This window comes from Trachurus japonicus, chromosome 5, assembly GCF_045865225.1.
Source record: "Trachurus japonicus isolate A0001 chromosome 5, Traja_1.0".
Lineage (NCBI taxonomy): Eukaryota > Metazoa > Chordata > Actinopteri > Carangiformes > Carangidae > Trachurus > Trachurus japonicus.
In genome coordinates, this window is record NC_140911.1 from 25,171,434 (window position 1) to 25,243,522 (window position 72,089).

A 72,089-nucleotide genomic window follows, 5' to 3' on the forward strand; every position below is an offset into this window, starting at 1 on the left:
CAAAACATGAATGAATGAAACCCATAGATATATGTAAGAACTAGATGACTCATCCGCTGCTGCTGGCCAATGACACGGCGTAGCCACACGGCGGCCATCTTGGGACGGGCAACTCTCTCCCTCAGAGCATTAAGTCTATGGTGCATTTTCTGCCATAACATCCACAACCTGCTCATTTTTTGTCCGATTTTTAAACGGATAGATTTGTTATGAACGTCTGACATGCAGTTATGATACTACATACTCAAAATCAGTCATAATTTTAATTATGTGTTTTTCCATTAAAGTAACAGTATGCAAATAACAAGTAACTACCTGCACATAAGCAGCAGATACCAGAAGAGGTAGGCTAGTGACCTGCCCATCCACACCCAAGTAGAAACCAACACAATTTTTTTTTATGATTGTACTTTATTGACAATACCCAGCATTTCAATGTTGACTTAAGTGATACTGTCACACTCTATCTCACTCACCTCCACTCTCTGTCTCACACACACACACACACACACATCTCTTGTGTTTGCATCTGTCTTTTTGCAGTTTGGCACCACAAATAGTGTAAACTAATGCAAAGATAGATGCACTGTTAATCTTGCAGCTGCATTTTATTCACTACCTGTGCAAACTCATGCGCTTTCAAACACTCACACCCTCAATTACTCTGTGTCTCACTCACTCACTCACTCACTCACTCACTCACTCACTCACTCACTCACTCACTCACTCACTCACTCACTCACTCACTCCTTTCCCTACTTACCGACACTTCCTCCTCTTCCACTGAGCTGAGCAGAGCTAATGCCCCTTGAAAAGGACAGTCTTGCAGAGCTTCTGTCTCATGCTGCCACTCTGTAAATCAAGAGTAGTGAGTTTAGCTACATGGTGTAGTCTCAGTTTAAAAAACAACGACACAACTAATGCCACCAACATGTGGTGGTGATTGTCAATGCCATACTGCGTGTCATCAATGTGCTCCCCAAGCAAAAACACATCGTCTGGACCTATCCTCTTCCGGACGATGTAGAGGACCTCTGCCACCTTGATGGGCAGTGATCTTCTGGAGTCCACTGATGCCTGCCGAATTACCCACTCTGCGTACCTAACGACCTTCAAAGTGCCCTCTGATGGAATCATCAGGCCTCCATTGTTTTTCAGAGTCAACAGGTGGTAGCTCCTATCCTTTTGGACTGACAGAGCATCTGTCACCAGGCTGGCACGGCAGACATCGCAGGAGAGCTTTTTCAAAGTCTTCTGCACAACAAACCCTGAAATATAGACCAGAGCGTTATCTACAAGACCATTAAAGCGGGTAGGAAGGTAGCTGTGGTCGTGTATGAGTGCAGGAATGTCTGCAAAGGGTGATGGCAGATCTTCTGCTTCTTCGGCAGAGGACATATCTACAGTAGACAGACTCGTAGATGGGTTGATGCCATGATGGGAGGACTGGGCAGCAGAGGACATAGCCACGGCTGGTAGGGACTTGGTGTTGTCCTGTGCCGTGACATTGCCTCCACTGCTTGGTTGGACAACTCCACACCGGGCCATCAGCCTCCGGAAAATGTACCTGAACTGGCCAGCAGTAGGGTTGTTATTCCAGCCCCCTTAAAATAGAAAACAGACACAAGATATACATTACACAGACAAATACATATGAAGTTTAATGACATTTATACAGTTCAGACTTTATCACGATGGTGACAAAATCTGTACACAGGGACAAATAGACATGTTAACATTTGTCTTAATAGAAATTCTCAAAATGATTTCAATTGCTGTTTATGTCTGTACAATGTCTTTACACATTTACATTTTCATTCAAGCACATACAAGCAAGTGAGGAATATGAACCTTACCGGATGCTCTGATGGAGTTGAAGAGAAGCTCTAAGTGGTCCTGGCTGAACCTGTACGTCAGGACATACCGCTGTTGTTTGAGCAGCACAGGAACCATCACCATTAATGTGTCGATGTTGATGATGAAGCCGAGGACAGAGAGGTACCTTTGAAAGGAAATATTGTTTTACTATGATGTTCACATCAAAGCAGAACACAAGAAAGCAGGGATGCAAACATACTGTAGAGGGTGAAAACATTCAATGCTCCCAGATCAGCACTTTTTAGGGGCTGCCAGGGCAGACACCAAACCACATTTTACACAAGTGCCAAAATTTTGGATAAAAAGGGGGCGATTACATAAAGCTGACTAGTTTGCATCCCTGTTCCTAAAAGTGTAATCAGTGTCAGGTTTAGCGTCCTTAAGATAACTTGTTTACTTCTAGGACGATAGACCTGCTTCTATCACTATAAAGAACATGCAAGCCATGCCATACCGTTTTGACACCTGTCAAAAAGTATAACAATAGAAACAAATGCATACACAGCAAACACACAACAGCAAGAAAGCATCCAATTAATATACATTTAAGTTTCAAACCTTTAGAACCTGGGAAACACTGGGAGCAACAAGTGAAACAGCACAGCAAACACACTGGATCAAACTAGCATAATTTCAATACAAATGCCTGATTTGTTGGGGAGCTGGCGAGGTTAGTAGAAATGATTACAAAAGGACACAGTGCATGCACATCCAAAATCACAGATTTCAAGACAAACACAGTTCAAAGTATAAGTCACTATAACTTGCAGTGATATATAGTTATATCTATAGTTATAGTTACAGTTATAACTTGAACTCACTGGTCACTCAAGTGACTCAAGTGACCAGTTAATCCCCTGGACAAGGGAAGCATTCCTCTATTCTAGCGAACTGCTGTGTTACCTTTTGTTCAGCCAAGGGATCAAAGCCAAGCTAGTACAGAATAGCTGAATTACACTTACATACCATTTGATACCTGTGGAACCTGAAAGACACTGAACACAAGAGAATGCAAAGAAACAAAACTGCAGTCAAGAACCATATGAATACAAACAGCATCTTATGAACTCGATGCAGAGAGGAGAACAGAACATTTTGTGAACTTATGATATGGACCTTAGGGATGCACTGAAACCTATAAAGTTAAGGTATTGGTAATCTTTATAAATTCTAGATACTCTGGGAACCAAAGCAGTACTGCTTACTTATCCCCTTGATAATTTAATGATTGGTAAATTGACCTCTTGTATAAATCAATTAACAATTATGGTTATTGTCTTAAAATCTGTAGTGTTGTTGTGATAATTTCATCATAAATAAGGAGTTATACTGGGTTTTATCAACTACTGGCACGTTCAGTAGTTGTTCTTTTACTTGTCTGGGGGGAAAATGGTATCAGTGCATCACCAACGGAACATTCATTGTTTTACAAGACCTCCTTGTCCGGTAAAGGGGTGTGCCATCCTTCATCTTCAGACCCAGCAAGTAGCCCCTGGCTCTCAACAGGAACTCCCTGGTACTTGGCCAATTCCTAGAACCAAGGGCAGCTTTGAACCCCTTGGCTCTGGGATTGCGACTGTTCAAGGTGTCAAACAGCCTGTCCACCATCTAGAAACAAATATCTGCATTTACTCTAAGCATTGAAATTTTCACCATAACCCAGTGTCAACTGGTATCAGTTTGTGAATATGTAAGTATGAGGAATTGTTTGGTTTCTCTGTACAGTATGTCTCCTATGCTTGTGCTTCTTGAAATTACATTCACCGATGGTTTCAACCTGTTAATATGTGATCTGAAAATAAGGGTGCCTCTGAGGGAAGTATAAACAATTGTGAGTACCTCCATATTGTTGAATGTGAGGGTGCTCATAGTAATCAATCAATCATATGTAATTGTTCCTGTTGGCCAAATTCTATTTTAATTTTTGGTTGAAACATGAACCTTCTATTAATAGATGATTAATTGATTTGTTTCGTCAATGAAGCCAATCCCGACCCTATATTACCTCAATGAATTCTGCAGTAGCCTCACAGTCTCGAAACTCTGCATAGCCCATCTCCCGCAACATACGAAGCGCCACTGCCACAGAGTTACTCAAAGTCTGAGCAGCCAGGGAGACCTTGATTGGGTTTAAGGAAATAGTTCAAAAGAAAACCACATTAGCATTTCAAGATATCATTAACATCATCACAATGAATAGGGACAACTCGAAGCCCTAAAGTCTATTCCTATTGTGGTCCTCTATACATGTCATTCAAACATACCTTCATTTTCTGATTGACAAAGTTCACATGCTTATCTGTGACTCTGTTGCCAGCATGTAACCCACTTTTCATCTGGATGTTGTTCAGATGAACTATGTAGGTCCAACTGATACTGCCACTGGGGCTACTGAATGGGCTGTACACCTGCAGAATCATAATCTTTGTCACTGCTAGCACAAATAAAATGTAAAGCACCATATCCTCCACATCTGTCTAGACAGAGGAATTTAAAAGATACATTAAAAAAAAAAAGCAGAAGTGAGTCAACCAGCACAAATAGGAAATGTTCAGCATGTACCTGCAACATATTACGTGTCAGCTTCAGCATGTGGCAAGCGTCCATCATCACAAAAACCTTTTCATGGGTTATTGGATGTGGAAAGTGTGTCTTCAATGGCTCACAGGGGTTCCCTTTTAGATCACACCCAAGTTGAGCGCACATACTGACATTGGATGCATGGCCATCCATCGTCAGACACACCACCCTTATCTGGCGACTGTGGAGTTCTTCCATTGCATGTACAATTAAAACTCTCTGCGTTTCAGGTGTGAGGGACTTTGTCAAATAATACGCAATTGGAGCCTTCCAATGACCTTGAAGCCCCACCACCATGAAAACAAGAGCCTCAGAGGCTACATCAGTTTCATTTAGTCGATCCCCAAAGTCCACATATCCAGACATAGCTTGGGTCTGGGGATCGTATTGGATGTGCTTCTTGATGGCCATGGCATCGAGCATCAGAGTGACACATCCATACTTGGCCTCATCTTCCTGGCGTCGTATCCCCAGCATATCTAGCATCATTTTGTTGAGACCAGGTCTGGAATCAACGGGGCTCAGCCACCTAAGATTAAAGAGATTAGGTAAGATTAAAAAGTAGCTGCTGTTTATCCACTACCCCACGCATCCTTACTGTGATACTGAAAATAGCTACAACATTAAAACTTATCAGCTTGTGACATGAGCTGTTACAATCAGTAAGTTTCAGCATTCATAATAATATCACAAAGAGTACCGTTGTAATGAACTGGGATGTGGGAGGTGAATATGCAGGGTCTCTCTAAGGTAGTTATAGGCCTTAGGACCATGAAGATGGAGAGTTAGTGCAAACTCCCTCTGGGCATTGGTGTATTTATCACCCTGCTTTGACAGGAGGTGAACTGGAAGATCTGTAATTTAGTTATGAAAAGTGAAATAGTATAATCAAGAGTGTAAACATGAAATACACAAAATATTAATGTAATGTGTTCATCTTACCTGAGTATCTTTCAAGCTTGTCTTTCAGCTCTTCGTTGATGAGACTTTTTTCCTTCAGTTCCTCCAGAATAGTCCGCATAATTTTCTTGGCCCTCCTTTCTCTTGCCATGGCATTCTTCTTCTCCCGCTGCATCTTACTCACTGTAGCTGAGGCTTCTTTGAGTTTGGCCTTCATAGCCTTTGGGCAAGCAGGAAATCCATAGGAGTGGTCAGAGGCCTGCCACTTGCGGCTCTCTCTGGCAGCATCCTGTGGCTTTGGCAAAATATACCAAAAATTGTTATTATGAAAATTAATAGCTTTTTATTTTCATTTCACATTCACTTATCAATGTTAAACGCTTAACTTACTTTTTACATTGTCTAATTCTCCCACAGATAACTCCCCTCAGAATACTTTAAAAGGGGGTACCACAATTGTACATTTTTTAATGACAAGGCATGACATGCTCTCATTATTTAGTAACATTCCACATGCAAATACTCACAGCACTAGGCTGAGGATGATTCTGAGTCAAATCCAGGTTCTCTTCAGCTCTTTTTGATGTTTTTGTTGTCCTTTTTGCTACCGTCTCAAACATAAGCAACACAACAATTCATGATTTTTCTTTGAGTTCTCATAATCTAAAATATGTGAGTTACCTGATGATATACATACTCTTTGAAGATGAGCTGGGAAGTTGAAAACTGATGGAACAACACCATCTCTCAGTCGGACAGTCTGTCCAGTCCTGTCAAATTCCTCTGCTGTAAAGTGCTCACTGCAGAGCACGGTCGTGTCACTGGCAACAAACCCTTCGCGTTTAAGGGCAAGTTGCCACTGCTTCCTCTCCTCTTTAGATTTGGGAAACCTAAAGATGTGACAACAGTTGGCAAAATAGATAATACATTGTAAACAGTTTTCCCCATAACAATAAGGATAAGGAGAAAAATATATGCTTACATACCATATTGGGTACATTTTAGTTTGCATGTACGTATGTGTATGTTTGCACATTTATCCTACGTTTTCATTGCATTTCAACTTAGGCAACCACACAACAATAATTATGAAGTGACTATTAGGACATTAAATTCAATTCAATTTATTTAAAGTGGGACAGTGCAAGTTCATGAACGAAACAAAATCGTAAACAAGCCGGATTGTAGCCACAGGCTAATTTCCATCCGCTGTCCCATACATAGATGTTCCCTGGTACAAAATACAATAAATAAAAACAAAGGCATGTTATAAAATAGCAGCAGTCAGTTTACAGTACAATAGATAATAATATAGATTCAGTGCTGTAGTACGACAGTACAAAAGTGCAACCGTGTCATGAGATAAAGTGCTTACAATCAAGTGCTTAGAAGGTCCTAGGAGTAATGTCTAATTGAGCTGTGTTACAATGATAGGTCTAAGGATATAATTTAATCACTTGCACTGCTATGAATAACTAAAAGTTATATAATAATATAAGTGATAATACTATTGAATACTATTATATATATACACATACACATATATACATACACACACACACAGACATACACATACATACATACACACATATACACATACACATAATCGACCTATGACTAGTGATGGCATTATTCATATTGCTATTTTGTCTATGTTAGTTATTATAATAATAGTAATAATAATAGTAATGATAGTAGTAGACATGGTCCAAAAGTGACATTCAATGAGCGTGTGAATACATTGCAATGTTTTTTATTCCAACAGCTATTCTGTCTGTCCATCTGGTTAAAATAGCCGGGGTCAATGACAGTTTTGCAATTCTAGGTTATGATCTCATTCTTTCTTTTAACCTAATCTAGCCTAACCTATAGGCTACATCCACTAAATCAGTCAGGTAGAAACAGTTTTATACAATTTAAGTAATATCGTATTACGGAGCCCGTGATATATCATGGAATAAAAAAAATATAATTTGTGGCCACGAAATAGCAAGTCGTTCCCACGAAATAATAAGTCGTTCCCACGAAATAGCAAGTCGTTCCCACGAAATAGTAAGTCGTTCCCACGAAATAGTAAGTCGTTCCCACGAAATAGTAATTTGTGGCCACGAAATATTAAGTCGTTCCCACGAAATACCTAAATCGTGGCAACGAATTACTATTTTGTGGGAACGACTTACTATTTCGTGGGAACGAATAAGATATAACGTGAGCACGAAATACTAATGTATACTCCTGGACACATATGCGCCTGGTCCCGACCAGGTTATGTTCAGAGTTTAATCATAAAATATATATAAGTGCCGCTGTTTCATTATTTTAACCTATTTACAGCTGCGTCACCTTTACTTTGAAAGTCCAGTGGAGCTGAGCGTCAGGAGCTTATTATATATTAGGCTATAGCCTATATATGTCATTTTATATACAGTCAGTCACCGCTGAAAGAAGTTGTGCGCTATAGGCAATAGGCTACTTGATCAAAGGGCAACTTATGTCCGCCCACCAAGAATAGGCTTCCTTCGCATTACAGACCACGGTGATCCCCTTATTGCAGCGACCTGGCTCTCAATAGTCTATAGTCTACAGGACACCCCCCCCCCCTCCCCCTCGCTCTGAAAATATTGTAAAGACCCCGCAGTAATGTATGGTTGGATGAGAAACTGAGGGGCTGGGGTGATTGTGAGGAACAGAGTCCTGTGTGTCTGTGTGTGTCTGTGTGTGTGTAGGTGAGTGAGGAGGAGCAGAGGAAGAAGTGAGAGCTGTCAGATTTGTGTTATGTTGTAGTTACGTCGGGTCTGACGCTACAATATCAATAACAACATGTGCTTAACATAGACTTTGGAGTTTCCTTTCGGTCCCGTTAACCGATTGTGCCAGATGCGCCAGAGCGCGCACCTCTGTGCCAGGCTCGCGCTCTGCGGCGATTTGTGTTTAGCTATTAGTCTTAACAGAGATGCTGAACAGAGGGATTAACACTAGAACCGCCAAGACGGTCTCACAGACCGTTTGTGTTTTTCTTATGTAATTTACTCTGTTTACATTAAACCTACAGGATCCAGTCCGTGACTTTTCCTAAATATGTGTGTTTAATGGTTTCTGAAGCTTACAACTTATTAAAATGAAACACACTCGATTTCTGAGCAATTATACCTCGCACCGGCTGTTCCTATGTGGCTTTTATATGAGGAGAGAGAGAGAGAGCGAGAGAGAGAGAGAGAGCGAGAGAGAGAGTCAGAGATGTCCAGGAGACTCATCGGGACGTGAGGGAGGGGGGATCGGTTGGTGGCTCAGGTAGTGATGAGGAAATTGTAAGCTGCATCTGTCAGATAGGCTATACGCATCTGTCAGCTGTCAGCTGACGTGTGCTCCGTGCAGATGTAACGGAGGTGCGCGGAGGCGGAGCTCCGTTACACAGACACTTCACAAACTTTATTTTGTGGGCTCAGGACAGACTAGATCATGATTAGTCTGTGTTAAAGCGCCATATGTATAGCCTACTCACTCTCGGTCATAATGATTATTGAATTATAACGTAATAATAGCCTAATTATCTCGGCTGCTGTCCAGTCCGGTAATAACAGGTTTCTGTGGGCGTGGAGCCTAAACTACGTAGTATCCAGGTAGAACAACTGTAAAACACTGGAGTTGATAACAAACTGACCTAGAAAAAATAAAAATCCAGTGAACAGCGACGTCGACTCTTGACATGAGAGCAGCACATGTGTCCAGATGCGTCATTTTGAGCTGTAGGCAGTGTCGTGCCCAAAAGTGATCGTCTGCCAGAATCTGATTTGAGGCCGCGGGAGCGCGCACAGCAGCCCGTTGAGCGGTGGCGCTATAAAACGTCTGATTTTCTTTGGATTGAACGGTCATAATGTGCATATACACACACATTATCACAACTGTGGCCAAAAGAAGTGTAGTTTGTAGCGAAATAAGGCATGGCAATTACGTGATAGACACGTCTGCATTATGTTTGATTTAACAGCCAGAGCACTATATCAAAGCACTACCAGTTTACGCCACACAGTGGCGCCTCCTTTGTTAAGCTTTCCTCCAACTCCAAGTTACAACGTGTTTTCAATAAAGTAATGGTCACTTTTACAATGATCCTTGTGACTCTGCATTGCTTTTTTACCTTATCTGGGCCCTTCCCATATTTGGATGTGTTTTGTATCTAATATTATTGTTTATGCCTACTAATATAATACAGTTTTCACCTGCCAAAAATTGATTGGAGGCCAAATGCAGTTACTGAATGGTGATTTCTGCCTAAAAATGACTTTATCTCATTCAAGAGCTTCATAATATAGACACTGAAGCTCACAGGACAGTGTAGAACTCTTTTAAAGAACCATTACAACACAAAATGTGCTTTTTCACCTGCCAAAAATTGATTGGAGGCCAAATGCAGTTACTGAATGGTGATTTCTGCCTAAAATTGACTTGATCTCATTCAAGAGGTTCATAATATAGACACTGAAGCTCACAGGACAGTGTGGAACTCTTTTAAAGGACCATTACAACACAAAATGTGCCTTTTCACCTGCCAAAAATTGATTGGAGGCCAAATGCAGTTACTGAATGGTGATTTCTGCCTAAAATTGACTTTATCTCATTCAAGAGGTTCATAATATAGACACTGAAGCTCACAGGACAGTGTAGAACTCTTTTAAAGAACCATTACAACACAAAATGTGCTGTGACACCTGCCAAAAATTGATTGTAGGCCAAATGCAGTTACTGAATGGTGATTTCTGCCTAAAAATCACTTGATCTCATTCAAGAGCTTCATAATATAGACACTTAAGCTCACAGAACAGTGTGGAACTCTTTTAAAGGACCATTACAACACAAAATGTGCTTTTTCACCTGCCAAAAATTGATTGTAGGCCAAATGCAGTTACTGAATGGTGATTTCTGCCTAAAATTGACTTTATCTCATTCAAGAGGTTCATAATATAGACACTGAAGCTCACAGGACAGTGTGGAACTATTTTAAAGGACCATTACAACACAAAATGTGCTTTTTCACCTGCCAAAAATTGATTGTAGGCCAAATGCAGTTACTGAATGGTGATTTCTGCCTAAAAATCACTTGATCTCATTCAAGAGGTTCATAATATAGACACTGAACTCTCTGTTTATGTGTTTGATAGCCTCCTGTGTGTCCAGTAGCCTAATAGGCCTATTGTTGTTGGGTAGATGGTGATTTATATCTGGCTTGTATTTAGGCAAATAAAGATATTTTGATTCGAGATTGTTTATTTGTTTCTGCCTCAAAATGGCTTTATATCACTCAGCATAGTAATACTGACAAGATTTGATGTCAACCAGTGCTTGAATAATGTGTAAAGGGCCATTACAAAGTAAAAATCAGGGTATTTTACCTGCCAGAAATTGATTTACGCCTCTGGCACTGTACAGAGATGAATATTTTTGCTCAAAATGACTTGATATCACTCAGCAGAGTAACATTTACAAGATTTGACCTCAACCAGTGCTTTTTACCACTTGAAAAACGCATAAAGGGCCATTACAATGTAAAAATCAGGGTATTTCAGCTGCCAGAAATTGATTTACGCCTCTGTTACTGCACAGAGATGAATATTTTTGCTCAAAATGACTTGATATCACTCAGCAGAGTAACATTTACAAGATTTGACCTCAACCAGTGCTTTTTACCACTTGAAAAACGCATAAAGGGCCATTACAATGTAAAAATCAGGGTATTTCACCTGCCAGAAATTGATTTACGCCTCTGGTACTGCACAGAGATGAATACTTTTGCTCAAAATGACTTCACAAAAATAGTTCCACACTGTCCTGTGAGCTCTAATGTTTATATTATGAACCTCTTGAATGAGATAAAGTCAATTTTAGGCAGAAATCACCATTCAGTACCTGCATTTGGCCTCCAATCAATTTTTGGCAGGTGAAAAAGCACATTTTGTGTTGTAATGGTCCTTTAAAAGAGTTCCACACTGTCCTGTGAGCTTCAGTGTCTATATTATGAAGCTCTTGAATGAGATAAAGTCAATTTTAGGCAGAAATCACCATTCAGTAACTGCATTTGGCCTACAATCAATTTTTGGCAGGTGAAAAAGCACATTTTGTGTTGTAATGGTCCTTTAAAAGAGTTCCACACTGTTCTGTGAGCTTAAGTGTCTATATTATGAAGCTCTTGAATGAGATCAAGTGATTTTTAGGCAGAAATCACCATTCAGTAACTGCATTTGGCCTACAATCAATTTTTGGCAGGTGAAAAAGCACATTTTGTGTTGTAATGGTCCTTTAAAAGAGTTCCACACTGTTCTGTGAGCTTAAGTGTCTATATTATGAAGCTCTTGAATGAGATCAAGTGATTTTTAGGCAGAAATCACCATTCAGTAACTGCATTTGGCCTACAATCAATTTTTGGCAGGTGAAAAAGCACATTTTGTGTTGTAATGGTCCTTTAAAATAGTTCCACACTGTCCTGTGAGCTTCAGTGTCTATATTATGAACCTCTTGAATGAGATAAAGTCAATTTTAGGCAGAAATCACCATTCAGTAACTGCATTTGGCCTACAATCAATTTTTGGCAGGTGAAAAAGCACATTTTGTGTTGTAATGGTCCTTTAAAAGAGTTCCACACTGTCCTGTGAGCTTCAGTGTCTATATTATGAAGCTCTTGAATGAGATCAAGTGATTTTTAGGCAGAAATCACCATTCAGTAACTGCATTTGGCCTACAATCAATTTTTGGCAGGTGTCACAGCACATTTTGTGTTGTAATGGTTCTTTAAAAGAGTTCTACACTGTCCTGTGAGCTTCAGTGTCTATATTATGAACCTCTTGAATGAGATAAAGTCATTTTTAGGCAGAAATCACCATTCAGTAACTGCATTTGGCCTCCAATCAATTTTTGGCAGGTGAAAAAGCACATTTTGTGTTGTAATGGTTCTTTAAAAGAGTTCTACACTGTCATGTGAGCTTCAGTGTCTATATTATGAAGCTCTTGAATGAGATAAAGTCATTTTTAGGCAGAAATCACCATTCAGTAACTGCATTTGGCCTCCAATCAATTTTTGGCAGGTGAAAACTGTATTATATTAGTAGGCATAAACAATAATATTAGATACAAAACACATCCAAATATGGGAAGGGCCCAGATAAGGTAAAAAAGCAATGCAGAGTCACAAGGATCATTGTAAAAGTGACCATTACTTTATTGAAAACACGTTGTAACTTGGAGTTGGAGGAAAGCTTAACAAAGGAGGCGCCACTGTGTGGCGTAAACTGGTAGTGCTTTGATATAGTGCTCTGGCTGTTAAATCAAACATAATGCAGACGTGTCTATCACGTAATTGCCATGCCTTATTTCGCTACAAACTACACTTCTTTTGGCCACAGTTGTGATAATGTGTGTGTATATGCACATTATGACCGTTCAATCCAAAGAAAATCAGACGTTTTATAGCGCCACCGCTCAACGGGCTGCTGTGCGCGCTCCCGCGGCCTCAAATCAGATTCTGGCAGACGATCACTTTTGGGCACGACAGCGGCACGGAGAAATGCACATCTGGTGGCGTGCCCCCTCAGTGGGTGCTCAACCTGGTCAGTGGGTGGCCGGAATCGGCGCATATGTGTCCAGGAGTATAGGAATAGTATTTCGTGCGCACGTTATTTCTATTTCGTGGGAACGAAATAGTAATTCGTTCCCACGATTTAGGTATTTCGTGGGAACGACTTAATATTTCGTGGCCACAAATTACTATTTCGTGGGAACGAATTACTATTTTGTGGGAACGAATTACTATTTCGTGGGAACGACTTGCTATTTCGTGGCCACAAATTATATATTTTTTATTCCATGATATATCAAGGGCTCCGTATCATCTTACTTGTGAAAGGTAATCCCACGGGTTTTTGTGTCAAGGTTGCGTCTGTTTGAGCATCCATATGCTGCACAACAGTCAGGCATCGTGATTCTGGACACAGACTAATGGAACTCTGCAAATCTGCAATGTCAACATGTGAGAGCATCCCGTATCATAGCTACGCCAATAGCGAATCTACCAAACCAACCCGTTAGGGAATCGGTCACAGTTTTATCAAGTTATTTGTATTTTTTTAGTGCAGAGGACAGGATCACCCACCTGAACTAATGCAAACGTCTGTGCGAGTTGCCCGTTCCAATATGGCCGACCGTCAGCTACGCCTGCGCGTAGTCGGATCCACCCCCTTGATGAAACCTATCAACTTTCTATCGACCACGTTTCATATTGCTATTGAGTAAAGTTATATTTCTCTTATCTTCTTTCATGAGCAAACAAGATTCTTTTCCTTTGTATGAGAAATATTTTTCAACCAGTCTGTGTGTTTCTACAGGTTGCTCTGACATGTTACCATACTGTAAGTACATATTCAGTTTAATTACTTAATACCTTGGACTGACATTCAGTAGGTTAAGGCTTGGTCCTACTCAGCACAGGTTCAAATCCAACAGAAACAAAAAGCCTGATAAAATGAGTAAAATAATAAAATAGGCAATGGGTTGGGAGGGAAGGAAGGAAGAGTTGAAGTTGTTTCAAGTAGGATTTAAAGATATTTCCAAACCAAAAATGTTCAAAGTCAATAAAGATAAATGACATACGAAAAAGAGTTTTGATTAAGGACATGAGACAAGTTTTAATTATTTGTCACATTTGTTTGACTACATATATCAGACTTGCGCTGCATACAATGATTTTTCTGTAAACTGAGATGTGGAAGGAGAAGCAGAAGAGAAGGAGTTGATTTTCACAGGTTACAAACAGCCGATTTTCTACAATAACAAGAATATCACTGAGTAGTAATGGGATAACAACATTCAGTTCTTCAGGTTTGTCGTAGCAGTTGATGTTTGTTGGACACAGTTTTGTGTTAAGGCTTTTAGACAACGGATGAATTAGCATCATGTCAATTTCTGATGAAAAATGCTCAAGTCAAGGTAATTCTGCGTCTACAGTATCTGTAGTATATGTGTTAACAGTTACACTAAACTAAAATAAAATAAAAACCCTTCAAATACCCCAAAGGATAAACAATTAGCAACATATGAGGTTATTTATAGATGTACTGAAAACTAGGAATATAGTGGTTATGTCATTTAGCCTCTCCAGGTGAAAGGTAAAAGTTTTAACTAAACTATAAACATGAAAACATGAAAACAAGAAACAGCATCTTTGCAGCTGAGCAACAGCAATTACTATTTTGCAGGGATTTTCAGAATCTTCCAAGTGTCTGGATAAAAAAAAAAACATTTTCAGTATGCACCTATGCACCTGCTTCAAAACTGAGACAGCAGCAGTGATCATGTTTTTTTTCATCCAGGTGGTCATGAGGCAATGCTAAAAATCAGAAAAGCAGTGAGTGTTTTTAAACAACCTTTAGGAGGTTGATATGTTGATAATATGTCATCGAGCTAGGAGGATGTAATATTTACAAACATGCAAATGATTTTCACTTTGACGCCATCTGGCATGATGAGCCTTTGTTCCAGAGGTCAGAAGGTCCTGACCTGTTTGTGGTGAAACCTCTTATCTCTACAGTTTTAACATTAAAGTGATTCCTACCTTTACCTACTGTACAGAGGACAGACAAAAGTAGAAACCAGATATACTTGTTCCTGTTATTTTTCATATACTATATCCCTGTGGAGTATACCTCTTCATACATCATAGTCACATGATATATCATATATTAATCGAAATAATTGTACAGCACCTAATATATAATCAACACTGTCAGATTAAAACATAGTTCATCCATTGTTTTTTGCTAGCACTCATGTTTTGCTTTTTTTTCTATTTCCTTAAAAAGCATTTTGGGCATGAACTAGATTTACATTCAGCACTTGGGACATTAAATGGCACATATTGGCACATGTCTGAAGTAAACTTTTGAGTTAAAGTGTCAGGAAGAAGACCTTTGGTAAATGATCGTCATTAGGGAAATAAAGGACAATGCATGTGTTGACGATATTGGACATTGAAGAGGCGGACTGTACCAGGAGACTTTTCATCCAATATATTTCTGACAAAATCTTAATCGTGGGCATCAACAGTTCAGTTTTCTCAGTCAGGCTGAGAGTGAGAAGTGAGAAGAGAGTTCAAGGAGCACAAGAACAAAAATATTTTTTTTTACATTGATATTGGCAGGGACAGTCTACAATTCAGAATATGCATCGTTATATTACGCTGTTGGAGAGTCACTGTGCATGTGAACATTTAATTAACACAGGTAATTGTAACTGAAATGTGAACAAAATATCAGGAAGAGCTGCTGTTCTGTTTTTTTTATTTTGAAGCCCACAAGTCACCTGTTACTCTCCCTTGTCTACTATAGTTTCAGTTTTGCTCTATTGCATCATTGTTGTTGATGCATGAGCAGCACATTATTCCTTACAGATTGCAAAGAAAACTGTGTGTGTGTTATTTGCAATAACTGGACCCATCGAAAATATAAGAGACTAGATTAATCAGTTGAAAATGAGCTCCACACAGCAGCTCAGAGTGGACAATAGTATATAGAAACACCTGCTGGGATTCTTTTAATTGGACTGTTATGGAAAAATCTTCAACATTTGTGTAGTGATTGGATGAAAACTGTCCAGGACAGAGAGAGGTTATTGTGTAAGAGAGGTAATAGTGAGTGTGTGTGTGTGTGTGTGTGTGTGTGTCTACAGGATAACACAGCAGCAGGTTGCTGGGTAGTCAGCACTGACTTGGTGCTCATTGCCATAGACGTAGTAGAGGTGGGTGTTGCCTTTCCACTTATAGTTCACCGTGGTGATGGGGATCAACTCGACCGTCTGCCTCTGAGAGGGAAGGAAGGGAGAGAGGGAGAGAGAGAGAGGGTTACTCTCTTCCTTTCCCAGATCAGTGTCAGTCCTGTGTCTGTGTGTCAACTAAGCAACACGTTTGGATGTGATTGCCTGGGAACAGGGACAAACAGTTAGCGTGACTCTAGCGCACTGACACATGCCCTAGTCCACTACCTAGTGAACTATACAGTATAGTGAACCAGCCATTTTGTGGTGCTGCTCCAATTTTAAACGTTCATACACAAGCTGTGCATTGATCAATCTAGATAGAACATCATGCACTGAAGCATGTCTTGTGAAAGTGGTGTAGAAGAACTCCTCGACACGTCGGGCAAAACCGTGAACTAAGCATGCAATACTCCTCAGACGACTTGACTGTGCAGCAGCTCATACAGACGTGGACAAAATTGTTGGTACCCTTCTGTTAAAGAAAGAAAAACACACAATTGCCACTGAAATAACTTGAAACTGACAAAAGTAATAATACATAAAAAAGTCAAAATTAACCAACAAAAATCAGACACTGCTTTTGAATTATGGTTCAACAGAATTGTTAAAAAAAAAAAAAAAAGTGAAAAGGCGATTTCTGTAGCTCTCAGTGAGACTCCTGCACCTGTCGACAGGTATTTCGGCCGACTCCTCGTGAGCAAACTGCTCCAGCTGTCTCAGGTTTGAAGGTTATCCTTCTCCAGACTGCATGTTCCAGCTCCTTCCACAGATGTTCAGTAGAATTTAGATCAGGGCAAGTAGAAGAAGGACACTTCAGAATAGTCCAGTGTTTTGTTCTTAGCCATTCGTGGGTGTTTTTAGCTGCTGTGTGTTTGGGGTCATTACCCTGTTGGACGACCCCTGACCTGATCCATGTTTCATGTTTCATGGTGTGACTTGCTAGCCTCGTAAACCAGCCTCTCCCGGAAATGCATTTCATTTCATTTCTGAGGGAGAGTCTGGCCTCATCCCCGCTGTAAGCGTTTGGCCTGAAACCCTCAGAAGGCCGAGCCAATCAGCGTTGCCGCTGTGATTGACACAGCACGTTGGCCAATCAGGGACCGACTGGTGCAAAGCCCCGTCACTACACCAACTTGCTGATTGGCTGAATGGGGTTGTCTGTCAACGCTACTACTCCCGCCCAGCTCCCGCCCACCCCAAACACTTACAGGGGGAATGAGGCCAGACTCTCTGAGAAATGAAATGAAATGCATTTCTGGGAGAGGCTTGTTTACGAGGCTAGTGACTTGCCAGAAAGCTTCAGTTTTGGATCAAAAAGCTCCAGTTTTGTCTCATCTGTCTACAAAGCTTCTGGGAGAATGTCCTTTGGTCCGTTACTTTTGTCAGTTTCAAGTTATTTCAGTGACAATTGTGGGGTTTTCTTTCCTCAACAGAAAGGTATGGAAAAATTAGTCGACGTCTGTATTATCCTCTGAATAAGGAGCAGCATTTTAACATCATAATTAAAAAAAAAAAACACTCATATAGTGAAGTTACTTGTTAGTAACATCTTTCTTTTTTGCACGTGCGCTATAACAGCAATATTGTTGCTTTTGAAAAATCTATATAATATTATATGAATATTGTCAATATTTTAAGACATGACAATCTGTATTTTATCATCTGTGAGGGAAAATTCACCACTTAAAGGACAATTCCAGGCGAATTCAACTCAGGGGTGTATTTTCCTAACATTTTAGGTCTAAAAGAAGCAATCTGAAGATTTTCAGTTTAATGTCTCCTGTTTTGCGGTGGTTGTGTCTGTCCCCGCATCGCCACGGCAGCGATGAATGGGAGCGGATGCAAGTTCCGCTGCTTAGGCTGTTTACATCCCTCAAAGCCACAATTTTTTTCCACAGACAGCGTCAGATGGCTACTCAAACATGCACCCAGAAGTTTATTTACTTCAAGCAAGCCGACCTGTTTGTAAAGACCCAGGTTGCCGTGCGCGGTGTATTCAGGTGCAGTGGGAGCTTCCGTTTGTGTCATAAACACAGGAACATCAACTCTTGACTTGCTTCAAGTGTACATTTATTTCCACAGACAGTGTCAGGTGGCTACTCAAACATGCGGCAAGAAGTTTTTTTTAACTTCAAGCAAGTCAAGAGTTGATATCCCTGTGTTTATGACACAAACGGTAGCTCCGACTGCACCTGAACACACCGAGCACATCAACTGGGTCTCGCGCGAGAATTAGATTTAGTTTTACAAACATGTCGGCTTGCTTGAAGTAAATAAACTTCTGGGTGCATGTTTGAGTAGCCATCTGACGCTGTCTGTGGAAAAGAATTGCGGCTTTGAGGGATGTAAACAGCCTAAGCAGCGGAACTTGCATCCACTCCCATTCATCGTTGCCGTGGCGATGCGGGGACAGACACAACTAGCGCAAAACAGGAGCAATTAAACTGAAAATCTTCAGATTCCTTCTTTTAGACCTAAAATGATAGGAAAATACACCCCCGAGTTGAATTCGCCTGGAATTATCCTTTAAAGGGACAACGAGGAGTTTCTAATCGGTTATAAAAAAGTCTCACGTTAATGTGGATGAATCTCCGCTACCCACACTTGTTAATGGGCCCATTTTCGATAAATATATCGATCTGTCTCTATCGTTATTTTGTTACTATTAGTGGTGGCGGAGATGCTGGTCGAGCCGACCAGCGTTTCTTTACTTTCAGTTTCGCAACGAGTCATGAGAATAACGTAGCTGAATCGCCGTTTATGGTCGGAACTACGACGGTATGTGAACCTCTTTGAACCTCTGACTTTAATTATTGATGAGTGAAAACATGAGTCCGTCTTGCGCCGGTCAAAAGAATTTTACGGTGTGCGCGGAGGCTCATAAATGTAGTGTGAAAACGCTTCGCTTTTCCAAAACTCCTCGTTGTCCCTTTAAAACAACACAAAACTGACAGAGTAAAAAAAAGTGAAGAGAGTGCAGTTTTCTATTTGCTGCACTGTGTGTTTACTGACATACAGTAAAAACTTTTTTGACAGTATCCTTGTTTTACTTTTAATGCCTAAAACATTTGCACAGTGCTGTATATGGGCTTTTAAGACATATAACTATTTGTGAGAGTTGTCTGCTGGACCTACCTGCTGAAGGATCTTGGAGTTCTGGGCGTACTTGGTTTGGTGGTCCTTGATCAGACGCTCAGAGGCCTCAGCCATGGCTTGGTTTGGGAACCCGATCAGTGGGTAGAGCTGAGTGAGACAGACAGAGTGACACAGTGCTGACAGAACCACACATAGCTATACTCAGCAACATCCTTTAAGAACCCCATTTAATCTCAGTCTGGACTGTGAAGGGTTGAGGTCAGAATAGGTTCAGGTTTATAGTTTAGGGCAGGGGTATTCAATTAAAATTCATTGAGGTCCAGTTACTAAACTTTCATCCAAGTGAAAGGTCCGAACCTTATAAAGTCCAAATGGTGTCTTATATATAAGCTATAGCCTACCCCTATGTCAAATAAATAAAATCAACGAAGTGCATTTTCATATCTATTGTCAATTTTCAACACAGGAAACATTTAACATAGTGCACTTGTATAGTAAACAACTAGCTTTAAATTATTTTATTTTTTTTACCATGAATAAAAGTAGCCCCCAGGCAAATTAATTTAAGGCCTGTTATTTCAATTAAAGAGAACAAAACAGAATAAATAAGGGGGTTTCCCTGTTTGTTTGTTTGTTTGTTTGTTTGTTTGTTTGTTTGTTTGTTTGTTTGGTGCTTTTTTTTTCTTTCTTTTTTTGAGGCCAAGGTGTCAAAAGCATCTTGATAGCTGCACTGTCATTGCATTGTCCCCTTCTATTAAATATGGAGGGAGGCTGAAAATCACAGGATATGTCTGTTCTGTTCTGGTCAGTAGTCCTGAAATAGGTGTTTCTCTTCTACAACACACATTCTACATGTCTGAAGCGACGTCTTCCCGCATACGGGCTTCCTTCTCCTTTCAAACGGGGCAGAGCTCCACGTGAAAAAGTTTACAGACCGAGGGAGAACCGGGGGTCTGACACAACACCGGCGGAGAAACAGGAAACAAGCACGTGCACCGAATACGCACCACTACGGCGTCGCTCTCGGTTGTGAGCGCACATGAAAGTAATGGGCTTGTGCGCGCAACAAGAGACCCATCTGAACGGCCCGCACGCGCGCGCACGCACACACACACGCCTAACCAAGGCGGCGACGGCGGCCACAAACGCCCGGTGGCTCGCCTTTGACTTCAGCATCAACTTTTTTTAAATTTTGGAGCAAGACATGCTGTCATCACTCCGTCTCCTTTCTCTTTCCCTCTCTGACGCGCTGGTCGCGCAGGGTAAACAAACGATCTGATTGGCTCAATTGAGTGAAGCTGCAGTATTGACTGGAGCCCGCTGTCCCGTCGGAAAAAAATGCTCCAGGAAAATGTTAACTTATTAGAGATTGGTCTCGGGTCCGGATCAAACCATCACTCGGTCCGGGTCCGGACCGAGGTCCGCCATTTGATGATGCCTGGTTTAGGGTAAGTGGGCAGGAAGATGCATTAAGTAATCAAGTGTGTGTGAGTGTGTTTGTGTGTTTTAGTGTGTATACGTACCATGTACTGGTTGTACTTGTACAGTTCCTTTCCACTCACAGAACGAAGATCATCAACCCTCAGACCAGAGTTCTGCTGCACCACATGGTCCTCCACATTGTTAGTCCTAAACACAGATACACAATATATGATACATACGGTATGTCCAAATGTGCTGCTTCTCCTTACTATTTTCAATTTCATATTCAGCACTTTGCCATTGATTCTCAATGTAACATATTATTTTAAATAATAATTAAAACAAATGGTGCAGCCAGAACATGTGATCTATCTCTATCTGGCAAATGCTTCCTAATATAAGCCACAGGAGCATCATGGTCCATCAAGATGGTCTTATAGACTTTTAGGTTGTTGTTATGGTATTGAACTTTTATCAATTGACTGAAGGCAATACACTACTATAATACACTTACTTAAACCCTATTCTAAGAGCGACTGGCCACCTTGTCCAGGTTATTTTCCAGAGTACTTGACAGGGTAAGCAATAATTCACAAACAATAGATATTTTAATATCAGTATGGAGGAAAAACAGCACATTGTTGTTCTCTGTGAAGTCCATGGATAACACCACGCACACAAGATACCATATATACACATAATGAATTTTATGCAATTTAAAAAAAAACTGTATGCAGTGTGTATTTGTATCAATATGAATTCAGATAATGCAATTTTAATTTCATACCACCAGAGGGAACCAAATTATCATCAATAACAACACTGAACCTGACTGAAGAGGGTAAGCATGGTTCAGTGTATGCAGCTTTAGGCCCACTAGGTCAGATCTGTGATCAGATGAATCAATTGTAGAAACATCCTCACAATCCACCCTACAGTAGCATCTTAAACAACTATTCATTACCAGTGAAGCTTTTTGGTGTCATCTTCAAGGACTCATAGGGACCACCTCAACTACTGCCATTATCCTGTCCAATTATCCCCTCACAGACCATTACAAACTCTTCAAGGATCCAAGAAACCTCATAAAAGATGAAGGTAACACTCTCAGTGTTCTCTGGAATCAAAACAATACCTGTTAACTCCCCCAGCACCTATGAAACCATCATTGCTGATGTTCACTTCCATTATTCAGGTGAGAACTAAGAAGTTTCAGAGGAAGGGAAAGAACAACAGTCACAGCCATATACCACACTACCTCTCAGTTACAGTTCAGTTCCCCTGAATTGTGAGTGACTACTTCATGATCAGTTACGCACACCAGACCTTGTAAAATAGTCATACATCCATCAAATACGTAAAGATTGAGAATATATTAAAAAGTCCTGAACTTCTTTAAAAACCTCTTCTCAAGGGCCCTTAGAAACCCCTCAGGACCCAGAAAGATTCTTGATGATCCTGTGACCACCTGTCCATGGAGAACCACTGACATTTCTCTATGGCCCTTAGTTGTTATTCAATTACCATGACACCTGGAACGTCTGACAGCCCCTAGGAGCTGTGCAAGGCCATATGCAAACCTCTCAGCAAATCTGCTCAAGGACCATTGCAACCTCTCCAAACACCCCTGGAACCTCCTCAACATTTTCAAGGTCTCTGAGTCTCCCCCCCATTGACCTTTGAAGCCCCTCAAAGATCCATGTCAACTTTTTGAGGACCACTGGAAACCCCCTAGAACCCCAGGAACCTCATTTAACACCCACAGTTGCGATTCCTGTACCTACCACTCCACTTTGAGCTGGATGAATGTCAGCAGCTGACGTTTTCCATCGCAGGTTTGACACTGCTTTGTTCCATGAGAATTACACTCGGTGCACCTACACACGCACACAGACACAGAAACACAGAGACACACACACAGGTCAGAGAGATGACATGTTGTCAGACCTCAGATTTTCCTTTTGTTATCGATCACATTGAGTGACCTAATCCTTTAAAGCAGTACTAAAGAACTTTCAGTTTTGGTTGAGTTTGGCGGCGCCAGTGGCCCAAAGCGGTAGTGTTTTGCCTGAAGGAAGACTCCATTTCCCAAGAGCACTAGCGCGTAGCGCCGTAAACATCCTGATCTCCCGGTGCATGGAAATTAACAGAAGACGTCCAAACTACGTTTCTGTTACCAGCGGATCATTTCACAGTATACACACATGCACAATCCGATGGAAAGGTGCCGCATTGCCCACCATGCTCCTCAAAGTTGCTTAGTGCCAGTGAAGGCGATACAGACCCCCTCAGGCCATGACAGAGGTGTCATTCAACCTGTTGTAAGTCGATGTACCATCACAAAAGTTCTGAAAATATTATATGAAGGTTGAAAAGTTCCTTAGTGTTGGTTTAAAGCAGAAGTAAGCAGGATGTTTGTGTTAATATAAGTCTTAAATAGTTCTATCTTCCGACAGCAATCACTTATATAGAGTGTTTGGTCTGAAACACGGGTCTGTCAGTCACTCTGCTCTGCTGTAAGCCGAGGAGAAAACTTTCCTTGTATCCTACAACCTTTATCCAATGAGGAGAGAGAACGGCAAAAAGGGGCGGTCCTCTCTGTGTGTGCAGCCAAGGGATGCGCGTGAATGTGGTGACATAGGGACGAGGGCGGGGACTGCTAACTCCATCTGCTGACAGGAAGTTAGCCAAAACCACTGGATTGCTTACTTCTGCTTTAAAGGACAATTCCAGGCGAATTCAACTCAGGGGTGTATTTTCATATCATTTTAGGTCTAAAAGAATGGATCTGAAGATTTTCAGTTTAATCGCTCCTGTTTTGCGGTAGTTGCGTCTGTCCCCGCATCGCTACGGCAGCAATGAATGGGAGTGGATGTAAGTTCCGCTGTTTAGGCTGTTTCCAGCCCTCAAAGCCGCAATTTTTTTCCACAGACAGCATCAGATGGCTACTCAAACATGCACCGAGAAGTTTATTTACTTCAAGCAAGCTGACATGTTTGTAAAAGTCGATCTAATTCAAAGTCTCCCGGAGTCTCGCGCGAGCCCGAAGTTGCAGTGCTGGTGTATTCAGGCGCAGTAGGAGCTACCGCTTGTGTCATAAACACAGGAATATCAACTCTTTACTTGCTTGAAGTGTACATTTTTTTCCACAGACAGCGTCAGATGGCTACTCAAAGATGCGCCGAGAAGTTTTTTTTACTTGAAGCAAGTAAAGAGTTGATATTCCTGTGTTTATGACACAAACGGTAGCTTTTCCCACTGCACCTGAACACACCGAGCACGGCAACTGGGTCTCGCGCGAGACTCCGGGAGACTTTGAATTCAGTGATGGGCAAATTACTTTGAAAAAGTAACTAATTACAATTACAAATTACTTCTTAAAAAAGTAATTGAGTTAGTAACTCAATTACTCTATTATAAAAGTAACTAATTACTAGGAAAAGTAATTTTTGCGTTACTAAAACAAAGTAATATGTCAAAGAATTCGGCTTTTTAGAAGCATGTTTCACACGCCAGTTTCATAGAGTAGAACAGCATAGAGAGATAATTAACCTTAAACAAATATCCTTTGCCATGGGGGGGGATATGAACTTCAATAATTCAATTTATTGCTCATCAACATAATATTTATTGAAACTGACACATCAGCAACTGGCATAACAATCCCTTTCAGACCTGATATCAAATGTAGCTACAGTAGAAATGTCTACTAAATCCTGACTGTTTTCTAAACACATACAGTATGGTTCTAAGTCAGTGGTGCTCAATCTTTTCACCTGGCTGTCAAGGACCCCAAAAGGTATTTAGTCTCTGACCCACATCTGAAAATATTATGTTTCAGTGCAAACAGTGCAAATTAAAGAAGAAACAAAAAGGCTTACATGTTCAGACAACTGTCTTCTATACATACAGTGAGTAGCCTACTTCAAGTACTTTCTTTGCACAAAACTAAACAGTTAAACAACATAAAGTGATTTAAACGCCGACTTTCCCACTTTATCCTCCTCTTCTGTACTCGCCATTTCTTCTCTGTCTATCACTTTGGTTTTACCGGTCGAAAGTTGTGTGTGTGCGCCGCACAGAAGCTACGTCGGTTTGTGTGTAAAATAAACTCCTACAAGGATTCGTCAATGATGTCACGCAGCTATACATCGTCAAGTCAGTTACTTCCTTGTTCCATATCCGCAAAACATGACCTGTCTTATCCTTGGTATTTATCGAAACCGTGTTGTACTAGTGTGCTCTCTACTCTGCAGCCCGCTTATGAAGTGAGGAGGAGGAAAGGAAGAAAAGAAAAAACAATAGCCTAGAACAGGGGTATTCAATTAAAATTCATTGAGGTCCAGTTACTAAACTTTCATCCAAGTGAAAGGTCCGAACCTTATAAAGTCCAAATGGTGTCTTATATATAAGCTATAGCCTACCCCTATGTCAAATAAATAAAATCAACGAAGTGCATTTTCATATCTATTGTCAATTTTCAACACAGGAAACATTTAACATAGTGCACTTGTATAGTAAACAACTAGCTTTAAATTATTTTATTTTTTTTACCATGAATAAAAGTAGCCCCCAGGCAAATTAATTTAAGGCCTGTTATTTCAATTAAAGAGAACAAAACAGAATAAATAAGGGGGTTTCCCTGTTTGTTTGTTTGTTTGTTTGTTTGTTTGTTTGTTTGTTTGTTTGTTTGTTTGTTTGTTTGTTTGGTGCTTTTTTTTTCTTTCTTTTTTTGAGGCCAAGGTGTCAAAAGCATCTTGATAGCTGCACTGTCATTGCATTGTCCCCTTCTATTAAATATGGAGGGAGGCTGAAAATCACAGGATATGTCTGTTCTGTTCTGGTCAGTAGTCCTGAAATAGGTGTTTCTCTTCTACAACACACATTCTACATGTCTGAAGCGACGTCTTCCCGCATACGGGCTTCCTTCTCCTTTCAAACGGGGCAGAGCTCCACGTGAAAAAGTTTACAGACCGAGGGAGAACCGGGGGTCTGACACAACACCGGCGGAGAAACAGGAAACAAGCACGTGCACCGAATACGCACCACTACGGCGTCGCTCTCGGTTGTGAGCGCACATGAAAGTAATGGGCTTGTGCGCGCAACAAGAGACCCATCTGAACGGCCCGCACGCGCGCGCACGCACACACACACGCCTAACCAAGGCGGCGACGGCGGCCACAAACGCCCGGTGGCTCGCCTTTGACTTCAGCATCAACTTTTTTTAAATTTTGGAGCAAGACATGCTGCCATCACTCCGTCTCCTTTCTCTTTCCCTCTCTGACGCGCTGGTCGCGCAGGGTAAACAAACGATCTGATTGGCTCAATTGAGTGAAGCTGCAGTATTGACTGGAGCCCGCTGTCCCGTCGGAAAAAAATGCTCCAGGAAAATGTTAACTTATTAGAGATTGGTCTCGGGTCCGGATCAAACCATCACTCGGTCCGGGTCCGGACCGAGGTCCGCCATTTGATGATGCCTGGCCTAGAACTCATGCTGGCTGCAGGCTTTTTTTTTTTTTTTTTTTACCACGATCGCGCTGGGGCCCCGATTTTAGTAACGGCAACACAAGTCATGTTAGTAACGGAAACGGCGTTAGTAACGCTGGATAAAGTAATTAATTAGATTACAAATTACAGAGGAATGTAACGGCGTTACGTAATCGCGTTTATTCTAACGGCGTTAGTCTCAACACTGTTTGAATTAGATCTAGTTTTACAAACATGTCGGCTTGCTTGAAGTAAATAAACTTCTCGGTGCATGTTTGAGTAGCCATCTGACGCTATCTGTGGAAAAAAATTGCGGCTTTGAGGGCTGTAAACTAGCCTGATGCATCAGCCGCTTATTTCATTACATTTCAAAAAGCGTCTGAACCTGAGCCATAGGGATTCGTTTGCTTCCGGGAGGCGGTTGCTTACATTTGCTTCAACTAATCGCTGCTGCTTGGTGGTCATGTGTGCTATACACCGGTTAAGCTCATAGGTTAATCTTGAGCGCTTGAGTTCAACGTCATCGCCTTCACTTACCCGTCTGTTCGCTGATTGGTCCGTCCGCTCTGGCGGACGGAGCAAACCGAAACGCATTGCTAGTGTCCTGACTACATTGTTGAGGCAAATGAAATTTGCCGGAACCAGTAGGCGGCGCTAGCCTGGCTAGCTGTAAACAGCCTAAACAGCGGAACTTACATCCACTCCCATTCATTGCTGCCGTGGCGATGTGGGGACAGACGCAACTACCGCAAAACAGGAGCGATTAAACTTAAAATCTTCAGATTCATTCTTTTAGACCTAAAATGATAGGAAAATACACCCCAGAGTTGAATTCGCCTGGAATTGTCCTTTAAGTTTCCTCATATTTGGTATTGTAAAAGTACAACATTTCATATGAGACTAGTTTTCCTAATTTAAGGTCAAGTTTTTTTTAAGGCAATACACAATTTGCCTTTTCACTGTACCTGTCTCTGCCAGTACCCTCACACCGATGGCAGTTCTCATCCATCTTTGTCCCAGAGCCATTACACACCCAGCACGGTTTCTACACACACACACACACACACACACACTTTAATGTTGCTTTGGTATCATTGTGGAAATAAAAAGTTATTATCTAGATCACTATTACATCAATTAATTAACCAACTGATGGCCAATCTACTTACATATCCATTTCCATTGCACTCTTCACATGGAGCCGTCCCTGAGCTGTGGCAGGTGTGGCAGTCCTACACACACACACACAATGTTAATGTCACTAGTTCAGGTCAATAGTTGAACTACTGCATTAGCAGCTCACTCAGTCAGAATCCCTGGAAACCTTAGCAAGAACTTCTAGAACTTGTGGAACCCTTTAAGGACCAATGATAGCCTCTCAAGGCCCTGTGGATCCCCCTCAAGGGGCATTTGAACTTCCTCAGAGACTTCTGGAACTTTCTACGGGACTTCTTTAAAGTTCTCAAGGCCCCCCATGATAATTCAGACTCTACAACAAATTTACCCCAGCAAGATCATCCTACTCTCTGACTGGCTTTAAGTCAACAACTAAGAACTCTGTTTTAAATTCAAATTCAAGGTAAATTAACAATAGATAACTCTAGAAACAAGTCTCTAACAGACAGTTAACAATCACCTTGATGGATGAGGTGAAGGGCACCCGGATCTCCTGTTTGTGATCGGTAAAGAGGTTGGGGGGCGTGGCCTGGACTTCCCAGGGTCGAGGGGCAGTCTGGGTGTAGAAGTCAGCTGGCTCACCTGTCAGTTACACAAGACAGAAACATTTTACCCACCTGTCAATCAAGAACGCAATCAAAATAGACCTGAAAGCTGTTGTTACCGTGATTTCACAGCGGTGTCATTGTGACATCATGGTCTAGTGTTGTCAGGCGTTGAAATGCGTGCTTGGTGTTTAACAGGTGGAGGTTTGGGGTCTAATAAGAGACACTATCAAACTGCATTATGGGAAATGTAGGATGTGGCATTATTTGCGTTTGATCTATTTGATTAGAGTAGAGAGTAGAGATATATGAGTAATAGGGCTGCAACAAGTAGCATATTTTACTATCCGAATGTTCGGGGTCACTATCCGAGTAGTACTCGAGTATTTGTCGACGGGGGCGGGCGTGTAGATGGAGCGGAACACGGAGGGACGAGCGGCATGTGGGGGGAGAGCGGAGCAGCGGAAGAGAACGGTCCTGATCACTTACAATTAATAGTAATTGAGAGAGGAAACTGCCTGCCGCGTAAATCGGACAGTTAAGTAATACAATTCTTTTCATCATAAAATACTATTTATTTTAATAAAACAGCTGAAACGGTTGTCCATACAGTATGATATTTTTCCTCATAGATATCCTCAAATAACTCGCAATTAAAAGAGCAAAAAAAAAGCGAGCCACGACAGTACGCTCCAGCGCCCGAGCTGTGAGCGGGCGGGCGCTGGAGGGGGGGCGAGTATCCGAGTCGGTGAAATGGCACTCGGATGCCACCCAAGCCGAGCGAGTAATCGAGTACTCGTATATCGGCTACAGCCCTAATGAGTAACCATTACTATATTACTGCTTTTCATTATAAAGCAGTGAATCAAGTTCCAACAAATTTACAGTAGCCATGTCCCTTGGAACATACTTGATTTAAATGCAGTAATCTGTCAAACTATTTAGTTACGTCAGACACATTACTTACTTTACTTAAATTGCTAATAATATAAACGAAAGTTCAGACTTGGTTAAAGACCTTTAAACATTATGCAAAACTTGAATCAAATCAAAAATCAGCATACCATTCTCTAACACTGTTTTGCTACAATCGCTAAACTTTTATTTTGTAGGATTTTACTTTGAAACAGGAAATGCATGTAACAGGTTCATCTTATGGCCTTTGATGGCATCCTTGGTATATTTATTTGTTTTATTGTTATTAATGATCGTAGATTATTCTTTTTGTGACAATGTTTAGTTTGAGAAGTTTATTCAGGAAGTCTATCGAGTCATTGACTACTCCACCCACCATGGCTGTTGCTAAAATTCATATAAGGGAATAAAAGTGAATAAATAGTTGATTATACGTTAAAATATGTTAAAATACAATGGTTTACAGGTAAATAAGTAATAAATACATGGAAAGTAGCAGTTAAAAACAAGCACTTTAGTTCATTAAGAATCAGTATATTTACATTGTGTGTGTGTATGTAGCCGACGTCATATCTGGCCCTCTGCGTTGTGTTTCTCACAGCCTGCCCTAGGTGGGGTTCGATCCCACAACCTCCCACACCGGAGGCGACGATGCTAACCTCTTTGCCAAGAGGTTGACAAACACTTGGCGGGTTGGTTAGCAGGTCTTTTATGGGTGGAATGAGTGCACATCCGCTACACTCAACCCCGCTGAACTCACTCCACCCAGGGCATCCGAGTCACGGCACCACTGTAGCCCACGTCATATCTGGCCCTCTGCGTTGTGTTTCTCACGGCCTGCCCTAGGTGGGGTTCAATCCCACAACCTCCTGCACCGGAGGCGACGATGCTAACCTCTTCGCCAAGAGGTTGACAACCCCTTGGCGGGTTGGTTAGCACGTCTTTTATGGGTGGAGTGAGTGCACATCCGCTACATGTATTCATTATGCCTTTTGTGTGTTTCGGTTTTACTCTTTCTTGTGTCAATAAACCTGTGGACAATGGACAACTGTCTTCAGAGTCATGATGTCAGAAAGGAGTTTGTCTAACTGCCAAAGGGCAGCATAGTAAAACAACAGCTTTCTAGCGGGCAAGATGATGCAGCAAGCTAACAGATGCTACTAACAACGTCATCACACGCAGCCAGTGGATGACCATCACAGCAGCGTCTAAACAGAGGTATGTCAGATAACGCCATGTCCGAGAAAACAACTTCATTAAAGACGCGGTCTCATGCTAGTGCTACATGTTCTGCTACGCACTCAAGTGTGTCATCAACGGGGTCCGCGGCAGCCAAGGCAAGAGCAAGTGTGTGTGTGTGTGTGTGTGTGTGTGTAAGCATAGAGGAAGCAATTTAATTTGTGATCATTATGCCTTTTGTGTGTTTCAGTTTTACTCTTTCTTGTGTCAATAAACCTGTGGACAGTGGACAACTGTCTTCAGAGTCATGATGTCAGGAAGGAGTTTGTCTAACTGCCAAAGGGCATCACATCATATACTGAGGGCAGCATAAACACCACCATCCTCGCTAGGTATACAGCAGGTAAAGAGATTAAACAACGATGTGTGTGTGTGTGTGTGTGTGTGTGTGTGTGTGTGTGTGTGTGTGTGTGTGTGTGTGTGTGTGTGTACCTTCATAGGGTTTGTGGGCCCATTCAGTTGACCTGGACTCTGTGAATGTCTCCAGTCGATACTACAGAACAGATCCAAATTAAGTAATTATCAGAATGAATTAATACATTCATGTTGATGATTCGGTTTAGATCTTGTTGGTATGCTATGAGCTAAGAGAAGATTCATTTTAAGCATTGAGTTTTGGTCATGTGTCATGTGAAAGTCTCTGAGGTCACATGACAGTCATGTGAGAGACATGAGTAGTAATTAAAGTGTTTATAAACTAGTGAGAAAATATCAGACTCTGATCAAAGATTTCTCTCTGTCCTGTCTTTTATATGCACAGCGAGAACAAGCAGTTGCATCCCATTTCCACCTGGTAACATGTACCTGGACCAGGAAGAACTCATGTTAATCCAGTTGTAAATGCAGCAGAATGTAATCTGATCATCTAGTCCACATCTGGAAGTCAACGCAACTAGCCAAGATCTCAAAAAGCCACAGGTTGCAGATAACCTGTTCTTTCCTTGTGAAAACCTCATTTAAAGGGATACTTCACCCAAAATCGATAATTCACCAATTTTCTACTCACCAAAAACATTTGTGCAACATTAGGGCCTTGTTGATAAATGTCAGTAGTAGTTCCTAATATCTTTTACACTAACACTCTTTGGGAACATCACAGTGAGGTTAGATAGGCTACATCACATGTTTGTACTCTTTGGCCTTGTGCATGAATAGTGCAGCTGTTTGGAGTATTTTAGGAACTGTATGCACTGACTGCTTCATTATATAATTAGTTGCTGCTATAGAAGGCATTGATTAAAGCCTGGCATGCTGTGCAATAAGTGACAGTGAGATATCACATTCAGACACAGATCACAGGATGATCTCAGATGGATATGAAGCAAACTGCCAGTTCTTCAGTACGTAAAACAGACTGTAGAATGAAGTGTACTAAATCATCTGATGGTACAGACAGAACCATGGCAGGAGTGGTGTTCAATAACAAAAGAAGTGTGAACATCAGATCACCCTAAAGGTGTTGGATGGCTCCATGCTGGTGATGACACCATCCTCAGCCGGTGATGAACTGTAGCAGCAGTGAGATGACGCAAAGTTCTTGAAGGCCTCACGTGCCACATCCTCTGTGAGTGATGGGATGCTGCAGCAAGCACACACACACATACAACATGAGCAACATGAGCATCCCACTGGATGCAACTGACCGGTAGCTACAGGTGGATGAGCAGCTCAGTGAAGCAGGTGCAGTCAGGTCTTACCTCCAGTCGGGCATAGGGGCAGGTTCTGGAGGAGCTAGAGGCTCCACAGGCATGGGAGGGGGCAAAAAACCACCTGCAGAAACAGCAACACCTTTCAGCAGCGACAACAATATGACTGCTCTGTGAAGACTTGTGGTTTGGACGTCACTTACCTCCTCCTACCACTGTGCCTTCATACCCAGGCACATTGTTGAACATGTTGGCCGGGGGAGCAGAGGGAGGGGGATACACAGCTACATAAAAAACAAAAGGAAAAATAGATGTTAGACCAGTCACCAGACCATCAAGTCAGTGAGAATGGAAAATAATCCTGTTAATTTCACTCATTATCTACTCACAGTCATGTCGACTAAGGGCTGGGAGAAGTTTCACAGTCCTCCGTGCCTTCTCTGAGTTACAGGGGGTCTCGGCGTAGCAGTGCATGTCCATATAACGGTTGCAAATGGATACCAACTGTCTTCGTAACAAAAAGACACACCAAAAAACATCCAAATACCTCCATGCTGCTCGTATGTAATGTCTCTCTTGTATTGAAGCCCCGAAATGCGAAATTGTCCCGAAAAAAATTAAATAAGTCAATATTTCAAGCTTGTTTTGTAGCGGAAGCTCCTCTTCCAGGGTCGAACCAGGGTCTGTCCTCTTCCCGGTTCGTCCAAATTTGACAAACCGGGAAGAGGAGCTTCCGCTACAAAACAAGCTTGAAATATTGACTTATTTAATTTTTTTCGGGACAATTTCACATTTCGGGGCTTCAATACAAGAGAGACATTACATACGAGCAGCATGAAGGTATTTGGATGTTTTTTGGTGTGTCTTTTTGTTACGAAGACAGTTGGTATCCATTTGCAACCGTTATATGGACATGCACTGCTACGCCGAGACCCCCTGTAACTCAGAGAAGGCACGGAGGACTCTGAAAGTTCTCCCAGCCCTTAGTCCACATGAGGGTGAGTAGATAATGAGTGATGAAATTTCAATTTTGGGTGAACTATCCCTTTAATGTTAATTTCCAGGTTTAGTAAAACCCAGAGTTACATTTTGTCATTTTAAAAAACAAAACTTGGATATACTGTACGGGAACATTTTTGGTTATTTGCTTCTTAATGTTTTACCAAGAGTTGAAAAAGAAAATTGCTACTACTCTCATGCCTGCAAAGTAAATAAGGAGCTGATTAGGAGGGGTAAAGGTCTGTGGTTTATTCCCCACCCCACCACTGCTATAGTGTATCCTCATCAGCCCGTAAGAAGGTGCATTCAGCTACACAATAGCCAAGAAGTAACTCCTGCGGCTGAAACTGAAGGCAGCATGTAAGTTCCTTTAACGGCCACTAGGGAATCAATTCCCATCGACTCCTGTGTTAAAATTTTCAACTCAACAGCCGAGATAAACCTGTTAACAACCTGGTACAGAAACAGTTTTAGTCTCTATAGCTTTACCTTCATGATGACTGTATGGAGGTGATTTGTTTTATGTAACTCTCTCATTTAAATAAAGTTCTACATAATTGAATCCGTACCTGCTTTGAGTGACAGGTGGGTGGGCAAATGCCTACCACAAACCGGCACATATTTGACAAATTTTTGGAATAGGCAGAAGCTTCAAAACTGCTCCTCAGAAACATACAGGACAAAGGCTATGTTTATCTTCATACAACACAGTTTTTCATGTGTTAATGAGTTTCAGAGATGCTGATTCTCATCAAAACCAAGAAAGAGAAAAAACAACAACAAAGTCCTCAATGTCAAAGTAATTCTTTAAGCAATATTTTTGTGCTTCCTGTTGTAGGGTTATATAGGTGTTTTTCATTTTGTAGTGCGACATATTACTTTTTACTTTTTATACCATTTATATCACATCATTGTTATGTAAACTGCTGTACAATCTGAATTTCCCTCCTAGGGATTAATAGAGTATTTTCTATTTCTATTCTATTCTCTCTCTATATAAAAGGGTTTTCCTGTGTGATGATTTACTTTAACCAAATGGAAGCTATGAAGAATTTGACTCTTTAAGAGAGAGTCTGTAAAATGACACACTCTACTTATGAATTGATAAAATCAGTTTGGCTGATATTGCATGATATCTTCAGAGATGAAGATAAGAGGGGAAGCTGACATTTATCATGGTCTTGCCCTTTCTATGCTGAGATAAAGCAGCTCAGAAACGTATTCATGTGTCTTAAAGTTTTCGTGCAAGCGGCCACGAGTCCCCACCACACCACATCACCCGATACCACCAGTGCGACCCCACAGATATGTTACAAGAAATTAGCACTGCACATGTAAATGCATGCCTTCATGTTTTATTTCATTTCTTCCTCGTGCATTGTTGTTTATGCTACAGTAATTCCTTTGTCTGATGGCAACTGCAATGCATTCCTTTGTGTTGTCGTGCCAAACTGAATTTCCCCTGCGGCTATCAATAAATCCCCCATCTCTTTGCTCTTGAGAAAGATTTCCTCAAATGCTACAATTTCATTTCATCTAATTTCATTACAATGAGGAAGCAGAGGATAGAGCCAACATGCGGAAATCATTTTAACTTGACTAACTCTACTGCTGTAAGTTCCACGGTATTGTGACACTCCTTCCCACAGTTCCCTGCAGCTGTTCCAGTAAGTCAGGGTTTAATGGTGTAAGGTTTATGTGAAACCAGACACATTGCCAGTGAAAAGAGGGAAGCATGGAAGCCCTATTTGCAGAAAACACGAACAGAGACACAGACTTCTGTGTGAGCCCCAACAACATCAAAGACACATTTTATCTAATTAATTTAATCTGATCCAGCCTCACTTCCACAAACAAATCTACATTGTGTAGTGACACTCCCTGGTTAAACAATGCCGAATGTATCCTGATATCAAACCCACATGCTGACGAATACAACTCAGATTACTGCCTTTGTATATTCCTGCGAAACCAGCAAGTGACAGGAAATATTTCTGGTTTCATGATTGACCTCCAGCCATTTGGGTATAAAATGTCATCCCTTCTTCACATTAATGTTATAATTTGTGTAAGAATTTATGAGTGATGGGCAAAAATGTGTTTTGTGAGGTCACAGTGGCCTTTGACCTTTATGCTTAAACCTCTAAATTCTAATCAGTTCAGTTTTGGGTCCGAGTAAAGGGTTGTGTTAAATTTAAAGAGATTCGCTCAAGGTGTTTTGGAGTTATTGAGTTCACAGGAAAAGGACAGACAGACAACCTGAAAACATACCATTAGCTCAGGGTCGTTTGTTACAGTAGATAATCATGATCCAATTACGTTTTGTTGCTATAGGTGACACCTAGTGGCTGTAGTAATTATAACAGGAGCATAGGGAGAAGTGCGGTGAGTGGAAAAACACCAAGATCCAAGTATGGAGGATGTTGGGGTAGATGAATGGGTAGGGATGGGTACTAATACTCGGTACCATAATGGCACTGACGTAAACGGTAGTAACCACACTGAAAAGCAACCCAGATTTCGGTGCTTCATTTCGGGGCCACTGAATTTTTAATTACCCCTTCCCCCCCAGGTCTATAGCTGTGCCGGCGCTACACGTGACGTGACGTCAGTTTTTCACCTGCATGGAAGTGAACCTTCAAAATGCCTAAAGGCCCCCATAGTAGGGTGTATACTGAGAGTGGACCATACAGTACGTGGAGTGAACTGCGCGCGTAATGCCCGCGGTCGTCATAGTCGAGCGTACCACCACACCAATTTCCTACATTTATGGCATGATGTCGAACGAATACTCTGTTCAACTTGCATGTCACATAATGCCTTGAAAATAAAAAGGCACTGTTTTTGGACCACGTGTGTATTTTTTTCCATTCTTTAAGAACTGGTTCGGGCACCGTTTAAGCACAGGCACCTTTTCCAAAATACTAGTTTGGCACTGGTATCGGATAAAACCAATAAAAACCGATACCTATACCCAAAGTTAACCATTCCATTATTGAAGTATGACAACAAAGACTGTTAAACATACTTCATCCAAAATCATGATCTTTCCTAACCTAACCAACAAGATTATGTGAAAAAGAACCTATAGGATTATTTTACCTGAAGGACTTGTTTATGAAAAATGATACCAGTTTTGGTGTAGCAATGTGACATACCTCTCTGTCCTACCCTGGAAACGAAAAGTTTGATCAAAAGAAATTAAATAGAATGAAAAACTTTTACACTTTTTTTTTTGGTCAAGAAACTAATGACTAATTTCCATCAGCCATTACCAGATGTTACCACTTATACCCCAGGCCTCCAGCCTCTCAGAGCATCGTCATTGGTTTCCATGTGTTTCTGTACAATGAGAAAGTCACTTAGCAGACTGTTAAAACCTGGGCTGTGGCATCTATCACAGTGGTAAAAGATTTTTTTTCAAAAGTCACATTTGTGCTTCTGGGACCTTGAAAATCAGTGTGACATCCACAGTTTTGGAATAAAAACATAATGAATGGAATATAAAAACCGATTAAAAATAAAATAAAATAAAGGATGCTTAGCCTGGCATGGGGGTGGGGGGTCAAGTTACACTGCGGTTTTCCCCACTTATTTCTGTAACCAACTACTCTGTTGGATAGCCTGTAATTTTTGGGAGTAACTTTTTTCAAGAATAAGGTATAGCTGTTCTATATTCTTACAATTGCTGTATGTTTCCACTCTGTTATGTGGTGATTTGCCTATTTATTCTCAATTTATACTACTAGCACAGGAAATGTAAGACCATATCTTAATGCTATGCTGACATTAGTAGGCATGTTAGTAGCCTGGTCGCGCCCACACTAGTGACGTCACGCCTCGCAAAAGCGCTGCTGACTGCTAGTCTGGCCAACCGTGCTATAGAGAGCCTAAGCGGAAGCAGGAAGTAACGGTCACCATGGGACCTCAACTCTGAAAAACTCGCCATTCAAATGAACGGGACTGAAAATTTTATTTCGTGATCCGTTTGAATTGTGCCATGAGAAAAAAATATGTCCTCTACCTGTTTAAAACATCACGTTTCATCCCGAGAAATCAGCCGTTTATTGTAAAGCTATTGTAGAATAAAATTCAGAAGAATCTGTAAGCAGAAAGACTACAAGTCGCGTAGGTGACGTCACACACCAATTGCCGCCCTTTCCCGTGTCAGTTGGTGACGTATTTTCTGTGGGACACAGATCTGTAGTCCGTGGAGCGGTCTTTACACAAAATAGCCTACATTCTTCTGTTGCCGTTTTATGATAAACGGCTGATTTCTTGGCATGAAACGTGATGTTTTAAACAGGTAGAGGACATATTTTTTTCTCATGGCGCAATTCAATCGGATCACGAAATAAAATTTTCAGTCTCATTCATTTGAATGGCAAGTTTTTCAGAGTTGAGGTCCCATGGCGCCGTTACTTCCTGCTTCCGCTTAGGCTCTCTATTAACTGGATTTCTGTCTCCCGAATTTTCGGGAACTCCACCCTCTTTTTCGAGAGCCAATCAACGTCGAGCCTCTCCAACGGCTCTGGGTAGAGGCGTGTTCAAGTAATTTTCATTCTCTCGCGTCAGTGTTCAGTTTTCGTCGCATCACATACGTCAGAGGAAAGAGCGGTGTGATTGGTTTAAGCTCCGACACCGCCTATTCTGGCTTCGACCAATAGCAGACTGAGGCATTTGAGGGGGGCGGGTAAACCAGGTTTGAAGGATGCGCTTTGAGAAATGGATTCTCTTAACGTCTTGGCCAGACCCAATGCTGAGTATCAACATTGGAAAGTCGTGCCAACCAGGCTAGCATGTTAGTGCGTGTCTGAGCACCAAGGGGGCAGTTGTCGGTCTGAGAAGTGAAGCTCACTTCCGCGTTCAAAAAACTGCAATCCCCTCGGCTGTCGCTGGGGGCTGGCTCCAGAAGGGAGCAACTCCAATTGAGCCCCATGTTAAAATAGCCGATTTTACAGCTTTAAAAAACATATTTACAGCCTGGTACATTTCATTTTTTTGGTCTCAACCGATAGTTTCTACCCCCGCACACACTCTGAGGGGGGTGAATTTTTTTAAAACTCTACCGTTTTACTGTTATTAGGTTTAAAGTTCTGGCCAATTAGGGCGCAGAACCGTTGAGTGACAGGTCCGGCGACCGCTGCTACGAGGCCAGTGGGCGGGCTCTCGGCCGGCCAACGGCCGCACCGCTCCAAATATGGCAAGTAGAATCCAACATGGCGCGGTTCAAACCCCCGTAGTAGCGGCACAAAACCAGCCCCCCTGTAATCCTCTCAGCAGGCACGCCGATTTTTCCCAGTGGCCACCCGTGGTACTGCAACAAAAAATCCCATGCGGCCCAGAAAGGATTTTTCCCATAGACCGCAATAGTAAAAGAGAAGCCTGTAAAACTGTTCACAGGACACCTCCAGCTGTAACCTCCGTTAATTACTAATCTTTGTATTCTATATTTTTAAGTCATGGACTTTTTATCCGTCAAAAGGTTTTCTAACGGCCAAAAAGCCACAGAAAAGTCTCTTTTCTGGCCGTGACGTCACGGCTGTGTCCGTGCACCAGCAGTGCGCGGTCGTGTGTGTCTCGGGACCGAGGATGCCTGAAACTAATGAGACTCTGTCCGGTGCTAAAATCACTCGGAAAAGTGGAAAACACGGCTCAAAGGTGAGTTTTTGTTTGGTCACATCGAGTTAATTTAACTTTATGATAGTTAATGTCTGTTATTAGTCTCTTGTCAACTCGTATTCTTAAACGTAACGTTTTAATTGATGAGATCGCCTCGTAATGACTGCTTTTACTGACGTGAAACCCGGACTGTTTTACATTACTGCTCCTGTAAAACTCATATTTTTCAGTAATTTTAGCTTGATAAGTCATTTATGCTGTATGTGTTTGTGTGTGTCAACAGTGTCTCATCGCGGCTGATGTTCTACACCTGTTGCTCCGTTCACGTCAATTTATTTTACGGCTTAATTAATGCCACGGTGGTAAAATGTAAACCGAGACTTCTCCAGACTCCCCCATGGTCGGTGTGTGTCGTGTGTGTGTCCTGACGGTGCAGCGGCTCCCCGTCTTCACCGGGGCCGGAGGAAGAACCGTGGACGTCCTCCTCATCCTCCAATCTCCTCCTCACCGTCGTCAGTGTGTGTTTGTTCAGTGTCAGTATGCTAAATGATCACTTAAACTCATCATCATATTATTAAATTGTTCGGAAAAAAACAAACATGCTTGTGACTTTTTTCTGCTTCTACCAAATCCAACATCAACTGTGTCTGAGGCATCGTGTTTAATTAAAATGTCTGGTTCTGTAACAGCTGTATTAGTGGACACTGATATTCTGTGTGTTGTGGAAATATTGTAAGGTTAAACTGTTGAATTACAAAGAGTCTCATCCACCTGAAGGCTTAATGATGATGATGAAACTATGAACACAGCCAGTACAGACAATTATTAAAAGGAAGATGCATTTGCCAAAGAGCTCTAACTCACAGCTGTGGTTGATAAAAACAAAACACGTGTGACTATACTCCACCAACATCCTGTAAATACAACTGGTGAACTGTGCAGCAAGTTAAATATACTATTGAATATAAAAAAAGGTAAGAGTAAAGCCTCATTACATTATTTGAGGTGTTCTGTGGTCATCTCTGTCATGTTTAACAAAAATACAGTTAATTATGATTTATTTTCCATTGTGATTTAAGCTTACAGGTTCGGACTATAACTCGTTTTCAGTGTAACATCGTATATTAATTAACTGTCAAAACGATTTAACGATCATATAAACGACCGTAGTAAACCTACGATCGGCCGTCTTACTTTTTAAATCATTATCTTTGTTTTAAAGTCCGTGTGAGTCCTGTAAAAGTCTTAATACTCATTCCTTAAATCCACAAGTAACTCATACATGAACGCGCAGCGCCAAAACTAGAACGGCGGTTGCTCGTTCTCATTGCCCCAGGGCATGATGGGAGACCGCAGAGCATTATGGGGGGTGACTCAACTGCGCATGCTCTATGGGCCGCATAACGCGGAAGTAAACCCGGAAGTCAGAAACTTTTTCGGCGTATGCGCCAGGCGAGCAACTTTCATTGAAATGAACGGCGGCCATTTTCCGGTCCGGTATCCAGTTAATATAATACATCCATGCACAAAACAGACTCCCCCAACTCCCCCAAACCAATGGGTGACGTCACGGACGCTACGTCCATTCTTTTTACAGTCTATGCTGAGCACCAGACAGTGCTCCTATAGGGACGTACACCCACGTAAAAAACGTCTGGACACACCCCTGCACCTAAGACAATTAAAAACAATGCAATTTTCTAACGAACACTATGAACCGGAAAAGTAAGGTTCGACATTTCTAAAACCTTACAAAAATCCACAATAAGACAAAATAAAATATATTCTTTATTCAAATCACCGCAGTAAAGTCAACAAAACAAGCTTTTAATTTCTCCACTGTCTGCATCAGGTCACATGTAAATTACAGCCTGCTGCACTTACAATAGTGGACCAAATACACCAACTGGGTTTAAACTAAGCCGAGGTGAAACCCTGATCCGTGGTCTTTAATAGCACGCAGTGTCCCTGGGGCTTTGGCGACTTGCGGACTATGTGGTGCGGGTCAGTCCGAGTCCTGTGGTCAGTGAGTCTGGTGAATGACCGCCACCATGTTGGGTTATGTTGTGTGCTATGGTTGTGTGTCGGTGTGTGCTTGGTTCCTACCTGAGCTGTCCATCATGCTGCTTTCAGATCACACTTCGTATGGAGAAGGTTGATAAACCCAGACGACCAGATTCTCAGACCTTCCCGTTAGTTGGACCAGCCCCTTACCCCACCGACTGAGACCTTCAAAATAAAAGTCGGACCAAAAATAAATCCAGTTTTACTACCCAAATGATAAAGATATAATAAGACAGAGGGACACCTTTGTGACCAAGATGCCCCTAATTATATTATCATATAATAATATAATATTCCATATAGCTATATCAAAGAAATACATAAAGCTGGAGCATAGTCTGTTTTAAATCACCTCTCAATATGCTTTTATTGAGACGTGATTATTTTTTGACAAATCTCACCTTTTATTTATTTATTCTATCGGATTTTATTATTTCATGGAGTGCACCCATTTACACAACATTATATGACCCTGTGTCGGACAACCGATGACCCTGCATGAATAAATGTTATATTTTCAAACAATGATAGCGTGCTTTTATATTGAAGGCATTGTTTTACACAGCCCCTGCAGTGTCTCTGGTACTCTGGGTTTGTAGCAGGAATGTCGGCCACGCCCCATCTGGAGTCAATTATAGACCTGGGCAGATAAAATGAGAATTGGAGTACAAAATAACGAGGTCACAAACTGAACATTAAACCAACTGAGCAGTCTACTTATGCTGTTTATTTCAGACGGTGATGTAGAGAAATACGGTGAAACTGTGGTTTCAGCGGCTGCTCTGCAAGCATCACTGCGGTCTTGTCCTCATGGTGGGTTCACCAGGGTTGATGTGACTCTGGTGGAGAGATATGTGCTAAAATGTCACGGTTGTTTCTTTCATGGCCGCCTGACAGGTTAGGAGCTGTTATGCGTGTGTCTGACATGCCCAGGCAGTGTGTGAGCCCCAAGGCAACATATTTGTAAGGTCAAGAGGGAGTAGACAAAAGTGTGCCAACCCTGAGGGAAACTCGTGCTTGGATCACAATTTTGAATATAGTCTAGTGAACCATGCTGAATAGAATGTAGCTTGTCTTAGACAGTGCACAAAGGCAGAGGCAAAAAAAACAGACTCCATGAGGCAGACTGATGTTCACAATTTAGACTTTATCATTTCTTACGAAACAAGTTGCATTGCTGAGAAGTTTATGCCGGAGCTGCTGTGGTGGCACTCTGCAGATAAGATGGGCAAAATGATATCTCACTTTCCATGATGCATTTATTGCTCATCATTCATTTCCTCCACAATTGGCTTTATGCACAACTCCACTACTTCTTGACCAACTGATTAATCCAGGTGTGTCTGACCTCACAACAATGGTCAGACACACCTGGATTAATCAGTTGGTCCAATAATGTAAGACAGGAAATAAAGGAGCTGGCTAAAGTTCAGGAAGTAGTGGAGCTGTGCATAAAGCCTATTAAGTCCCTTGATTTAAAACAAAAACTCTTGTCAGTTTGCTTTTTTTCTGGTTAATGGTCATAGAGAAAGTAGAGTCACCGAGAGCATCAACCCAGCAGAGGGAGCCAGAGTCTGACACATCACACACGCCATACACACCATATACACAGATACATCAATCAAATCGGTCTGTTACTCTAAAAGTGACAAAAGCTTTCTTTCTTTTTTTCTGTCAGTGTCTAGCCTCGTAAACCAGCCTCTCGCGGAAGTGCATTTCATTTAATTCCGAGGGAGAGTCTGGCCTCATCCCCCCTGTAAGTGTTTGGGGTGGGCGGGAGCTGGGCGGGAGTAGTAGCAAAGACGGTTTAATATCTTTGGTAGTAGCGTTGAAAGACAACCCCATTCAGCCAATCAGCAAGTTGGTGTAGTGACGGGGCTTTGCACCAGTCGGTCCCTGATTGGCCAACGTGCTGTGTCAATCACAGCGGGCGACGCTGATTGGCTCGGCCCTCTGAGGGTTTCAGTCCAAACGCTTAGAATGGGGATGAGGCTAATATAATACATCCATGGGATGAGGCCAGACTCTCCCGAGAAATGAAATGAAATGCACTTCCGCGAGAGGCTGGTTTACGAGGCTAGTCAGTGTCCCCCTGAATGGAAAAACGGGTCAAGTATCTGGAAGAGCAGCATCCCCACTGTAGCCCCTATCATTACAAATCACTTCTGGCACAGTGTCTTCAGTTTACATTTCTGTAGTTCTTGGCAGAGTCGGAGTTTGTGAATCAAGTGGCAGAGTTACAGTACTGAGGTCTGAAAACTGAACCACAGATGTAGGGGAAACTGTAAGGTTTAAATAAACAGAGAGGCGGTGTCTGACTCTCTGTGTTCTCTCCTCTGTGTCAGTAAATCAAATGCACCTCAAAGGGGCTGACATGTTTGAAATGTCCTGTAGAATAATGGTCAAGTCACTGACGGTGTGTACATACACAGACAGAGAAACGACTGAGTTTCTCTCGCTAAGTCTGAAGCTTTCAGGTGAGTTTACAGCTCAGCACTGAACTCTTTGTAGTGTTTTCTAATGTCACTGTGAAATGAAGTGGAGAGTTTAAGTCAGCTCAAGGTTTTTGTATGGAAAACCTACTTTGCAACATCTTATATCTGAACCTCTAAACCAACAGACCCATAAACATATTATCATGGAAATAAAGCCAAATTAAATTGTGTTAAAGTGTAAAATCTTCATATTATCTGTGCATTTCCATGATAAACCTCTATTAGTGTCAACATTTATAAACTACTAACCCACATAAACCTGTTAGAGTTAAACATTAGAGTTTCTTCTCTGCTGGGCATTACAGTAGATAACAAAACAGCATAGCTCAGCACTGATCCAACAGTATGCTAAAAAATCAGACTTTAGTAAATCAACTTAATATCTCCACAACTTTTACATCTCAGGGAAAAAACATGGATGCAACTTTTTCTGATGTTGTGATTTGATCTGTTCATAACCGAATCAGGAGGCTGAACTCACAACTCCAAACCTCTGGTCCGCCTCCACTGAGAGGATGTTTACACATCTCTGTATGTTTTTGTGTGTCTGTGTGCATGTGTGTGTGTGCGTGCGTGAGTGCGTGCGTGCATGTGCATGTGTGTGTCATCCGGGTTGAGCAGAGTCACGCATTCTTTCCATTACCCTCATCAAATCAATGTTCAACACTCCTCCATCTACTGTCCCTGTACAACCATAGCGTGTGTGCATGAGTGTGTCACCAAAATGCCTGATCAATAAACAGATGGGATATTTGATCAGCAAAAACTGGGACAACCAGTCTGCCTGCTGTGGTTTCCAGATAAACTTCTGCTGAGTTAAACCAGTTTGTCCTCATTTCACACAGCTCGGTTCCACTTCTGTTCACCTCTTCTGTAAATTAAGATTGAACGACTGCTTCAGTGATGACCTCTAGCGCCTCCTCCTGGCTAATATTTATGAAATTGGACAGGCATTCATGTCCATTCTCAAGATGAATATGAAATGAATTAATTCCTGCGGCAGGTCAGGCTGTGAACAGCATGGTGAACAGTGTGACATGAGCTAGACGGAGCCTGAGAGGTTAAACTCAGGGCAGAAAAGTACAATTGTCAAACACTGTCCCAGCCACTAGCCAAACACTCAGCCTGTTTTTTGTCAACCGCAGCATGCAACTGTGTCGTTGTCAGTGGCGTATCCAGGATATTTTTACTGGGGTGGCCATGGCATAACAAAACTATTGTGATATACGCAGCCGACCGCGGTTCAAATCTTGGCTGGAGGTTCTTTACTGCATGTCACATTACCTCTCTCTCGCCCATGATTTCCTGTCTCATAAATGTCAAGAAGAAAGGTTTACTGGTAAAAAAAAAAAAAAAAAAAAACTTTTAAAAAACAGTATTTTTTTCACAGTTCTTGGTACTCTCTGGTTGTTTTAACGTCGGTTTTTAATCAGTAATTGTTCAGGATAGGGTACAGCTTTTCTAAGAGCCTTGTAGTGGATAAAAGTCCTCACCTCTTCACAATTTGTATCAGGGTAGCAAAATTCACCTGCTCTTAACTCATCCTATAGAATAACATTCATCAGTCATTAGCTCATTATCTGTATTACCTGTATTGTTACCTGTGTGTTCTTTACTAATTGAAGCCCTATCTAGTGATTAAATAAACACAGCAATCTAGGCAACAGAAGAAACCCAAAAACTCAAATTAAAGCTTAATATTTAAAGATAGGCCTCATTAAAAAGTGTAGGCCTATCTGTAAGCAAAAGATAAACTATGCTTGTAAGAAAAAACTGAAATTGCTCTTAACATGCTTGGTTTATGTTATTATTTATCTTACATCTAAATTTGTTGGAGATACTGGAATTTGATTTTTTGGTTTGTTTTTTGCCAGCACACGTGTGTTTTTGTTTAATCACAAGATGCTGCCTAAATTAGTAAAGCAAACGTAGGTAACAATACAGGTGACACAGCTGGTGGCCAGATGGCTAGGGATGAGCAAGTAGAGAGCGATAAGAGAGATAATGTTTATATGGTTGAAGAGACAATGGTGTAGCATTGTCTCTTCAACCATATAAAAATTATCTGTATGCAGCCTATGGAGTGGGTGGGACTTTAACCTGTAATTGTAAGCCTAAAACTGGAAGAAGTTGCTATTATTATTATTATTAGAAAACTATAGTATTTACAGAAAAGCATCAGCACTGAGCTTCAGATTTTTGATCACAAGTAAACAATTTACAGAACAAGTTTCTTAGAAACACAGAACATGGATATTCTTAAGTGCATCTAGGGCTGAACGATTTTGGGAAAAGATCTAATTGCAATTGTTCGGGCAGATATTACAATTCTGATTTGATTCACGATTTTCTTAAAATCAAGCTTCAGTGCAATATTCATTATAGTAAATGTACAAACATGACAGAAAATTACAGCATGACATTAAAACATTAAATGCCATGCTCTAATGCAAGAATGAAAACTAAAGTTAAGTAGTGGGGGCCAGAGATGTTCACAAGTCTTTTTTTTTTTTTTTTTTCTCAATTCTCTAAAAAATAAAAATCTCCTGTCTCCTCTGGTTGTAATGACGCTTCTATCATCTGCTGCTTTCCGGTCTACTAAGAATAGGTAGGCTACTGCACAGCTATATAGTCTAGTCCTATTTCACAGCAAACATATTAACAGGAGGACTTAGCCTAGGCTACAGTAGCCTGATGTGTGTCACTTATGCAGCAGCTCGTCCCCGACCCCGTGACGGAAGGTCTGACCACAAACGGACGTTAAAGCAGAAGTAAGTGATATATTTGTGTTAAAGGTTGAATATGTAGAATATTTATTAAAAGCTATATTTTTTCAAAAATAATACATCCATGGGGCCTTTAGAGGGGTACAGAATGAAAGTATTGCTTTTCCATAAAAACATTTTTTTTAGTCTGAATTATTATTTTTAATTTTTTTGACGGGCTCGACAATGACTTTCTCTCAACGTTCTGTTTACATTCGTACCTGCCTGTAGCCGACATGTGGCTCAGTTCTCCGCTGTTTTCCTGCCTCCTCCCGGTCATGTTTTCAACCAAGCCTTTTTAATAATCAATCGGTGGATCAATGGATTATCATATACTTGTTAGGATGGGTGTATTTGTGTAGTCTTATGTGTCATAAACACGTTTATCGTCGCGGACTTTCGGTGCCACGGAGCTCCTTTTTTTTTTTTTTTTCCAACTTGACGAGAGCAGTGACAGCGGAGGCTCTGAGGCTCTGAGCAGCAGCGGTGTGGAAGGCAGAGAGCCTCCACTCTCCCTGTAACAAGCTACAAGTCATTTATTATGCTGTTAAAGACGGTAAAAATGAAACATAAGGTAAATATCCTGCTTAGCTCTCCTCCTCTGCTGTCCTCTGATCAGAGCGGAGTCCCTAGCAACGGCCCGTTTTACCTAGCAACGGTCTGGCAATCGACTGCTGGAATTCTTTTTCTGTTGTTTTTCTTGTATTTCTACATAGTCAACCTTTAATATAAGTCTTAAATAGTTATATCTTCCGACAGCAATCACTTACATAGAGTGTTTGGACTGAAACACAGCCCAGGAACGCCGTGAATGTGGTGACGTAGCGACGAGGACTGTTATGGTGCGTTCAAGGAAACTCGTATTTTTCCGACCGTGAAGTGGTACCAGTTCGATCTGGTACGAGTTCACCGGTCGGAAGTTACGAGTGGCCGTTATAGTGACTTTCACCGGTAAAACAGGTCGGAAAAACACGAGTGGGTTGCCTGAAACGCTACAAAGTCGTAAGTTGTGACTCGAAGCTGTAATTTACGATTTCAAAAGCCTGCCTGGAACGCAGCATTAGCGAAAACGACCGGACCACTTACTTCTGCTTTAACTTGTGCCTCACTGGTGTCGCTGGTTCACAGTCACCTGTCTGTCACTCACCTGCAGCTGACTGCGCAGTCAAAGGATCTGCTGTTCCCAAGTGGCAACCCCATAGATATATATACGTTTATATATCTATGTGGCAACCCTCCGTGACGTCACCCATTGGTTTGTGAAGGGCCGTTTGTGAAGCCCGGAGATTGGCTTTCAGGGCGCCGCCATTTTTTATTTTTGGAGCCAGAAGAGGCTGTGTTCGAAATCACCCCCTATCACGGATACACTATATAGTGTGTTCGCCATTTTGTAGTGTTGTTCGAATTCTCCGCGATTAATTTCATCCACTATGTAGTGGATGACAAAACACCCACAATGCACCGCGAAATTGAGTGAACAAGCGATGTACACTACTTTCTTCTCCCGTATCCCACAATGCAATGCGGTCGTGTTTTGCCAGAGAAGAAGAGGAAGCTAATTAGCATGTTAGCTACGATTTATTTAGGCAATTTACCAAAACAACTCCATTGGCTCCATTTGCCTCGCCCGAGGAGCAGGAGTTGGGCAGCAGCATCCGAACATTAACAGGCAGCATTAAATCAATCTAATTAAGAAACTGTAGTAGAATATGTAGTAAATACGATCTGACGAGCTAAGCTAATAGCCACAGAGCCGCTAACGGGCTCACGGTCGGGACACAAGTAGTTTACCAAACCAAACTTCCGATATTTCAACAGTTTATTGTCCGAGTAACACAACCACACAGAATCACATCCTAAAATGTTCCCGCAAGTGTCTGGTTTTTATTATTTTATGTTTTATGTGTCCGGTTTGTTTCATACATCCATGGCTTGTTTACATGATTCTCGGCGCGTCTGCTTCCGTCACAGCAACACCTGGCGCATCAGCTGACGCAACCACGTCCAGAGAATTACCGTCTAGTGTCCGAATTCTCCTCCCGTCATTCCCTACATCGTGTACATGATGTAGTCCACTATATGATATACATGATGTAGTGGATAGGGAGTGAGTGAGTGAGTGGATGATTTCGAACACAGCCTTTGGACGAGGGGGCGGAGCTAAGGAGGTCGAGGGGCGGGTCGGACCCATAGACTGTAAAAAAAGACCCGTGTCTCCGAGGCTGCTAGTTTACCCAGCAACACCGGCTAACTGCCGAGCGGCTACGCTGCTAACACCGTTAGCATCTACAACTCGAGGTAAACTTTATATTTAACGGTGAAAGTAATCTCAGAAGCTTATTAAATACATGTCCATGTTTGAACTACATAGATCCCATGAGGAGTAATGTGTCACGTTATTGTAGCCGATGTTAGCATTAATAAGCTAATGTAAAGCTGTGAAACGTATTTTGATATTGTTTTAAATTGTTTTACAGAACCCAGAGACTAGTTTCTGTCTCAAACTGTGAAGCTGCAACACATTAAACTGTCATGGACTGAGACTGGTGGGTGACCGCTCCTGGACTTGATGTTACCTCACCTGCATCACCGATGATCGGCTGCTGGAGCTCCGACCTGTCGACCACGTTACAGCATTCACCCAGCTATTAGCTATTATTTTACATTCCTATATATGCACATATTTTTTGCAGGTTACCAACATGATGTTGTACTGGAAATTCAGCTAATATAATACAAGCTTGTCTTTTGACAGTATGGCTCACCTTTACATCATCCACAGCTCATAAAACGTTTTCAATGCTGTGAAATGCTGAAATTAGTGCAGTTTAAACATGAAATTGATTTATTTACTAAGATTTGCTTTACTGATTTTTAATGGGCCTTTACAGTAACATTAACACCACGACACACTGCTGTAATCAATAATAAATTCAGGAAAAAACTTTCCAGGACTATTTCTATGTATGCTTTCTATACACACAAGAAAAATACAAATGTTTAATCTTGTTACCCTCCTTGAAATAATAAAGCATCCAGAGATGAATATCAGAGCTTGTGCTTTCCTGATGTGTCTTGTCAACTAATCTATGATAGGCTACTGAAAACAATAATTCACCAAAGTGTCACATTACATTGACCATGAGGTTATGGTAGGGTGAAGTCAGGTAAAATGGGCCACTTTTTGGTAAACGATTAAATATGTAAAAGAAATACTACAATTTAATCACAGTAACTTTATTTATTATTACATTTTCAATGATAACAATCATCGACTGAATAAAACATTTGTATTAACTGGACTATGAAAATAGCTGCTTCCAAATCTTCACTGTCAATTTTAAGTTCATCCTAAAAAGTGTGAGGTCAAATGTGGACATGGAATAATAAACAAACAGTTGGTCTGTTCTCTCATCAGAGGTTTTCTGGTTGCATCATCATCACAGCTCCATAACTTCACATGATGTCCTCCTTCTGTTGGCACCGGTCACTCAGTTCTCACTGTGGCTCCTTAGAATCACAGTAAAACACAAGAACTTATTAAAACATGGCAGGTGCATGACTGTCTGCTTCAATTAAAGACATTTGTGTGTGAATTTACAGCAGTAAATGACAAACCCCCACCTCTGCCAGTTAACTGCACCTGTGCTGTCTATCATCCACACATATCGACAAAATATCAGAAATTAAATTAAAACTGACTGAACACAATACGCAAACGACGGGAGGTCCCCTCCGGTGTTAATCCTCGGTGTCTGATCCACTGTGTCTGACCTGTGACGTCTCAGTCAGAGCGATAGATATAACAGAGTGGCGACACTCCCATAGGACTCCGTTGTAAAAAATGTCGGGCCGACTTCCGGGTCATGGAGCCCTCAATAGTTCCAAACATTCCTCCCGCGGCGCTGGACCACGTCTGTTTCTATGGCTGCACAGCAAGAAACTACTGAGCTACGTTGACGAAATACCGACCAATTTTAAGTTATAAAGTGGTAATAATCTTTCCCAAGTACAGTAACCATGTTGACTTAACAAAATAAAAATGATTAGACTGATCGGTTCATTGAAAAGCATTTATTTATTTACGTAACTGTGGTGATTTCAGTCCGTAGCCCAGAGGCAGCCCTGCTCACTTTTCATTCAAACAAACTAATGCCACTGCCACAGTTGTTAAATTTCATCAATGAGACCAACATTAATCTCTTCAAAATAATTTAACAAGCCAGCGGTAAACCTCTAAAAGCATTGCGGATACGTTACTCGTTTTCTCCGACGGGAGGACGGACGGTCGGCCCCGACAGATCGGGGGGCGACCGCCATTCCGAAGGACCGCCATTCCGACGGTCTGCCAGTCCGAAAATTCCCGAAGGTCCGTCATTTCGAACTTCCCGAGGGGCCGCCGTTCCGAATGTGTTTTATTTTGAAAATTGACCAGATTCTCTCGTGGTTTGACTTCCTGCCCGGCTTGACACGACGCGCCGCGGGGACAGCGCCCGACCGGCCCCTCCCCCTCCCCCTCCGCCTCCAAAGTTTCACCCAGGTGCGAGTCTGATGCATTACATCCATCTGATGCAGCCGCGGCACTCCTGCTGAAAATAAATGTCCTTGCTCTGTGCTTTGGTTAGGTTTAGGCAATGTAGAAAGGAGTTGGTTAAGTTTAGTAAAAAGGTTAGGTAGAGGCCAATAAAATCGCAGTTAATATATATCTCCCCCGGGAGTCGAACCCTGATCCACCGCGTCAAAAGCAGATGCTCTGACCACTACGCTACCACCGCAACTGAACTTGTTTACTCCGTGCCTTAAACCATTCAAGATTTTTTCAGGTTCGGAATGGCACCCTTTCTTTCAGGTTCGTAATGGCACCCTTTTCCCATAAATAATTAAGGGTCGGCATTCCGACAAATTAAAGTAAACGTTCGGAGTGGCGGCCCTTCGGAATGGCACCCTGGAACCGACAGATCAGCTCAGTAGAGCGGCTGCTGCTGCTGTGACAGCCGCTGCCCCTGGTCCCCGGCTCACACAGACTCTGCACTTCTCCCAGAACAAACATCGGTGCAAGTTCCTAACAAACGTTATGAACTGACCACAGACTCTTGATTAAACGGTGACTTTCTTGCATGAACAAAATATTAAAACTGTGACGTGTTGACAGCGCTAAAGCCAGGTTTTGGCAGCTTTACTGCTGTGGCTCGGTTGCCGCAAAATGGCGATATCGATGCTAATTTCTGTTAGCCCGTCTATGAGGTTTTGCATTATACGTTAGCATTAAGCTAGCGGGCTTTATATTTAGTTGTGATACTGGCTGTGTGTGTGTTTTGAACGTTGTTTCAAACTGTGTGGGTTTGATTGAACATCTTTTATGCTTAAATATATATATTCCCGCTTAATATATTGCTTTACTCCTCTTCTTATGCCATTTTTACTGTAGGGCAGGCTAATCTTCACTTTAGAGTGACAAATAAAACCTTGAAGCAAGAAGATTTTGCCTTTTGTTTGAAAACTGACATTGATGTACATACAGTAATTCAGTAACAGTTGTAAATATACCTTTGTACGGTTTATTTTTTAATATTTACCGTCCAAAAGCAAGCTCAGTGCTGTCTGTCCCATAGCAGAACATGACAGCGGCAGCCTCGTTTGGAACTATTGGGAGCTACATGAACCACGTGACCGCGCTGGCGGCGACATCAAAGGCTGTCGCCACTCTGTTATATCTATCGCTCTGGTCTCAGTCATCAGGCTGTCAATCATATTCCGTGCTGGAAGGTGATTGGTCAGTTATACCAACCAGGAAGGACTAATATCTAAATAATTATAGATTTTTTTTCAGAAGGACCACCAGGTCATATTTAAGGATGATGAACTTTAGCTGTTTAGACCGTTATCAGTTGAGAAAAAAAATTATTGAGCGAGTATTTCATGATTGAAAATGAATGGGAGTGGATTGGAACCAGGGCTTTCTGCAGCCACCCCCTGCAGGATGCGGCTGCATTGCACGTAAAGTCACTTCCGCATAGGCTTCACTTTTCAGACCGGAAGTCTACGTCCATTTTTTTTACAGTCTATGGCTGTTCCTCTCTCTTTAGCCTGGTGTTTGACTGCACTCTGTATAAAGTGTGTTAATTTCAACACTGTACAATTAGCGCGATATAGCGCATTTACCGTTTATTAGCGGTCAAGCGCGACCTATGCGCCCGTATGTGTGTGTGTGTGTGTGACAGAGAGAGAGAGAGGGAGAGAGAGAGAGAGAGAGAGAGCGGAGCGAGGCACAGCTACAGTGACTGTGTGTAGAGGAGTGTGTGACAGCGTTCCTCTTGTTTCTTGTGTTGACGAACTTAACCAACAACTACCTATCAAATTTGGGGTGGCCACAGGGGTGGCCAATGAGTTTTCAGGGGTGGCCAGTGCCACCCCAGGCCACCCCCCAGAATCGCCATTGGTCGTTGTGACGGCTGCTCTGCTTCCTCGGTGGCTAACGGGCCACAGGTCACCGTGGCAACAGTAAACATCCAAGAGGCCTGGTTTTGACATGGTGACTGTTGTGATAGACTACTCACACTGTTAATAATCTATCCTGTACGACAAACCGGATACCAGCACCGTAACTTTGTAGCTGTCTGTAGCTCCGCTACTCTTTATTTCCTTCGTCTCTCTGGCAACAGTAACCATGGACATACATTTGTAACATTCTACTCCGGTACTGGAGTTTCAGAATAAAAGCATAGCATGGAACATCATGGAATATTACAGTGACCTGAAAGTGTTTATGAAGTGGATCACAGAGGTTTGATCGCTGAAGCCCCTGAGCCTATTTTCCAGGCCTCTGCTCGAAAATTGCATATCAATAATAAAATGAGTATATCTCTGCAACCACAAGGTCTATTTGAATAATTTTGGTGTCATTGAATAGGGGACACTTTGAGGATTGTTGAGATATGTAATTATCAGTATATCTGTTACTGGTGAAGAGTAAGGCCGAATTCCGATTCTCCCCTTAGCCCTATCCCTTGGCCCTAACCCTTCGTTTTGCGCGTTCACGTGAAGTGGTAGGGGTGTCCCAATTCTGGTTCAGACGAGGGTTAGGGGGAAGTGGTAGGGCTATCTCCAGGGTTGCCAACTCTCACGCATCTGGCGTGTGTCACACGCTTTAAGGTCCTGTCTCACGCTCTCACGCCACTCAAACAATTCTCACGCCAAAATCAAGCGATTTGGCAAAAAAAAAAAAAAAAAATTTAAAGCAAGCTTTGGCACTCATCAATAGCCTCTCTGATTGGTGTGCGCGATGCTTATACGCGTGTCGATTGGACGGCTGCTCAAGCCTGTGATCACAGCACAGTAGGACGGGGAGTTGTTGATCTGCGACCCCCCACCCCCCCACCAACAGCGGCACGGCGCTGAAGCCTGGACCCGACTTGGTCCGAATCCGATGGCCAAAAAAAAGAGGGAGAGAGCGAAGCCCGAGACACGACCTGACCTGACCGAGTTATGTTTTCAGACTGAACGCGGCTCGAACTGACGCCTGCGGTCGGGCTGGTTGGGCCAGTCCGTTGAAAACTATAAAATCAAGATGCAGACTGTAGCCCAAAAGTACAGCCAGGCAGCTCAGTCCAGAGAGCAGAGGAGAGAGAGACAGCGCAGCAACAGAGGTGTGTGTGTGTGTGTGTGTGTGTGTGTGTGTGTGTGTGTGTGTGTATGTGTGTGTGTGTACGTGTGTGCGCACTGCAACTGCAACTGCGCATGCATGCATGTGGGCCATACCTGCAAACTCCGAATGGGTATGTAGAATGTTTATTACAGAAGAGAAACACACATTTCAGGACCTGACTTGTATCATCAGGCTGTAATATAAGACTGAAAATCACAGGACTGTCTGTTCTGTCCCTTCATATATTAATAGGCTCAATAGGCTGGTCCAGGCCAAAAGCCAGAGCTCCCCACTAGACCAGTTTCATACACTCCAGCCATACAATGATAGGAACCACAGATCTGCTTTTTTCCCTCTTATCTGAAGCAAATGTTGTGTTTTCCCTTTATTTTCTTCTCAGAGTACACCAGAATGCTTCAAATACATGTTAAAATCATTTTTTCCTGGGGGGGGGGGGGGGGTGCCCCCCCAGACCCCCCTATATTTTGTGTGCCCCCCCAGACCCCCCTATATTTTGTCACCTATTACACCTCTAGCCTACTCAGTTTGCAGGTAGTGTGTGTGTGTGTGTGTGTGTGTGTGTGTGTGTGTGTGTGAGAGAGAGAGAGAGAGAGAGACAGAGACAGAGAGAAAAACTACAATAAACATAACCCCCCCCGACCCCCCCCCCCCAAACGGATTCTCACTCCAGCCCAGGACCAAAAGTTGGCAACCCTGCTATCTCGCCCTCGAAACGGAGATTTTTCAGGGGCACACTACGGACCGAGGGCTATGGCAAGTTTCCCAGAATGCATCTTGCGGCAACCGGCAGCTGATTTATTTCTCACTGTAGCGCTGTTATTACGTCATTTTGTTAAGTTTTAATATTTTTTCATGCGAGAAAGTAGCTGTTTAGATCCCCAATGTGCGGCCGGTTTATCCACATGAGGCTGTTTAGACGTTTGCTCCGATGTTTTTCGGAGAAGTGAAGCTCCACGGTGGAGCCTCCACCTGTGGAGCAGATCAGCGGCTCGTCACGGAGACACCACCCCGTCCGGAGAGCTCGTCAGCCGGCCAACCTCCCGACCTCGTCCCGGTAGAAAAGACGACCGCTAATTAACTTACCCGCAGGGTTGTAAAGGTTTACCGCCGCGTAGTTACATTGTTTTTAGGAGATAAATGCTCGTCTCATTGATGAAATGTAACAATTGTCGCATTAATTTGTTTGAATTAAAAGTGAAGCTTCATGTGTTTTGGAAGCAGCACTGCCTGGGGGATCTGTAGCCTATACAGAAATCACCACATTTACATCAATAAATAAATGTTTTACAATAAACCGATCAGTCTTCTTTAAATTTTATTTTATTTTATTAAGTTAACGTGGTTTTGAATAGAGGATTTGTGGCAAAAGCTCGTCACGTCTGCTTATGTGAAAGCCAGCAGAGACGACTGATGACGCATGTGATTGTTGAAGTGGTGTCCCAATTCGTAGGGGTTGACTTTCAACCCTACTCCGTGTAGCTCCGTTTCAAGGGCAAGGGTTAAGGGCTAGGGGTAGGGGTAGGGATGAAAAATAGAATCGGAATTGGGCCTAAATGAAGATGGCACACAGCAAAAATTAAATAAATTCAATGCTCAAAAAATCATATTTTTGATAAGTGTCCTTTAGAATAATGCTAACATAGCAAAAACTCTCTATAAAATCATTCAACATATGAACATTGTCTCTGCAGTGGTTGATTATGATTAATTGAAGCAGAATAAAATTATTGAGATTTTACTACAAAATATTCAGGCGAGCTTTCCAAAATGTCCATTTTTGGCACAACTTGGAACCACCTGCCACTATAAACCATTGTTTAATCTTTATTTTCACACAATTTGCATAAACTAACTGAACAAGAATCCACAGGTCTTTTTAATCCGCCTATTTCTCCTTTGAACTATGTTGCTGCGTCTGGATGCAGGGAAAGCCTGTCTGGCTGTGCTCATGACGCGCAGCTGTAGCGCTGCAGCCGATCGACCAATTGTGGTGGCATTTTTCTATGGGAAATGACATAAAAATTTGATAACAACAAGACCAGTGAACAGAGTGTTATGCCACCTTTAAAGATCACGTATGAACTGTGTTATTATTTCAATAATGACTACATTACATTTAATGTGATTTTGTGTGGGTTTGAACAGTTAAAGTATAGTTATTTTGTGTTCTTATATTGCTTCATTTCAACATTGCATTATCACTACTGGCAGCCATTTTGATCTCCAAAATTACAACATGCTCCTTAGCACCACCTAATGGATGAGAGTGTGTACTTCAACAGAATCTGAAGGAGGCCAAGGCGATAGTGGTGAACAGGGATGGATGTGAACTATGTATGACCCTTATAATACTTTCTGCTGAGCTAGTAGTTTTGGCTTCCGGCGCACTTACATAGAATGGCCACCAGGCAAGGATCGAGGAGGTGCGCTTAGTGCATGGAAGTCTATGGTAACAGTCCAAATAAGGCTAGTAAAGTGGTACACATCCGGAGAAAAGCATCAGGGTGAAACCAAGGTCACAGAATAAAGTGCACAGTCAGCAGATCAGACCTAAACAGGTGGGAGTGAGAAATACTGAGATCAGCACATGCCCACCAGTATATAAACCACACTTTGATGATATGAAGGGAGTCACTTCGTTTGGTTTGTTCCTGTCGAAACTCTTTTTCCTGTACTTTGTATTTTGTAAGTGACTCGGGGTGTATGCTTTTACTTTACTTCTGTTCAAGAGTAAATAAAAGACAACTCTATGTCGGATCCATCTTTGGTCAGCGTTTAATTGGAGTCTTTGAAGTAAATGTTGGATAAGTTCACGGCCCAAAGGACGAGCTTATTTATTACGACACAATCAGGGTCATTCACCTATCGTTGTGACCGTAAGAGCCAGTAGAATGAAGCTAGACCCACGTTGGTTTCATTGACAGCACTGGCAGCCAATGGGAACCAGTATAAGCCAGGCTGTTGTTGCGCGTCGGAACCCACAGCCTGTGGCTGCCGTGCACCCAGAGGCGGAAATACGCCACACAGACACGGGAGGAAGTAGAGTTGCATGCTGGGAGTTGTAGTCCTTCAAACTAAACGCCGTTTATAGTTGTGGATTACACTTTTCGCTCCGAGTTTTTCCAAGGTAAGACTGATGTAACCCGGGTGGAAATACCCTTTGAGTTCACTCCTTTTCGGTCTCTTACGGTAACACGCTACGTCATGACGTCACGCCGTCACGTGGCGCGTGACTGAAGCGCGTTCAGTAGTAAAGCCGGCGTCTGCTCGCGGCCGGTAGTTGGGAAGAGGAGCACGCCGGTCAGAGGGTTGCTACAGGTATGTCCTCGCATCGCTCGTTAATATTAACATCATGAACCGCCGAGACTGAAATGTAAACACTGTTTTAAACTTAGGAGCCGAATACCGGAGCCGGGGAGCATATGAAGTAAGGCCGTGTGCCGCGTTGTACCACGGAATCGGCCAAGTGATGGCGAGCTAGAGCCCAGCCTGGTTACAAAAGTCTCGGGAGTTGTACCAGGGACAGAACCGGAACCTCCACTGCTCAGTCCGGGCCGGTAGGAGGCTCCTTTGCAGCCGCTCCTCTTTCCCCACTCTGCCCACACACCACACACACGACCCACACACACACCCACTCACTGCCCAACTGGACTCTTTCCCCCTTCCCCTGGACATTCACACATACTGGGTCGTGGACTGGTAGAAGTCCTGCTTCGGCAGGTGAAGAGCTTTACCTGTTTTCCCTTTTGGGCAGGTTATAAACAACAAGAGCGCGGCTAAGTCAATCCTTTGATTGATGAGCGAACTGTACATATTGTGCCTTTTTTGGTCAATGGTCATTTGAATTCCTGTGCTGCATCTTTACTACTGTTCCTATTATTACTGTCTTTTAATGTGGGTTTTTGTACACAATAATATATGGTGTTTACCTAAACGTAATTCTGTTGTCCGGCGTCTAATTCTCCACTCCTTGAGCCTAACCTAGACTCCTGATTCTAGTCCAGAGTATCTCAGTGAGCTAACTGTAAATGAAACTGCACTTTATTTGCATTTACGTGCAGGTTACACTGCTTTTCTGGTTGTTTTTACCAAATGCGCTTGTTGTTGTTTATCGTATTGGGCTGCTGGATCAGTGAAACTTGGTCGTAGAGGGATAAAAATGGTATTTTTGGAATCTGTGGAGTGTCTGCTATCGTGTGGCTACAATTAGCTCCTGGTCAGATCAAAGAAGTCTGTTTTCTGGCTCGGTTTCTCTGTCTTGCGCGTTTTTCGGTGTTTGTTTGTGTTTTCGCGACAAATTGTTTGATCGCTCGGTGTTGTAACTGTGTTGGTTGATCCTACGAATGGTTTATATGAGCGTTTAGCGGAGATTCTCAGCTTTCTGTTGATATGTAGCATGTCTGTGTGTGTGCTGCGGGCTTGTTGCTTGTGCGGAAGTTGTTGTTGTGTTGTCGGGGAGCCCCCATATATGGGGGCTTCAGGGAACAAGAGAACATGAGATTACAACTGAAGAAAACAAAACATGGGATAAGATTAGATTAGTAATTTGAATCTAAATCAAATCATTAAAGAATACCCAAAATTAAATAATAAAAAAGTGACCACAGAGATAAAATCTGAGTAAACGACATACAGTACAATATAATCAACAATCCATGAAAATAAAACCAATCCAATACAAACACAAACTAATGTAAAAATGTCAAATGAAGATAATAGCCTTCTAAACACCAAACAAAGTAAATGATCGTAAATAGAAAAAAGACAATTGAGGATTGACTTGGCTCTACTTAGTATCACCTGGCACATATGCAGCTCAATCCTAAAATTCACTATTGTGGGGCGGTGTGTGGCACAGTAGGTAAAGCGGCCGCCCCATGTAGAGGCTACAGTCCTCACCGCAGGCGGCCCCGGTTCGAATCCCCCTTTCCTGCATGTCATTCCCCCTCTCTCTGCCTCCCCCTTTCCTGTCTATCTCTACTGTGTGCTATCAAATAAAGACAAAAAGCCCAAAAATATACTTAAAAAAAAAAAAAAAATCACTTTTGTCAGTGTCCTTAAACTTGAAACAGAGAAGTGAACAACACAATAACCCTGTAGCTAATTCCCTCAGTTGCAGCCAAAAACCAAACTTTTTTTGAATATGACAACACACTGTCATCTATTCTTTATGCACAAACTAAAAACCACAATGGAATCAATGTAAATTAAACCCATACATGTCATAGTGCTCATGAATTAAATGTCTGTAAAAACATGATTTTGAGATGATTGGTCCTTTAAGACTTTATTCTGCAGTAGAAACTTCAGGAGAACAGCACAGTGGACACAGTGGAAACTACAGGACATCCTCCACGATGAAGATCTGTTACCCATTCACACGCACGCGCACGCACACATACAGAGGTCACTGAACACTCATCCAGTCTTTGACCCTACAGTAATGATCCTGTACAGTCATCAGTACCTTTATATTCAGGTATTTCTGGAGAAAAAGTCACAGAAATATTTAGACCCGAACGTCAAATCACAGTGAATGTCAAAATCCGCCAACCGCAATTGCTGCTTATCGTTTTTGTCCAAGTGGCTTTCAGCCAACCAAACATGGTTGTAAATCCTCCTGGATATTGCAATTAGCTAAAAAGTCAGTGAGTCAAATTAAGAGAAAAATCTAATCCAACCTGGTGTCCCATGTGGTCAAGTGTCTTCAGAGGACGGCAAGGTCATGGCAACTCTTGGACCGCACCTTGACTGCCATGCGCTGGTTGTTGCGCGCCACCAGTCGGTCCAAGAATCGCCGAGCCTTCTGGGTAAGGCTCTCCTTGCGTTTGTAGATGGAGCGTCGGCGCTGGATGGCCTCGCTACCATCCCGACGGAGACGAATCTGTCGGACCACACCCTCAAAGAGCTCGGTCACGTTGTGCTGCAGAGATGCAGATGTCTCTATGAACTTACAGTCAAATACCACAGCACACGCTCTGCCCTCTGAAAAGAAAGATAACATGTAGATAGACAAAGACTTAGATCAGTGATTGTTTCCTATTGCCATTTGTTGTATTTGTGTTTGTACAGTGGCTTCAGAAAGTATTCAGATCGCTTTACTTAATGTTTGCAAATTTAGTCAGTCAACACTCAATAACACTAAAAACCCCAAGATGATAAAGTGAAAACACGGTTTTAGAAATACGAATACAAAATACCAAGAATAGAAGTACACAAGAAGCTTCAACCTTAAAAGTCATGGGTCTGAATACTTTCTGAGACTGCTGTATGCATACCCTGTGACCTTTGACCTCTACCTTCCACAGCAACTTCTCTGGATCGCACAAGGTCGCTCTTGTTGCCCACAAGGATGATGGGAAGGTTTTCAGCCTGACGGGCACGTCGCAAAGTGATGCGGAGCTCAGCAGCAGAGTCAAAGGTGGAGCGGTCAGTTACGGAATAAACAATGACGTAAGCGTTCCCCACTTTCAGACAGTCGTCCGTAGGGGAGGCCCCTCCCCCCTCCTGATAGAAAGACAGAGAGAGAGAGAGAGAGAGAATCATGTTATGGGTAATTAAAGTTTTCGTTTAGTTTATCTATGTTAAAATAAGAAATGTTCTTCTGGTAAAAGGTGTTTTTTTATGAGCATAACATGTATGCTCTTCAGATCCAGACATGCTCTGTGCTTCATCAACCTTACACACACACACAAACATACACACTCATTGTACCAGTTTCTCATTCTCCCATGTGTCCATGACGATGAGTGTTGTTTTCTCTCCATCGACTGTCAGGGTCCGTTCGTATGTGTCCTCTGTACAAACAATGAACAAAAACAACCAATAACAAGACTAAGAATCTGAAGCCGTGCCAGCAGCTGTAGTTTATTTACAGGATGAATGTGTATGTTTTGGTCTTGCTTCATAGCTAATATAACCATAAACAGCTTTTTATTTGTGTGTCTAGTAACTCTTCAAGTTCAGCACCAAACCTAATTCTTGAACTTTCCAAGATTTGTCATTTTAGTTATATTTCTATCATTCTCTGTTAACATGCTAACTAGCAGGCCTTGGCATGACCGGCTCATCATGTCACTTTCTAATACTGAGACACCCATGGTGTTCAGTCTACCTGATGTTAACCAGATATGTTTATCATATTAAACAGTATACTTTTGTAACATTAACCTTGTATGTAAATATGCTAATATTTTCTTATTTTGAACACAAAGTATAGCTGTAAGCTTAATGGGAATGTCATTTGTTTTGCAGATATTTGATCATATACAAAAGAAGAATTAATACACCATTTTTAAAGTTTTATCTTGAGTGTTCCACTTAATCAAAATGTATTCTGTATGTATTTGTGCAGGGGCAACTCCTCTGGCACAAAACCGGCTTGGCAGCAAGTAAAGATGAAATACAAAAACGTAGTTCAAATGGCTAGGTGTGGTATAATTTCATCATGATGATGTTTAATCTGCCTCACCTGATTACACAGCATTCAGTGGTTACATTCAACATGTGATCACAAAAAGAGGTTGCGCTTCAACAAAAAGGCTCATTCAAATCAGAGTGCTGAACCAAAGACTTAAAGGAGAATTCCGGTCATTTATGACCCCTAATGCGGTTTCCTGATGGTCACCCAGTGTTGGGGGGAGCAAAAAACGCCACTAAAATTGATGGCTACCTGCGCTTGGGATAGTCACAACGGGGTTACACCCCGCCTTTCCAAAACCCTGTCTTTCCGAAAGCAGACTTCCATTCTTCGTAATAGCGGGGTTTCACTTTTTTTTTAAAGACCCTGCTATTCTGAAAAGGCTGTTGGGGAAAACCCTCCATTCCGAAACCCCCCCACTACGAACGGACAGATGGACACAATCAGAAAGGAAACGGAGGCTGCGCATTGACCTTTTTTCCCTTTTTGGGATTAAACGGATCATGTGCATATTAATTAACTGCAAAACAAGCACTTCATATTAATGACATATACGCTCATTATGCTTCTGGCCTGTCTAGCCTCTGGGAGGGGGGGGGGGGGTCGGAACAGCGGTGTTTCCTGGGGACGTTCGGAACAGCGGTGTGTCAGAATGGAGGTGTTTCAGAATGCAAAAACACAAAGTTTATACTGTTTATATACACTATGAGTTCAGTGGTGTGTCAGAAGGATTCCAGTCATGTACCATAGATATTTGATTGTTTTTTGAGTGTTTGTTGTGGTTGAAAATATTGCCCTCATACTTTAGCGTTGTCGCTATCGCTAGCGCCGTCTAGCCATGGTGTAACTCCGGTTTGCCTGCATCAATTTTAGTCGATTTTTTTGCTCCCCCAACACTGGCTGACCATCAGGACAACGATTTAGGGGTAAAAAATGACAGGAATTCTCCTTTAACTGTTTTTTGCTGTTTTCATAACAATGACAATTAAAGTTGTTATTGAGCGGGCTGGATATTCAATGTTTGGAGCGAGGCCGGGCTCGGTGTGTGTGTGTCTCAGACGTTTGATTGACGGATGACGGATCCAGTATCAGTGGCTGATGAATCATGAGCAACGTGACGCATAATTCGTGTGCCTGCATTATCCAATGTGAAAAAAAAAACAACCCACTTTCATTATTGGATTTACTCGAAAATAGAATTTTGCACAAAGTTTGGGCTACATCGTCTGATAGACGAGTTATTACACTAATGTTAAAGCAGAAGTAAGCGGAATGTTTGTGTTAATATAAGTCTTAATAGTTATATCTTCCAACAGCAATCACTTACATAGAATGTTTGGTCCGAAACACGGGGCTGACAGTCACTCTGCTCTGCTGTAAGCCGAGGAGAAAACGTCTTGTATACTTCCTTGTATCCTACAACCTTTATCCAATGAGGAGAGAGAATGGCATGAAGGGCTGTGTGTGCAGCCAAGGGATGCGCGTGAATGTGGTGACGTAGGGATGAGGACCAATAGATCCATGACGAGGGTTGGGGCTGCTAACTCCATCGCCTGACAAGAAGTTAGCCAAAACGACCGGATCACTTACTTCTGCTTTAAGACCCACAGTGGGCTCAAATTCAATTATTTTCTGAACACCTTTAAATGAATGTGAATCAAAAAGTTTGCAAAAAACGTGCAAAATAGCACATCTTAGTTTGTAAATTTGAGGACAAAATACTCACTTTTCATATAATTTATTCTGGCTCACATCATGCAAAAACACGCTGACATGTTTCAGCTATGCGGCCTTCACCAGAGCATACTGTATATCATGTCATTCTTCCACAAAAAGAACACACCCTATCTGCCACTGCTTTCAGTCTGCAAGCTTCAGATGAAGAGGGAGAAACTCAGGGTTAGTTGAAGATAACCTGCCAGCAAGCAGGTTCACAGAGTATATTTCCATGGTAACTGACTCAGAGTCAAGCTGAAAAACCCAGACTTTTCTTGCACTCTGAGACTTTTACTCAAATCTGCTTTCTGAAAACAGGGCCATCATTTGGACCTGGGGCATTCAACAAAAACAAAAACAGCAGTAATAAAAACAGTGCAAATGAATCAAGAGAGTGTGATCAGTCAACCTGAAAACAAACAACAGACAGGCTCTGCCCCCTCACACCATGTCAGACTGTCACCAGATCAATACAGGCTGTCAATCGTGGCCTCAGGCCCATCAGCACGTGACGCAGGAGCTGATCAATGGTGTTGGGTCAGTCAAGGTTGTGATGTGAAAACAAAGTCAAAGACAGAAACTGAGCACTGAACCTCTGAGGACTTGTCATAAAAGTTACAGCGCAGTATAAAACATGATAGAAATCATGTGGCCACAGATTCTCTGATGGCTCAGCCTGTCACCTCCATGATGTTACTGAACTTGTGAGAAACTGCAGAGGACTAACCATGTCCAGTGAATTGGTCCTAATGTGTAATATCCCTTTAGTGTCATCATAATCATCAGACTAATACATTTTAGGAAATGCACATTAGTTGTTTTGGGTTGTTTTTTCGAAGATGTGAAATTGGTAACCCTTTAATTTCCAGGCCGTTAATTACGTCATAATATCAAGAAATTACCCAGAAATAATGATTAATTGCCTAGTAATGTCAAGAAATTGCCTAGAAATAACGGTCAATTTTATAGTAATAATGAGAAATATAGCCAGGAAATAACTTTTAATTGTGTAGAAATAGCCCAGTAATAATGGTCAATTGTGTAGTAATGTTGAGAAATATAGCCCAGAAATAACAATTAATTACATGGTAATGTCAAGAAATATAGCAAAGAAATGACTCTCTAGTAATATAGACAAGTTGTAGTAGTAGAATTGCAGTGAATTACTGCTAAGTATTGGGTAATTACAGAGTAAATAGCCTGTCGTTTCCATGATATAGTCAAGTACTTTCAGTGTGATTAACCTGATGTAATTGTAATTTCCACAGTCTTACCTTATGGTTAGCTGCAATATCTGTTTCCCAAAAGCAAATGGTACACCTGGCAACTGCTGGAAATGTCACCATAGTTAACCCATAATTACCTTTCTGCTGCCTGCAAAGTGTAGTGGACTTTGTTCCTTAGAAACGTATGGGTAGTTTCAGCATAACTAACATGGTTATGAGAACTTCCACAGTAATAGTCTTGCCCAGTGGAAATGTCACCGTAGTTAACCCATAATTACCTTTCCACTGCCTGTAAAGTGTAGTGAGCTTTGTTCCTTAGAAACGTATGGGTAGTTTCAACATAACTAACATGGTTATGAGAACTTCCACTGTAATAGTCTTGCCCATAACCCATTTGGATGAAAGATGGTAGATGTGGCAACTGCTGGAAATGTCACCGTAGTTAACCCATAATTACCTTTCTGCTGCCTGCAAACTGTAGTGGGCTTTGTTCCTTAGAAACGTATGGGTAGTTTCAACATAACTAACACAGTAATAAGATCTTACACTGTAATAGTCTTTCCCAGTAACCCATTTGGATCAAATGTATAAATATTTTCCAACAAAGATAAGCTACGTACCATGAAATGTCACAACATGAACTCTTTTTAGGAACATAGAAGCCATTTCCAAATAATGGAGGAGATAATTACCTTCACATTTTATATTAAGTGTACAATATTCCTGCTATAACCTATCCACCTTTTTCTGAACTTCATAGAAGAAAGGCAAAGTAGATTAGAGTACATGAATGGGATGTTGTCCTGTTAAATCTCAAAACTCATATTCACATGTTCCCATGAAGAAAATACAATGAAGCTGTTTTCAGTTGTTTTTAATAATTTCCCTGCTTATGTCAGCGTATTGGAACATTCCCAGTAGAGTTATTCCCTTTCCGATACCAGTATTGGAAATGCCTCCGATACCACCAAAAATGTTGGCATCGGTATCAGCAGTAGGCTACTGGAGTCCATGTGTAGCCGGGACGGTCTACTGCGTTGTGTTCTGTGCACAATAACACGGGACGCAGGGCTGGGTTCACACTCAGGTTTATTCCTGTATGATGGCAACATAAAACAAAAAGGATGTGAATTAAATGGTCATCTTCTCCATAAAAGTCCTCTCTCAGTCAGGAACAGTGCAGACTGACAAATGCAGCACTATTTCTCCCAAAAAACTACCACATTTCTTCACATGGTAAAACATACAAGTAAACATCTCTAACATAACAATGGAGGCTGAGCAACCACACACATACCTGTATGATGGCGACATAAAACTAAATGGATGTGAATGAAATGGTCATCTTCTCCATAAAAGTCCTACCACACAAAAAATAAAATACATTTAGCATGTAGGCTAGTACATGGAGGACGCATTGACACATGCACACCACACACACACGCACGCACGCACGCACACTCACGCACACACACAGGGAGAAATCGCGGCAAAATAACTGTCTCTCTCTTGCTCAAAACAGCTCTTAAAACACACTACACGACAGAAAACACCATTCCAAACAGTTTTAGATTAACATTTGTTCATTAAATTGGCAATAAAACTAAACAAATGTAACTTTTCGGTCCCGGAGCCTCAACTATACACCTCTCTCAGTCAGTAACAGCGCAGACTGACGAGAGAGAAGGGAGCAGTGTTGCCAACTCCTCAGTAAGCAAAGTCGCTATTGGCTGTCGTAAAAGTCGCTAAATGACGTCATTATCTCAGCGGGGGGGGGGGGGGGGGGGGGGGGGGGGCAGCGCGCTGTGGCGTGGAGCAGTGCGTCTCTGAATGCAGCGGAGGCAGCTCCGTGACACTACTGTGTGTAGGCTGAATACCTGTGAGTGCCCGCGGCAGCGCCGCTGTTCGTTGAAAACAGCTGTGATAACGTGATTTCAGGTCCAGAAACGTTTGTAATATTACGGGAAAAAGTCGCTAGATTTGTCGCTAGTCGCTTTTGACAAAAAAAGTCACCAAGAGGGGTTGGAAAGTCGCCAGATTTAGCGACAAAGTCGCCAAGTTGGCAACACTGGAAGGGAGCGACGCGCGTCATATCCGCAGACTTTCAAAATAAAAGATCGGTTTTGTAAAAATGAAAGAAATACAAAAATAAAACCACAAAAATTTGAATTATATTAACAATAATCCATATTTAAAGTAAAAAAGAACTTAAATCACATCATCAGATGGATTTTGGTGAAATTAATAACAATAAAATGTGTCGTTTCCTTTTTCTATCTGTTATAGGCACCGATCCGATACCACGTGTGTTTATCTGTGGGTTATAAATACAACATGCAGCTAGAATAGAATAATAATCATTATAATAATAATTAAAATGATGTTGTGGGCCACAGATAAACAGAAAAAGGAAACTACTACACATTTTGGTGTTTATTTTATTGTTATTAATTTCACCAAAATCCATCAGATGATGTGTTTTTGTTTCTTTTTACTTCAAATATGGATTATTGTTATTGTTAATACTGTATAATTCAAATTTTTGTGGTTTTATTTTTGTATTTCTTTCATCTTTACAAACCCGATCTTTTATTTTGAAAGTCTGCGGATATGACGCACGTCGCTCCCTTCTCTCTCGTCAGTCTGTGGCTGTTCTTGAGTGAGAGAGGTATGTAGGCTAGTTGAGGCTCCGCGACCTAAAAGTTATATCTGTTGAGTTTTATTGCCAATTTAATGAACAAATGTTAAAGCAGATATCATCGGCACGGCCGTTTCGGCTAATGCTGTGTTCAAGGCAGGCTTTTGAAACCGTAAGTTACAGCTTCAAGTCACAACTACGACTTGGTAGCGTTCCAGGTAACCCGTAGCTCGTGTTTTTACCGTCCTGTTGTCTGTGAAAGTTCCCTATAACGGCCACTCGTAACTTCCGACCCGTGAACTCGTACCAGATCGAACTGGTATGACTTCACAGGAAGGAAAAACACAAAGTACGAGTTTCCTTGAACGCACCATGAGTTAGCAGCCCCCGCCCTTGTCAGGCATCAATTGGTCCTCGTGCTACGTCACCACATTCACGCGCATCCCTTGGCTGCACACACAGCCCTTCATGCCGTTCTCTCCCCTCATTGGATAACACTTGTATCCCACAAGGAAAATTTTCTCCTCGGGTTACAGCAGAGCAGAGTGACGGAGAGACTCGTGTTTAGGCTGAAATACTTCATGTAAGTGATTGCTGACGGAAAATAGGACTATTTAGGACTTATATTAACAAAAACATTCCACTGATATCTGCTTTAATCTAAAACTGTTTGGAATGGTGTTTTCTGTCGTGTAGTGTGTTTTAAGAGCTGTTTTGAGCAAGAGAGAGACAGTTATTTTGCCGCGATTTCTCCCTGTGTGTGTGCGTGAGTGTGCGTGCGTGCGTGTGTGGTGTGCATGTGTCAATGCGTCCTCCATGTACTAGCCTACATGCTAAATGTATTTTATTTTTTGTGTGGTAGGACTTTTATGGAGAAGATGGCCATTTCATTCACATCCATTTAGTTTTATGTCGCCATCATACAGGTATGTGTGTGGTTGCTCAGCCTCCATTGTTATGTTAGAGATGTTTACTTGTATGTTTTACCATGTGAAGAAATGTGGTAGTTTTTTGGGAGAAATAGTGCTGCATTTGTCAGTCTGCACTGTTCCTGACTGAGAGAGGACTTTTATGGAGAAGATGACCATTTCATTCACATTCCTTTTGTTTTATGTTGCCATCATACAGGAATAAACCTGAGTGTGAACCCAGCCCTGCGTCCCGTGTTATTGTGCACAGAACACAACGCAGTAGACCGTCCCGGCTACACATGGACTCCAGTAGCCTACTGCTGATACCGATGCCAACATTTTTGGTGGTATCGGAGGCATTTCCAATACTGGTATCGGAAAGGGAATAACTCTACTGGGAATGTTCCAATACGCTGACATAAGCAGGGAAATTATTAAAAACAACTGAAAACAGCTTCATTGTATTTTCTTCATGGGAACATGTGAATATGAGTTTTGAGATTTAACAGGACAACATCCCATTCATGTACTCTAATCTACTTTGCCTTTCTTCTATGAAGTTCAGAAAAAGGTGGATAGGTTATAGCAGGAATATTGTACACTTAATATAAAATGTGAAGGTAATTATCTCCTCCATTATTTGGAAATGGCTTCTATGTTCCTAAAAAGAGTTCATGTTGTGACATTTCATGGTACGTAGCTTATCTTTGTTGGAAAATATTTATACATTTGATCCAAATGGGTTACTGGGAAAGACTATTACAGTGTAAGATCTTATTACTGTGTTAGTTATGTTGAAACTACCCATACGTTTCTAAGGAACAAAGCCCACTACAGTTTGCAGGCAGCAGAAAGGTAATTATGGGTTAACTACGGTGACATTTCCAGCAGTTGCCACATCTACCATCTTTCATCCAAATGGGTTATGGGCAAGACTATTACAGTGGAAGTTCTCATAACCATGTTAGTTATGTTGAAACTACCCATACGTTTCTAAGGAACAAAGCTCACTACACTTTACAGGCAGTGGAAAGGTAATTATGGGTTAACTACGGTGACATTTCCACTGGGCAAGACTATTACTGTGGAAGTTCTCATAACCATGTTAGTTATGCTGAAACTACCCATACGTTTCTAAGGAACAAAGTCCACTACACTTTGCAGGCAGCAGAAAGGTAATTATGGGTTAAAGCAGATAACAGCGGCACGGCCGTTTCGGCTAATGCTGTGTTCAAGGCAGGCTTTTGAAACCGTAAGTTACAGCTTCAAGTCACAACTACGACTTGGTAGCGTTCCAGGTAACCCGTAGCTCGTGTTTTTACCGTCCTGTTGTCTGTGAAAGTTCCCTATAACGGCCACTCGTAACTTCCGACCCGTGAACTCGTACCAGATCGAACTGGTATGACTTCACAGGAAGGAAAAACACAAAGTACGAGTTTCCTTGAACGCACCATGAGTTAGCAGCCCCCGCCCTTGTCAGGCATCAATTGGTCCTCGTGCTACGTCACCACATTCACGCGCATCCCTTGGCTGCACACACAGCCCTTCATGCCGTTCTCTCCCCTCATTGGATAACACTTGTATCCCACAAGGAAAATTTTCTCCTCGGGTTACAGCAGAGCAGAGTGACGGAGAGACTCGTGTTTAGGCTGAAATACTTCATGTAAGTGATTGCTGACGGAAAATAGGACTATTTAGGACTTATATTAACAAAAACATTCCACTGATATCTGCTTTAACTATGGTGACATTTCCAGCAGTTGCCAGATGTACCATTTGCTTTTGGGAAACAGATATTGCAGCTAACCATAAGGTAAGACTGTGGAAATTACAATTACATCAGGTTAATCACACTGAAAGTACTTGACTATATCATGGAAACGACAGGCTATTTACTCTGTAATTACCCAATACTTAGCAGTAATTCACTGCAATTCTACTACTACAACTTGTCTATATTACTAGAGTGTCATTTCTTTGCTATATTTCTTGACATTACCATGTAATTAATTGTTATTTCTGGGCTATATTTCTCAACATTACTACACAATTGACCATTATTACTGGGCTATTTCTACACAATTAAAAGTTATTTCCTGGCTATATTTCTCATTATTACTATGAAATTGACCGTTATTTCTAGGCAATTTCTTGACATTACTAGGCAATTAATCATTATTTCTGGGTAATTTCTTGATATTATGACGTAATTAACGGCCTGGAAATTAAAGGGTTACCGTGAAATTTGTTTGAGCTGGACAAATGTTTCCCCATGGTTACAGTCTTCATGCTAGGCTAAATGTGTTGGCGGCTGGATGTAGCTTCATATTATCATATTCAGACATGAGAGTGGTATCATAGTCTTCATGTGTACCTGGTACCAAGAATGCTAATTTGGCAAAATGTCCAACTTTTCTTTGCTGCTGGGCTGGTTATCTGCTAGTTTGTTCCAGGGATCAAGTACTGTATTGCAACTAATATAAATATCCAGAAGCACCAACAGCATTTTCTCCATAAAAGACACACCTATAAAGTTGTTCAGAGGAAACCAATGTGGTCTCATTTAGCCTCTTGTTAGCAACCACCTTTTCAAGACATTAAAATGCACATATTACACCACAGCAGGGGTATTGGGTCACATATGTTATGTGTAGAATAAAATGTGAAAAAGTCTTGACCTTGAGTTGACCACAGATCTCTGACATTAACCACAAAACCCATCAAGATGAGGAAACTGGAGGTATAAAATTGCTAACTAAGTTCCTGGTACGTTGTTCCTTCCTCCTGCGGTGCTCTATGAGAGAAGGTAGGCTACAACTCACAGCTGAATGAGTTAAACAATCAATGAACTAGGCCCCACCTCCAGGTTGTTCATCTTTTTCTGTGATCCCAGCAAAGATTCCTGCAAGGCTCGTCTTTCCAACGCCATGGTCGCCAAGCAGCACAACTCTGTAAACACAGTCCGATTCACTCGGTGAGTCGTCATCTGAGTCTGAACTCCAGTGGGCGCGGTAGTGGAGGGACTTGTCTCCGGGATGGTACGAGGCTGATTGTCCAAGAGGGGGATGGCTGCGTTGGGGACGGGGCTGCTCTGGGTCCTGCTGGGTGCTGGCGGGGACCCGGGGATCCCGATTCAAGGACGAGTGCTGGTAAAAATGGGCAGGAGGGATCGGCGTGCTGCCTCGCCGCTGCAGGGGCTCCTTTTCTCTCTGGGTGTTGAGGGTCATGTTGCTACGGTAATGGCATCAGGACAGGATAGACCTGAAGAAAGAGACAGATTTCAGTGCAAAGTCTGGCCCACTGTGGTCTTTGGCGTGTTAAGCCTTCATTAAGAGCTTATTTTGGTCACTTCAGCATAGCAGAAACAAATTATGAACATCCCATGTAAGTATCACCTTTGGATGTTGTTACAGGTGCTACAGACCAGAGAGGATAGGGGAACACGTTGTTATGTCCCTTAGTTTTTGTACCCAACCTTCCTCACACCACTGCTATGCAGATGATACTTTACTATACCTGCCATTCCCACCAGACAACCATCTGGTCTCTGCGTCCAATTAAACTTCTCTAAGACTTTACTCTTAGTCATCGTAACCATCAGTCTCTCCACCACTTTATCAATACGAAATTGTTTCTTATGTCAACCGAGGTCTCAAGAAACTTGGGTAACATGTGTGATGACTGGGTGTCTTCTCTGACCATGTTGCAGATGTTTTTTGGCCAAGCTGCTCTGCACTATACCACGCTTCCTACTGAACTGAGACTTTGCTGTTGTCCCTCATCTGTGCACCACTTTGGATAAAAGTGTATGCCACATGAGTACATTTATTTGCTATATGAAATATGAACTGTTAATTATGTAACTATCATGTCATTTTGGCTGAGTCTCTCATATAAAAGATGTAGTACATCTCAAGAGACGGATTTAATTAAAAAGAATAAATAAAGTTGATCAGCAATGTTTCTGTCTAAATTTACCTTCACAACATGTGTCTCAACATGTCAGTTTCTGGCATTGTTCAAGGAGGGAGTTATGGTGGCAATTATTTTTACTAAGGGAAGAACTGAACAAAAGTTAAGTTTTATCTCTCATTTTATCTAGAGATCTGTTGCTCTGCTCTCCACCACAAACTGAGAAAACAAACCTGGTTAAGTGAACTGACTACTGAATCAACGATTGACTAAATCAGCAGCTGTTAACATGAGGTCCGGTTTCTGATGACTGAACATGCAGATGTCTGCTCAGCTGTGACACAGTGCATTACTCTTTGGTTGAAAGTTTATTAACAGAATAAAAGTCAAAAGTTACAGCTGCAGACAGATGGCTGCTGAGCTATTAACCTTACAAACAGTACTAAATGTGGCATCTTCAAGCAGCACTAGACTGAACATATTTCTGAAGTTAAAACAGTCTGAATATGCAGCAAACATCATGGTGATGATGAAAAGTGATGTGTTTACTTAGAGTGTTCTGAACAGTGGTGGCTTAATAAAAAAGTAAACAAAGTGCAAAATGTATTTAGTAAGGACTGAAGAAAATGGTTTACATCAGCAAAGTGAGCTGTGATTTCCACCTTTATCTTATTCTGATGTCTTTGGCTGCTTTTGTCGCACGCAATCTGCACTTTTATATGTTTTGTGTGAAGCATTTCCTCCTAATTCTAAAACTGATCAGACAAATATTATTTTGAAACCTGGTTAATGAATCAACCTAGTGAAGACTTCTAGTACACACAAAGCATACCCCTGCAATAAATAATTCAAGGTGCCAAATACAAAGAGGGGAAGGCAATGTGGAGCAGGTAAAAGCTTTGGAGGATGTGAGTAAACCAATTACCACATTTTGGCAAATGATAACAGCTTCAAATCCTGCAGAAATTGATGCC

At 41.9% G+C, this 72,089-nt stretch overlaps 4 protein-coding genes across 5 annotated transcripts in view; all 4 read right to left on the bottom strand.

Annotated features, from left to right (window-relative positions):
- Positions 1 to 673: 673 nt before the first annotated feature.
- LOC146987674 (uncharacterized) lies at positions 674 to 1,571 on the bottom strand. The gene has a single exon (XM_085778068.1). It carries the CDS (start codon positions 1,546 to 1,548, stop codon positions 799 to 801), a length of 750 nt encoding a protein of 249 aa, XP_085634194.1. The 5' UTR covers positions 1,549 to 1,571; the 3' UTR covers positions 674 to 798.
- Positions 1,572 to 1,591: 20 nt separating this feature from the next.
- On the bottom strand, positions 1,592 to 13,323 carry LOC146987675 (THAP domain-containing protein 6-like). Its single transcript, XM_085777929.1, has 8 exons — positions 13,244 to 13,323; positions 6,056 to 6,248; positions 5,886 to 5,969; positions 5,401 to 5,647; positions 2,845 to 2,854; positions 1,857 to 2,002; positions 1,686 to 1,707; positions 1,592 to 1,604 (listed from the first exon to the last, which is right to left on the bottom strand). The coding sequence occupies exons 1-8, from the start codon at positions 13,321 to 13,323 to the stop codon at positions 1,592 to 1,594; spliced, it is 795 nt and encodes a 264-aa protein (XP_085634055.1).
- A 695-nt stretch (positions 13,324 to 14,018) lies between these two features.
- Positions 14,019 to 40,495, bottom strand: LOC146987676 (protein SSUH2 homolog). Its single transcript, XM_085776965.1, has 12 exons — positions 40,409 to 40,495; positions 31,885 to 31,965; positions 31,733 to 31,805; positions 31,485 to 31,614; positions 30,468 to 30,528; positions 27,797 to 27,918; positions 27,330 to 27,392; positions 27,126 to 27,205; positions 22,458 to 22,550; positions 20,775 to 20,880; positions 19,291 to 19,398; positions 14,019 to 16,200 (listed from the first exon to the last, which is right to left on the bottom strand). Exons 1-12 carry the CDS (start codon positions 40,422 to 40,424, stop codon positions 16,063 to 16,065), a joined length of 1,071 nt encoding a protein of 356 aa, XP_085633091.1. The 5' UTR covers positions 40,425 to 40,495; the 3' UTR covers positions 14,019 to 16,062.
- A 17,840-nt stretch (positions 40,496 to 58,335) lies between these two features.
- The window catches only part of rem1 (RAS (RAD and GEM)-like GTP-binding 1), a 14,446-nt gene continuing 692 nt past the window's right edge, over positions 58,336 to 72,089 (bottom strand). Inside the window, exons 2-5 of one of the 2 annotated variants that reach the window (XM_085776967.1) lie at positions 70,064 to 70,464; positions 60,007 to 60,089; positions 59,592 to 59,799; positions 58,336 to 59,277 (exon numbers count right to left, since the gene is read on the bottom strand). In XM_085776967.1, coding sequence (XP_085633093.1) covers positions 59,000 to 59,277; positions 59,592 to 59,799; positions 60,007 to 60,089; positions 70,064 to 70,430 — 936 coding nt within the window. In that variant the 5' untranslated portion in view covers positions 70,431 to 70,464 and the 3' untranslated portion in view covers positions 58,336 to 58,999. Of the gene's footprint in view, positions 59,278 to 59,570; positions 59,800 to 60,006; positions 60,090 to 70,063; positions 70,465 to 72,089 lie in introns of both variants that reach the window. The other variant, XM_085776966.1, reaches the window with a different exon arrangement.

Bases quoted from the DNA above. Each gene is read 5' to 3' on its own strand.
- LOC146987674 (XM_085778068.1), bottom strand. From the start codon at position 1,548: ATGGCCCGGTGTGGAGTTGTCCAACCAAGCAGTGGAGGCAATGTCACG.
- LOC146987675 (XM_085777929.1), bottom strand. From the start codon at position 13,323: ATGCCTGACTGTTGTGCAGCATATGGATGCTCAAACAGACGCAACCTT. The intron at 6,249-13,243 runs GTAAGATGATAC...TCACATCTTTAG, and splicing joins CGTGGGATTACCTTTCACAA to GTTTCCCAAATCTAAAGAGG. The intron at 1,708-1,856 runs GTAAGGTTCATA...CCCTGTGTACAG, and splicing joins CAACTCCATCAGAGCATCCG to ATTTTGTCACCATCGTGATA.
- LOC146987676 (XM_085776965.1), bottom strand. The intron at 30,529-31,484 runs GTGATCTGATGT...TCTGTTCTGTAG, and splicing joins AGCCATCCAACACCTTTAGG to TATCGACTGGAGACATTCAC. The intron at 16,201-19,290 runs GTAGGTCCAGCA...CTTCCCTCTCAG, and splicing joins ACTCCAAGATCCTTCAGCAG to AGGCAGACGGTCGAGTTGAT.